Raw genomic sequence first — 72,089 nt, forward strand, 5'->3', positions numbered from 1 at the left:
GCCATAGACATTGCATGTTAACCACTCCATGGACACTCCAGCTCGAATGTAATACTGGAAGAGGGACAGTCAGTCAGCTCAAGCAGAGACCTTGACTGCCTGCTGCCTGGAACTGCGCGTGGCCATTTTGGCAAGGCCCAGGATCGAGCCTACCAAGAGATCCCTGAGTTACAGCCCCCACCCTCCCACGCTGTGGGACTGTGGTTGATGAGCATGGGGTTGAAGTGCAGTCAGACCTTGAGGAGCAGCTCCTTTGAGCATACAAACAGGAGCTGCAACTTCTCACACTCCATATACATTCAGTGGCCACTTTATAAGGTACACCTGCTCGTTCATACAAATATCTAATGAGCCAATCATGTCACAGCAACTCAATGCTTAGGAGCATGCAGGCATGTTCAAGAGGTGCAGTTGTTCTTCAGAACAACTTCAGAATGGGGAAGAAATGTGATCCAAGTGACTTTGACGGTGGAATGAATTCTGGAGCTAGTTGGGATCATTCGAGTATCTCAGAAGCTGCTGAGAAAAGCTTTCCCCACCATTGAGCACATCTACTTGAAATGCTGTCGTAGGAAAGCAGCATCCATGATTAGGGACTCCCACCACCCAGGACATGCTCTCTTCTCGCTGCTGCCATCATGAAGGTGGTACAGGAGCCGCAGGATAACTTCACTTGCCCCATCATTGTAAATGCTGACACAACCAATGGACTCATTTTCAAGATTTCTTCATCTCTTGATCTTGGTATTTATTGCTTATTTATGATCATTTCTTCATTTTAGTATTTGCAGAGTTTGTCATCTTTTGCACAAAGTTCCCCCGAGTTGGTGCGGTCATTCATTAATTCTTGTATGGTTATTGTATGCCAGCAAAGGAAAATATCCCAGGGTTGACATATGGCGTATATGTACTAAATTTACTTTGAAATTTGATCTCTGTTGGATTTTCATGCACAACAGTTTACAGAGAATGGTGTGAAAAAGGAAAAAAAGCCAGTGAGTGTCAGTTCTGTGTCTGAGAACACCTTGTCAATCAGAGAGTTCAGAAGGGAATAACCATACTGTTTCAGGCTGACAGGAAGGTGACAGTAATTCAAATAGCCATGCATTACAACAGTGGGGTGCAGAAGACCATCTCTGAACACACAGCATGTCGAACCTTGAAGAGGATGGTCTACAGCAGCAGAAGACCAGAAATATACAAGCGATATCTAATAAAGCAGCCGATGTGTGTATTTTAGTTTTCTGAACTTGAATCATCATACTGCTGGATGACAAAGTGTGTTGTACAGATTTTATTTGAATCCACAGACATTCTTCATTCTTCCAAGCAGGTGCGGCAACAGAAAGATTTTGCTCAGAGGTTAATTGTACCTTAGGATGTAGGATTCGGCACCTCTTGATAACTGCTTTGCAGGCACTGACAACACTGGTCTCCAGCACTGCAGTTAAACATAGGCAACGAGATGCTGGAAATCCAGAACAACAGACACACACAAAATGGTGGAGAAATTCTGCAGGTTAGGTAGCATCTATGGAGGAAAATAAACAGTTGATGTTTCAGGCTGAGAGCCTTCATCAGGACTGGAAAGGAAAGGGAAAGAATAAGGAGGGGAGAAGAAGAAGCTGCCAGGCCATAGGTGAAGTCGGAGAAAGGTGGTTGGGTGGAGGAGGCTGGATGAAGTGAGAAGCAGGGAGGTGATAGGTGGAAAAGGAAACAGCTAAAGAAGGAGGAATCTGATAGGAGAGAATAGTTGACCATGGAGGGAAGGCAAGGAGAAGGAGCACCAGAGGGAGGTGATGGGCAGGTGAAGATAAGCAAAGAGGTAAGAGGGGAGGCAGATTGTGGAATATATGAGGAAAAGGTTGGGGAAGCAATTTCCTGAAGGTAGAAAATCTAAATTTATGGTATCAGGTTGGAGGTAACCCATAGAGAATATGAGGTGTTGCTTCTCCAGCCTGAGTCTGACCTCATCATGGGAGTAGAGGAAGTCGTGGACAGACATGTGGGAGTGGGAATCATGATCATCATCATGTGCCATGTTGTTGGATGCGGATGATCATGGTCATAGGCTCTTGGCAAATTCTACAGAAGTAGTTTGCTATTGCTTTCTTCTGGGGAGTTGTTTTACAAAACGAGTGATTCCAGCCATTATCAATACTCTCCAGAGATTGTCTGCCAGGCTGTTGTCAATTGTCAATGGCCACAAAATCAGGATTTATGCCCCATGAATCTGACAGGGGGCTAAGCAGGTGCTACACCTTGCCCAGGGGTGACCTGCATGCCAGCAGAGGGAAGGAGCACCTTACACCTTTGGTCAACATATGTGAATAGGAAATCAAACTGAAATGGGTTAAACACAAAGTAAAAAGCGGCATTGTGAGGCAGGTGATTTCCAATGCATGCCAGACAAACGAGAACGGAGACGGCAGTCACCAGGTATCCAAGTACCAGCAAGTAGTGAATTTGACAGTTCGATTTCAAACTTCTGTCGTGCATTCAGAGGCAGGCCTCGGCATCTGGCCAAGTTCTTCACACAGACGGTCGTTCTCACCGTGTGAGCAGAGTTCTGAGAAGAAAAGAGAAGAGGGATGATGAAGATATGGACTGTGTAATAATTAAGACAACACCAGTCAACAGCAGTATGTAACATTTCAGGATATAATGCTAGTGCTTTATAATGGATTAGGCAATCTGCATTTGGAGCATCGCGAGCAGTTTTGGACCTAAGCTAAGAATGGATGTACTGACAGTGGAGTGGTTCCTGAGGAGGTTCACGAGAATGATCCTGGAAATGAAAGGGGTAAAGTATGATGAGCATTTGACAGCTCTGGGTCTATACTCACTGAAGTTTAGAACAATGGCGAGTGGGATGTCATCAAAACCTACTAAATATTGAAAGGCCTGGTTAGAATTGCCGGCTGGTGGCGTAGTGGCATCAGCGCCGGACTTGGGAGCGAAGGCTCCCGAGTTCGAATCCAGCCGACTCCCTTGCTCGCTTTCCATCCATGCTAGCAACTCGGCCTCGTAAAAACCAGAAAGTCTGCTAAAAAAACGCCGTTATAGAACATAGAATAGTACAGCACAGTACAGGCCCTTCGGCCCACAATGTTGTACCGACCCTCAAACCCTGCTTCCCATATAAGCCCCCACCTTAGATTCCTCCATATACCTGTCTAGTAGTCTCTTAAACTTCACTACTGTATCTGCCTCCACCACTGACTCAGGCAGTGCATTCCACGCACCAACCACTCTCTGAGTAAAAAACCTTCCTCTAATATCCCCCTTGAACTTCCCACCCCTTACCTTAAAGCCATGTCCTCTTGTATTGAGCAGTGGTGCCCTGGGGAAGAGGCACTGGCTGTCCACTCTTATCTATTCCTCTTATTATCTTGTACACCTCTATCATGTCTCCTCTCATCCTCCTTCTCTCCAAAGAGTAAAGCTCTAGCTCCCTTAATCTCTGATCATAATGCATACTTTCTAAACCAGGCAGCATCCTGGTAAATCTCCTCTGTACCCTTTCCAATGCTTCCACATCCTTCCTATACTGAGGTGACCAGAACTGGACACAATACCCCAAGTGTGGCCTAACCAGAGTTTTACAGAGCTGCATCATTACATCGCGACTCTTAAACTCTATCCCTTGACTTATGAAAGCTAACACCCAATAAGCTTTCTTAACTACCCTATTCACCTGTGAGGCAACTTTCAGGGATCTGTGGACATGTACCCCCAGATCCCTCTGCTCCTCCGCACTACCAAGTATCCTGCCATTTACTTTGTACTCTGCCTTGGAGTTTGTCCTTCCAAAGTGTACCATCTCACACTTCTCCGGGTTGAACCCCATCTGCCACTTCTCAGCCCACTTCTGCATCCTATCAATGTCTCTCTGCAATCCTCGACAATCCTCTACACTATCTACAACACCACCAACCTTTGTGTCGTCTGCAAACTTGCCAACCCACCCCTCTACCCCCAGATCCAGGTCGTTAATAAAAATCACGAAAAGTAGAGGTCCCAGAACAGATCTTTGTGGAATCCTCCAATCTGAATGTACTCCCTCCTTTATCTCTAATCAGTCCTACCTTCACTCCTGTCATCCTTTTGTTCTTCACATAATTGAAGAATGCCTTGGGGTTCTCCTTTACCCTACTCACCAAGGCCTTCTCATGCCCCCTTCTTGCTCTTCTCAGCCCCTTCTTAAGCTCCTTTCTTGCTTCCCTATATTCCTGAATAGACCCATCTGATCCTTGCTTCCTAAACCTCATGTATGCTGCTTTCTTCCACCTGACTAGATTTTCCACCTCACTTGTCACCCATGGTTCCTTCACCCTACCATTCTTTATCTTCCTCACCGGGACAAATTTATCCCTAACATCCTGTAAGAGATCTCTAAACATCGACCACATGTCCATAGTATATTTCCCCGCAAAAACATCATCCCAATTCACACCTGCAAGTTCTAGCCTTCTAGCTTCATAATTTGCCTTTCCCCAATTAAAAATTTTCCTGTCCTCTCTGATTCTATCCTTTTCCGTGATAATGCTAAAAGCCAGGGAGCGGTGGTCACTGTCCCTCAGATGCTCACCCACTGAGAGATCTGCGACCTGACCCAGTTCGTTACCTAGTACTAGATCTAGTATGGCATTCCCCCTGGTCGGCCTGTCCACATACTGTGACAGGAATCCGTCCTGGATACACTTAACAAAGTCGGCCCCATCTAAACCCTTGGAACTAATCAGGTGCCAATCAATATTGGGGAAGTTAAAGTCACCCATGACAACAACCCTGTTATTTTTGCACCTTTCCAAAATCTGCTTCCCAATTTGCTCCTCTGTATCTCTGCTGCTACCAGGGGGTCTATAGAATACCCCCAGTAGAGTAACTGCTCCCTTCCTGTTCCTGACTTCCACCCATACTGACTCAAAAGAGGATCCTGCTACATTACCCACCCTTTCTGTAGCCCCTTTCTGTAGCTGTAATATTATCCCTGACCAGTAATGCCACCCCTCCTCCCCTCCCCCCCATTCCAGGAATATTGAGAATCCATTCCTGCTCTCGTGCCAGCCAAGTCTCGGTAATGGCCACAACATCATAATTCCATGTATGTATCTAAGCTCTCAGTTCATCACCTTTGTTCCTGATGCTTCTTGCATTGAGGTACACACACCTCAGCCCTTCTACCTTACTGTCTTTACACCCTTTGTTCTGCTTCTCTTTCCTCAGAGCCCCTCTAAGATCTGGCTTTACTCTATGCACTTCTTTCACTGCTCTATTGCTCCGGGTCCCATCCCCCTTGCAAATTAGTTTAACCCCTCCCAGACCATGCTAGCAAACCTACCTGCAAGGATATTGCTCCCCCTCGAGTTCAGGTCCCACCTTCCCCAGAAGAGATCCCAATGATCCAAAAATCTAATACCCTGCCCCCTGCACCAACTCCTCAGCCACGCATTCAACTGCCATCTCCTCCAATTCTTACCATCACTGTCACGTAGCACTGGCAGCAATCCTGAGAACGTCACCCTTGAGGTCCTGTTCTTCAGCCTTCTGCCTAGTTCCCGAAACTGACACTTCAGGACCTCATCCTCCTTCCTGCCTACATCATTGGTACCAACATGTATCATGACTTCTGGCTGCTTTCCCTCTTGTACCAGGATGTTGTGCACAAGTTTAGTGGTGTATACTTCATATCAGAATCGCATATGCTCAGTGGAGTGCAGAATTATTATTATTATTATTATAATACAACATAGAAATACAACAGGATCAATGTGGACGTGGTGGAGGATTACAAATACCTGGGGATACGAATTGACAATAAACTGGTCTGGTCAAAGAACACTGAGGCTGTCTACAAGAAGGGTCAGAGCCATCTCTATTTCCTGAGGAGAGTGAAGTCCTTTAACATCTGCCGGATGATGCTGAGGATGTTCTATGAGTCTGTGGTGGCCAGTGCGATCATGTTTGCTGTTGTGTGCTGGGGCAGCAGGCTGAGGGTAGCAGACACCAACAGAATCAACAAACTCATTCGTAAGGCCAGTGATGTTGTGGGTATGGAACTGGACTCTCTGATGGTGGTGTCTGAAAAGAGGATGCTGTCCAAGTTGCATGCCATCTTGGACAATGTCTCCCATCCACTACATAATGGACTGGTTGGGTACAGGAGTACATTCAGCCAGAGACTCATTCCACCGAGATGCAACACAGAGCGCTTTCCATCTGTGCTGGGTTGAGCGTCGAGCTAGCAACTCGGCCTCGTAAAAACGTGAAAGCCTGCTAAGAAAACGCCGTCATGACTGAGTCCCAATGACTCCACTCGGAGTCAAGGGGTTTCTTCTTTCTTCTTCTGGTTAGAATGGATGTGGTGAAGATGTTTCCTATCGTGGGGGAGTCTAGGACCAGAGGGCACAGAATCAGAGTGGAGCGATGTCCCTTTAGAACAGAGATGAGGAGGAATTTCTTTAGCCAGGGGGTTGTGAGTCTGTGGAATTCATTGCTACAGGTGGCTGTGGAGGAGAAGTCATTGCGTATATTTAAGGTTGAGCTTGGAAGAAAGGAAGTTGACGTTCCTTCCTGAACTTGATGAGTTCTTGATTAGTAAGGGCGACAAAGGTTATGGGGAGAAGTTAGAAGAATGAAGTTGAGAGGAATGATAAATCAGCCATGGTGGAATGGCAAACTGGACATGATGGGCTGAATGGCCTAATTCTGCTCCTATGTCTAATGGTTACGTCTTCCTGACCCCAGGTTCCTGTGTGCATAGTGTGCCCTAGTTAGCTTTTCTGATGTTTACCAGATACAAAATGGGGTGTATGAGATGTCCAGGGAGGGCTAGCACTGCTGGTGAAGGAGCTTGTCGTGTCCATTCTGGGGCAACTCACTCACATTGGTCTCCGACTGACACTCAGCTCTCACCTGTGGCTCCAAGTAGCTGTATAGGTGTGACAGCAGCCACACCCCAGGACATTGCTTCGATGGACAGGTTAAACCAGGAGAGGGTAGCCGGCAGCCTCACACCACAGTGAGATGGGAACATGCCCATCCGAGCATGCAAAGTGATGCGGACTGAGTGGATGAGGTCAACAGTGAGATGCAACAGCCACATTTCATGGAGAGGTATAGAATTGAAAATACACATGGACTAAGATGTTAACCGTCCTGTGATATCACCAGTGGGAGCATCAATTGATCTGCCACCTGTCTTCAGGAGCTTCGGCCCGTTTATGATCAAGACTCCCTCGAAGTGGTGGGCCAGCAGTGCTAAAGCACCACCTCCCACTGGTGAGCTTAAAAACTTGGCACCTGCCTCTATCAGAGTTGTTGGTCACTTCCATCCAGCAGACAGTCTGCTCTTCAGGTGTCTATGCAACTACTGAAGGGTTTGCAAAAAATGTATACACTGTCTGACTATCTGTCCCTCTGGAAATACTTGTCCACACCTGTGCTGATCCTGTCTCTGCTGCCTCAACTACAGCCCTGCTGGTTGACTTGATCTCCCTTCTAGTGAAGCCAAGGTCACGCAGCCACTTCCGGAAAGTAAATGCAATAAACCTACGACAGACTACTTCAAATGGATAGCACGAGACCTTCCACCCTTTGTCTCTGCACTCTGAACTTAATTCTGCATACTTCGTTAACTTGCGCTCATGGGCTTCATCGAAATTATCTTCCCAGGGGACTGTGAGTTCACCAATAACCACTTCCCTACTGGTGTCAGACCATACGATTATATCTGGACGTAATGTGGTGAAAGCTATTTGTTCCGGGAAACTGCCTTTCCCATCCAGGTTGGCCTTGACACACCAATCATTGGCTGAAGAAAGTATGCTTGATCGTGAGCCTGCGCTGTACACCCTTGACTTGGAGCCTTGTTTCACAAATGATATGCGATGTTCTGTGCAGCATGGGGCAAGTTGTGCTGCAGTACTCTCTGCTCAACTGCTTCTGTTACAACTTTGAGAACGTTATTATGTCTCCAAATGTACATGCCGTTGGAAAGATTGACTCTGCGTGCACTCAAAATATGTTAAAGTGTTCCCTTCTCGCCACAAGCAGCACACCTGTCTGTCTTACCTTCATACCAGGTGCTGAGGTTGGCAGGTGTTGGGAGCAGATCGTACGCTGCTCTGTATAGAAAAGAAATGTGGAGCGGTTCCATCTGCCACAGAACATTCCAAGATAGATGTCGTTGTTCAACACTTTCCCTCTGGGTCCAAGCTCCTTGTTTGGCCAGGCCAGCTGTTTTAGTTAACCTCTTCTCCTCTTCTACCTCTCGTATTTCCTGTGTTACAAGCTCACAGCCCTCCTTACCTGTAGAAGATGACCACCGTTTGTGGGTTGTCCATCCAAGTCCCTAGCGGCCTAGCTGGATAGCCCCAACCATTTGCTTGTGCTTCAATCTAGACTCTGCCTTGTCAACTGCTACATGGGCTGACCACTTCCTGCCTGATCTCTCATCTGGCTGGGTGTTCTTCATGACAGGGTCTTTTGAGTCTCAAAGCATCAAGAATGATCTTACCTTGGCTACCTTGACCTCTTCAACAAAGGATTGCACTGGGATGGTAAGCTTTGTCTGGCTACTGTGGATTGCAACATTGGTGAGGCTGCTCGGTACTCCAAGCCACTTCTTCACATACTTGTTGATCTTCCATTCCATTGCCTCAACATGAGACATTGCCACTTCATAGACAGTTAGTGGCCACATTATCGTGGCATCAGTCTATGTACTGCAAGCACCACAACTTCAACTTGCCAGGCAAGCCACACTTGTCAACAGACATCAGACCTCTGCTGATCTGTTCTCCTGCCTCTTGAACCCTCTTGGTGTCTCTCAGCTCCTCTGTGTACCATCGCCCGAGACTCTTACTGGTTGGTCCTGAATGGATGGAATCTCCCCTCCACGAAGGGTGAAATGAAATTCAACCAGCTTTCCTCGCCTAAGAACAAGGCTGCTTGACTTCTTGGTCTTGAACTTCATTTTTCCCCAATCCATTAGCTCCTCCAGTCGAGATAATACATTTTCCACTGTCTTCGTGCTGGGACCCAAAAGGGTGAGATCGTCCATGAACGCTTGTATTGGTGGTAACTCCCCTCCGCCATCAAGTGCGTCACCAGGTCCCACTGATTCTGCAGCCCTCACAATAACCTCCATGGCTAACACAAAGAGGATGGGTGAAATCGCACATCCCATTGGGATTCGAATATCCAAGCCCTGCCACCTAGTTGTAAACTGCTAAGTGGAAAACCTCATCCAGAAATCGTTGTAGTACTGCATAACAAAGTTCCTCACCTTAACAGGAATCCATAGGAATTCCATCGCAAACTCAATCAGGACATGGGGAACAGAACCATACGCATTTGCCAGATCAAGCCAAACTACAGCCAGTCTTCAACAGGACTGGAGAAAAAAAGATGAGGAGTAGGTTTCTTCTCAACCAGATGAAGTCATGGTTGTCTACTGCAATGAAGGAAGACCTCAGTTATGACAAGTACTCATACCACTGGTCCCGGACCTTCAAATTTCAGAGAGTGGTTCTGCCCCAGTGCAGCAGTTTTTCCACTTTAAAAACTCTCCTGCACTGGTTTCAAACTCATCGTCAGATATGACAGATATCCAATCAATCATCCAGAAACAAGGCAAACAAGAGAAAATCTGTAGATGCTGGAAATCCAAGCAATACACATAAAATGCTGGAGGAACTCAGCAGGCCAGGCAGCATCTATGGAAAAGAGTAAAGAGTTGACGTTTCAGGCCAAGACCCTTCAGCAGGACTGGAGAAAAAAAGATGAGGAGTAGAGTTCTGGGGGGTCCTGTTGAAGGGTCTCAGCCCAAAACGTTGATTCTTTTCCATAGATGCTGCCTGTCCAGCTGAGTTCCTCCAGCATTTTGTGTGTGCTGTCCGGATACAAGGTATTACTGACACTGGTGAAGTGATTGCACAGCAAAAAATTTGCACTGACTCCAATATGCTGACTTAATGTCACTTTCCGCCATATCAGACAGGATTAATTGTTACTCTTGATGACATGGCTGTGGACAGCGCAGTAGGTTGTTGTAGGTTACAACAGGACATTGGCAGAATGCAGAGCTGGGCCCAGAAAACTGAAATGATTCACATTGGAAGGTTGATCTTGAAGTCAGAGTGCAGGGTTAAATGGCAGTATTCTCAGCAGTGTGGAGGACAGAGGGATCTTTGGTCCATGTCCCCAGTCACCTCAACGTTGCTATGCAAGTTGAAATTGTGGTTAAGAAGGCATATGGTATGTTGGCCTTCATTAGTCGAGGGATTGAGTTCAAGAGCTGACAGGTAATGATGCAGTTCTACAAAACCCTGGTTATACCACACTTAGAACAGGTTGTTCAGTCCAGGTCTCCTCATTATAGGAACGATGAAGAAGCTTCAGAGAGAGTGCAGAGCGGATTTACCAGGATGCTGCCTAGATTGGGGAGCATGTCTTGTGAGAATAGATTGAGTAAGTCAGAGCAAAGGAGGATGAGAGGCTACTTGAGAAAGGTGTATAAGGGGTAATGATTGAGTGGATAGCCAGAGACTTTTTCCCAGGGCAGTAATGACTAATACAAAGGGCATAATTTTAGGTGATTGGAGGAAAGTATAAGGGGGATCTCAGGGGTGGGCACTAGCCTCCCCAGCATCCATCATTAAGGACCCATCACCCAGGACATGCCCTCATCTCATTGCTATCATCAGGGAGAAGGTACAGGAGCCTGAAAGCATACACTCAACCATTCAGGAATAGCTTCTTCCCCTCTGCCAGCCAATTTCTGAATGGACATTGAACTCTGGAAAACTACGTCACTATTTTTTTCCCCCCCCTCTTTTTATATCTCTTATTTAATTTAAGTACTTACTTACTATAATTTACAGTTTTTTATTACTTTGTATTGCAATGTACTGCTGCCACAAAGACAAATCTGACAACATATGCCGATGATATTAATCTTGATTCTGATAACTTAGTTGGCCTGGATGAGTTGGGCCAAAAGACCCTGTTTCTACCAAAATCAGACCTAGGTTTAATATCATCAGCATATTTCGTGAAATTTGTCTTTGCCGCAACAGTAAAGTACAATACACAATAACAGAAAAAATGTGAACTACCGTGAGTATATATATATTACATAATTAAATTAAAGAAGTAGTGCAAAAATAGAAATAATAAAGTGGTTGAGGTAGTGTTGAAGGGATCAATGTCCATACAGAAAGTGGATGGCAGAGGGGAAGCGGCTGTTCCTTAATTGCTGAGCGTGTGCCTTCAGGCTCCTGTACCTCCTTCCTGACGGTAGCAATGAGAACAAGGCATGTGCTGGGTGATGAGGGGCCTTAAAGAAGGATGCTGCCTTTTGAAGCATCACTCCCTCAAGATCTCTTGAATACTACAGAGGCTGGTGCCCATGATGGAGCTGTCGAAGTTTACACCCTCTCCCCATACCAGACGGTGAAGCAGCCAGTTAGAATGCTCACCTTGGTACATCTGTAAGAATTTGCAAATGCCTTTGGTGACACAGCAAATCTCAAAATCCTATTGAAATATAGGCAGCATCATAAATGCTTCGATACGTTGGGCCCAGGACAGATCCTGAGAGGTATAGATATCCAGGAACTTGAACTTGCTCACTCTCTCCACTTCTGACCCTTTGATGAGGATTGGTGTGTGTTCCCTTGCATTACCCTTTCTGAAGTCCACAATCAGTTCTCTGGTGATCACATTCCTCAAAGTTGGCCTTGCACCTCTATCTTCGCCCGACCTGTCAGCATAGCTCAAGACTAAAAACTTCAAACTTTTTTTGTTCTGTGAAATACTGGAGGGCCATGGAGCAAGATTACAGTGTCTCTCCGAAAGAAGGTGGCATAGTTCCAGTGACCTTGGTTCTATCCTGAACCATCCAACCCCGCACGCCCCCCCCACCCCACCCCACCCCACCCCAGGACTGTCTAATGATTCAGATCCAGATTTATTTATTTTATTTAGAGCTACAGCACCCATCAAGCCACACCGCCCACCTATTTAACATTAGGCTAATCACAGGACAATTTTCAATGACCAATTAACCTACTAATTGGTGTACTTTTGAAACCAGAGCATCAGGAGGAAACCCAGGCATTTGTGGGAAGGACATACAAACTTCTTGCAGGCAGCGCTGGAATTGAATTCTGAACTTTGGCGCCCCGAGCTGTAATAGCGTCGCACTGACCGCTACACTACCTTGGCGTCCGTGAATCACGTCGTTTGTTCAAACAACCTAACGAAGTGATGGGGGCAGCCCGCAAATGCCACACGTTCTGCCGCCAACGGAGCATGCCCGTGATGCTCGGCAGAACGGCACGGAACACAACAAGCAACAAAACTACAATAGCAGAAGGAGACCCGTGTGACCAACACAAAATGCTGGAGAAACTCAGGGCAGGCAGTCTCTGTGGAAAGGAATAAGGAACTGATGTTTTAGGTTGAGACTCCTCTTCAGCAAACAAGCCCTGTTCCTCCATTTCCTCCCACCCACACACACTTCCCCCAGGTGCTCCAGTTTCCAACCACAATCCAGAGAAGCACAGATCCAGTATAGCTGATTCATCATCATTACCACCATGTGACATGGACAATCACGGTCTCATCACCATGATTGTTCTTGGCAAATCTTTCCACAGAACTGATTTTCTATTGCCTTCTTCTGGGCAGAGTCTTTACAAGATGAGTGACCTAGCCATTATCAATACTTTCCAGAGATCGTCTGCTTGGCGTCAGTGGTTGCATAACCAGGACTTGTGATATGTACCAGCTGCTTATACAACCATCCACCAACTGCTCTGATGGCTTCACGTGACTCCGATTGGAGTGGTGGGGATTACAGTGTCTCACCTCGCCCTGGGGTGACCTACCGGCTAGTGGAGGGAAGAAGTGCCTTACAACTCCTTTGGTACAGACACATCTCCACCTCGCCACCTAACGTAGTTGATCGGCCACTGTAACTTGGTCCCAGTGTGGAGGTGACTGGCGGAACAGGGAGGAAAATTATGAAATAAAAGAAAGAAGGGCTAAGTCTACTAGAGGTATATATGTACCCTGATGAAGGGTCTCGCCTGAAACATTGACTGTAAATTCCTCGCTCTAGATGCTGCCTGACTTAGAACATAGAATGTAAGACCACAATCTCTATCATCCCGTATTACCAGGTAGGAGGTACCGTAGCATTAGGGCAAGGACTGTTAGGATGGGAAAAAGTTTCTTCCCCCTGACTGTAGACAATTGAACACCCTGCCATCACCCAGGTATCATCACTTATGAAGCACCAGTAGTGTTATACCATTTACTTTGCACCTAATGCAATATGTCAATCTTGTGGAATATATTTTATTAATTGTTAATTTATTTGTGGTAATATTACTTTGTGAGTTAAATGTACTGTGTTGTGCACCTTGGTCTGGAGGAGCATGGTCTTTGTTTAGATATATGGTTGAGTGATAATAAACTGAAACTTCAACGTCAACAGTACAAGCCCTTCACTCCAAGATGTTGTGCCGACCTTTTAAACTACTCCAAAATTATTCCAGCCCTTCCCTCTTACATAGACCTCCATTTTTATATCACCCATGTTCCAATCTAAGAGTTTCTTAAATGATCCTAATGTATGTGCCTCTACCACCACTGCTGGCAGCGCGTTTCATGCAGTCATCACTCTCTGTGTAAAAGCACAAACCTCTGATACTCTCGACTATACTTTCTTTCAATCACCTTAAAATTATGCCCCCATTCCCACCCTGGGACTTGCCGAGTTCCTCCAGCACTTTGCTCAAGATTTCCAGCATCTACAGAATCTCGTGTACATACAGGTGATATACCCCGATGGTCAGTAAGGAATCAAGTTAACAAAGGATGGCGCACATGTGGAATAAACTGCCAGTGGAGGTGGTGATTGCAGGTTTGATTTCAACACTTAAGGGAAGTTTGGATAAGTACATTGATGGGGGTGGTGTGGAGCGCTATGGTCTGGTTGTGGGTCAATGGGAGTAGGCAGTTTGGCATGAAATTGATGAGCCAAAGGGCCAGTTTCTGTGCTGTGATGCTCTGGGACTCCACAGCTATCATTTTTGATATACATTCGAGAGACAGCACGGTAACAAGCCAAACAACAGGAATTCTGCAGATGCTGGAAATTCAAGCAACTTTGATGTGTGTTACGGTAACAAGCCCTTCAGGTCTAAAGAGCCTGCACCACCCAATTACACCCATGTCAGCAATTAACCTTCTTCAGCCAGAGAGTGGTGAATCTGTGGACTTCATTGCCACAGACCGCTGTGGAGGACAGGCCATTGGGTATATTTAAAGTGGAGGTTGAAAGGTGCTTGATTAGAAAGGGCTTCAAAGGTGATGGGGAGAAGGCAGGAGAATGGGGAGAGGGCTAATAAACCAGTCATGATGGAATGACAGAGCAGATTCGATGGGCTGTTTTCTGCTCTGATGTCTTATAGGCGGGAGGAGAAGATGGCAGCGTGCGCAGCTCTCCGGTGAAATGATATCGTATCTGTAAGTAGGACGCCGTGCACAATTCTGATTTCATGAAGACAGACGTGAGAAGCAGAGGAACATCTGGAGAAATTTCTGAAATGTCCGGTTCACTGCCGCTGCTACTGTGCGATCAAGAATCTCCAGAGGGAAGGCCCCAAAATCCTCAGCTTCTCCCGCTGCTGGTGGCCGGGGCTGGGGTCGAAGCGTTTGGGTAGAGATGGTGCTCGGTGTCGGAAGGCTGATCAGAGCTTGAAGTTTTCGGACGGACTCAGAGTCAGACTGTGGTCGGGCATGGCAGGGAGAATTTTCTTCCTTCTCCCGTCTGCGTGAGATGTGGGACATTCGAGAGACTTTGAACTTTTTTACCGTGCCCATGGTCTGTTCTTATATGGTATTGTTGCACTGTTGTGACTATATGTTATAATTATGTGGTTTTTATTAGTTTTTCAGTCTTGGTCTGTCCTGTATTCTGTGATATCACACCGGAGGAATATTGTATCATTTCTTAATGCATGCATTACTAAATGACAATAAAAGAGGACTGCGTGTCCTCATAATCTAATAATCTAATTTGGAATGTGGGAGGAAACCCACACGATCAGGAGCAGACCGTACACTATTCCTCACAGGCAGCAGTGGGTTTGAACCCGGGTTGCTGGTTATGCCACTGCGCTACCCATTCTTAAGGCTGTGTGTGCGCGAGTGATTAACATACTAAAGCAACTGTGGGCTGCCCACAGGTGACTAAAGTGAAAGGGGCAAGTGATTAATTCAAGGAAGGCCCTTGCAGACTCCAACGCTTGTTAATGGCGATATGCATCTTGTGCTGAAGAAGGTATTACCTGGGTGTGTAACAGAGGCACTTGCATTTGAACATATGAAGCCTTGAATCCAGTTCATCCCACGTTGAGAGCCACAACCATGGTGAGCTGGAGAGAAATAATCAATGCTATTATGGGTTTACTGAGTATGCCCACAAAAAAATTGAATCTCAGCGTTGGTTATGGTGACATATACGGTATGTACTTTGATGATAAATTCACTTTGAACTTTGATAAGCATTGTGAAGTCACTGAGGTGTCTGCAAGGGAATGCTGCTGAGGGGCACAAGGCAGTACGGGAAAAGACTGCAATCTAAAGTCCGCTGGAATGGGACACTTTGAAAGCACTGAGACATGGCCCAGCAAGGTAGTGAAAGAGGGAAGTTCATCACAAATGGTAACTGTTGGTCTTACCATTGACACACAGATTCTCAAAAAATGAATTAAATACAACACTTGTGGTTAAATTAAAGGCGTTGATGAATCGGCAGATAGGAGCAAGATTAAAAATCTCGTTGATTGCTGCCATACCAACAACCTCTCATTCAAATTCAGCAAAATCAAAAAACTGATTACTGACTACAGGAGGAGGAAATCAGAGGTCCATGAGCCTGTCCTCATTGGGGGATCAGTAGTGAAGAGGGTCAGTAACTTTTCAATTCCTTCGCATTGCCTTATCAGAGGATCTGTGTTGGAACCAGCACATTGCGTTGTCACAAAGAAAAGACTGCAGCATCTCTAATTTCTTAGAAGTTTATACAGATTCGGTACGTCATCAAAAAATTTGACAAACCTCTATAGAAATGGAAAAGTCAACGGAAAGTGGTGGACACAGCCCAGTCCATCACAGGTAAAGCCCTCCCCACCACTGAGAACATTTATAAGGAGTGCTGTTGTTGGCCATGAAGGAATTAAATTATGGAATAAAACACTGAATTTGAATGGGTCAAGGACAGTGGAAGTAGATAAACCAATTGTCTGTTCTTGCCATGTGCTTGAAGGAATAGAGGTTGCCATTTTGTGAAGCTCCTCCGTAACCTCCATTTTGTGAACTGTTTGATGAACTGATTCTTTCTGTGGGATAACTTAATCAGAACAATTGAATGTGGACACAAGAATTTTCTGCTATTGAACTGAGATCATACATAGACTATGTATTGTGTACAATGGCATGCTTGCAGAAGTAATCTCAGAGGAGATTTATAAGGATGTTGCCTGGATTGGGAGCATGCTTTATGAGAATAGGTTGAGTGAACTCGGCCTTTTTTCCTTGGAACGACGGAGGATGAGAGGTGACCTGATAGAGGTGTATAAGATGATGAGAGGCATTGATCGTGTGGATAGTCAGAGGCTTTTCCCAGGGCTGGAATGGCTAGCACAAGAGGGCACAGTTTTAAGCTGCTTGGAAATAGGTACAGAGGAGATGTAAGGGGTAAGTTTTTTTTTGCGCAGCCAGTGGTGAGTGCGTGGAATGAGCTGCCAGTGACAGTGGTGGAGGCAGATATGATAGGGTCTTTTAAGAGACTCTTGGACAGGTACATGGAGCTTAGAAAAATAGAGGGCTATGGGTAACCCTAGGTAATTTCGAAGGTAAGGACATGTTTGGCACAGCTATGTGGGCTAAGGGCCTGTATTGTGCTGTAGGTTTTCTGTTTTTAATTTTGGCCCAGTTTCTGGGTGACCTGGTTTGAACCAGTGTTGAAGAAAACTAAGGAAGTTACCTAAGGCATGATGTTGTGTAGCCCTTGTACTACATCCAATGGGAATCAGTTATTAGGGCAGTCAGAAGACCTCGAGCCAACAAGATAGAAGTGCATTATTTGAACTGACAAGGAAGACAATAAGACCTACAGTGGCATGCAAAAGTTTTAGAACATATAGAACATAGAATAGCACAGCACATTACAGGCCCCCTTGGCCCACAATGTTGTGCCGATCCTCAAACCCTGCCTCCCATATAACCCCGCACCTTAAATTCCCCCATATACCTGTCTAGTGGTTTTGGCACCCCTGGTCAAAATTTCTGTTACTGTGAATAGTTAAGTAAGTAGAAGATGAACTGATCTCCAAAGGTCATAAAGTTAAAAATGAAACATTATTTTCAATATTTTAAACAAGATTAGTGTATTATTTTTGTTTTGTACAATTTTTGAGTGAAAAAAAGGAAAAGAGCAGCATGCAAACATTTGGGCGCCCCAAAAGATGTGAGGTCTCAGATAACTTTTATCAAGGTCTCAGACCTTAATTAGCTTGTTAGGGCTATGGCTTATTCACAGTCATCGTTAGGAAAGACCAGGTGATGCAAATTTCAAAGCTTTATGAATACCCTGACTCCTCAAGCTTTGTCCCAACAAACAGCAGCCATGGGCTCCGCTAAGCAGCTGCCTAGCACTCTGAAAATTATAGTAATTGATGTCCACAAAACAGGAGAAGGCTATAAGAAGATAGCAAAGCGTTTTCAGGTAGCTGTTTCCTCAGTTCGTAATATAACTAAAAAATGGCAGTTAACAGGAATGGTGGTGTGCAAGTTGAGGTCTGGAAGACCAAGAAAACTTTCTGAGAGAACTGCTCGCAGGGTTGCTAGAAAGGCAAATCAAAACATCCGTTTGACTGCAAAAGAGCTTCAGGAAGATTTAGCAGACTCTGGAGTGGTGGTGCACTGTTCTACTACACAAAAATGACCTGCATGAAAGAGTCATCAGAAGAAAACCTTTCCTGCATCCTCACCACAAAATTCAGCAACAGAAGTTTGCCAAGGAACATCGAAACAAGCCTGATGCATTTTGGAAACAAGTCCTGTGGACTGATGAAGTTAAAATAGAATTTTTTGGCCGCAATGAGCAAAGGTATGTCTGGAGAAAAAAGGGTGCAGAATTTAATGAAAAGAACACCTCTCCAACTGTTAAGCACGGGGGTGGATCGATCTTGCTTTGGGCTTGTGTTACAGCCAGTGACACGGGGAACATTTCACTGGTAGAGGGAAGAATGAATTCAATTAAATACAAATTCTGGAAGCAAACATCACACCATCTGTAAAAAAGCTGAAGACGAAAAGAGGATGACTTCTACAACAGGATAATGATCCTAAACACATCTCAAAATCCACAACGGACTACCTCAAGAGACGCAAGCTGAAGGTTTTGCCATGGCCCTCACAGTCCCCCGACCTAAACATCATTGGGAATCTGTGGATAGACCTCAAAGAGCAGTGCATGCAAGATGGCTCAAGAATCTCACAGAACTGGTAGCCTTTTGCAAGGAGGAATGGGTGAAAATCCCTCAAACAAGAATTGAGAGACTCTTAACTGGCTACAGAAAGCATTTACAACCTGTGATACTTGCCAAAGGCGGGTGTGACTAAGTACTGACCAGGCAGGGTGCCCAAACTTTTGCTTTAGGTCCTTTTTCTTTTTTGTTATTTTGAAACTGTTAAAGATGGAAATAAAAAAGTAATCTTGCTTAAAATATGAAAGAATTGCATCATCTTTAACTTTATGCCTTTTGGAAATCAAGTTGGAGAGGTGTTCTTCTCATGAAATTCTGCACCCTTTTTTCTCCAAACATACCTTTGCTCATTGTGGCCAAAAAGTTCTATTTTAACTTCATCAGTTCACAGGACTTGTTTCCATAATGCATCAGGCTTGTTTCGATGTTCCTTTCCAAACTTCTAATGCTGAATTTTGTGGTGAGGATGCAGGAAAGGTTTTCTTCTGATGACTTCCATGAAGGTCATATTTGTGCAGGTGTCGATGCACAGTAGAACAGTACACCACTACTCCAGAGTCTGCTAAATCTTCCTGAAGGTCTTTTGCAGTCAAACAGGGGTTTTGATTTGCCTTTCTAGCAATCCTACGAGCAATTCTCTCAGAAAGTTTTCTTGGTCTTCCAGACCACAACTTAACTTCCACCGTTTCTGTTTACTGCCATTTCTTAACTACATTACAAACTGAGGAAATGGCTACCTGAAAACGCTTTGCTATCTTTTTATAACCTTCTCCTGCTTTGTGGACATCAATCATTTTAATTTTCACAGTGCTAGGCAGCTTCTTAGAGGAGCCCATGGCTGCTGATTGTTGGGACAAGATTCTTCTTCTTCTATTTCCGGCTGTTTAGACGCATCTAGGCATATTACAGCCCTCTGCAGGATGTATAATTAATTATAGAACTTCAAGGAACTCAAATTCTCGAATACAACCTAGTCTCATGTATAAACTGAATAATAGTCTTCAATCAGATGTTGATTCTCTTGATGGCCAAACGAAGATTTAATAGAAAACCAAAATAAATTTAAGCCAGACAGCCTCTTGAACAAGATGCTTCTTTCAATTTTGTATCGATTACAGCTCAGCAAAACATGCTGGACTGTCTCTGGACTACCACAGTCACATGTAGGATGTTTTCCTATAATCTTTAAATAATAATTTAGTCCACAATGCCCCAACCTAAGTCTTGTAAATTTCACCATATCTCTACGACTTAAAAGGTAACAGTCTGAGACCTTTTTAACTCATGGGTGACTAGAAAAATAATGCCTGCCCCTCAATTCATTTTTCCAATCCTCCTGCCGCTTCTTCTCTAGACCTTTTTTAATCCCACTTCTCAATTCTGCTCTGCCTAGGAGAACTCTAATTTATACTTGCCCGGTCTGTAAGGAAGACTTTGCAATGCCATCCACAATTTCATTTTCCTCCACCCCAGCATGCCCAGGTATCCAAGAAAATCTAATTGCACAACCCATCTTCCCTACTCTAAACAGCACTAAGAGAATCTCAATAATTATCTCAGGACGAGCTTTTGATTTACTCCCTTTTATAGACTCGAAGGCAGCAGCAGAATCCGAACAGATGATAACCCTGCATGGTTGAGAGTCTTCTATCCACCATAAGGCCCAGAGGATTGCTAATAATTTTGTAGCAAAGACAGAAACACCATCTGAAACCCAGTGATCAATCTTAACTCCAAGTTGAGACACATACATCTCAAATTCTGCCCTACTGCTCTCTGGGTCCACTGAGCCATCAGTAAAAATCTTCAGATAAGATCCCCATTTATTATTTAAATATTCATTTGTGATCAACGTTGATGAAATTGCACTGCTTCTTGAAGCTGAAAAGGGAGGATTATATCTACTTCTGGTTCTGGAAAGAGCCAAAAAGGGATGGGTGGTAAGAAAATTTGGTGAACTATGTCTTCCTCAGTCAGTTTCAATTTCACAGCCCAGTTAGTAACCAAATCTAAAAATGGGTATCTTTTAATTTTACTTTGGCGCTCTGACTTCCCCTGCAAAAGACACCTTGATGGACAGCAGTGATTGAATCCATTTAGTTTTACCCAATACTGCAGGCCCAACTGAATTTGTCTTAAATGCAGAGGCAGTTCTCCCATCTCCACACATAATGCTGGGACTGATGTTGTCCTAAAAGCTCCACAACAGCATCTAAGTGCTTTGGACTGCACACCGTCTAGTTTTCCAAGCACTGCTGTAGCAGCGGGAACCATAAGCAATACAACCATAATCTATAACTGATCAAATCATAGCTAGATATATTAAGTACATAGTTTCCCGCCCTGCTCTACAGTCGCATCCAGCAATACTTCTCATAACATTTAAAACTTTCTCACACTTTTTGGGACAAGTTTGTGGAGTCAGGGTATTTATAAAGCTTTGAAATTTGCATCACCTGGCCTTACCTAACGATGATTGTGAACAAGCTAATTAAGGTCTGAGACCTTGGGAAAAGTTAAATGAGAGCTCAAATCTCTTGGGGTGCCCAAACTTTTGCATGATGCTCCTTTCCTTTTTTTCACTCTAAAATTGTACAAAACAAAAATAATACACTGATCTTGCTTAAAGTGTTGAAAAGAATGTTTCATTTTTAACTTTATGACTTTTGGAGATTAGTTCATCTTCTACTCACTTAACTATTCACAGTAACAGAAATTTTGACCGGGGTGCCCAAACTTTTGCATGCCTCTGTATGTTTTTATTTGCACAATTAGTCTTCTTTTGCACATTGGTTGTTGATCAGTTTTTGATTATGTATAGTCTTCATAAATTTGATTGTAATTATTTTCCTGTAAATGCCCGGAAGAAGATGAATCTCAAGGCAATATTTGATGGCATATATGTACTTGGATGCTATATTTAAATCACAAGGCATAGAAGCAGAATTAGGGCATTTGGCCTATTGAGTCTGTGCTGGCCATTTCATTGCAGCTGATTTATTATTCATCTCAAACCCATTCTCCTGCCTTCTCCTGCCTTCTCCCCATGATCTTTGATGCCCTTACTAAACTTTAATTTTAACAAGTTGTAATACAAATCACAAATTTACTCTGACTTTGGTGGTTACACTGCTCAGAAGAGGCCACATGAAAATAGTATGCACAGAATGGAAGACACAATCAAGATGCTGATTTGATGACACAATCAATCTAGAAAGGGGCATCTACCAATCATATTGTATTTCCTGCCTATAATTTAAATGAATAAAGGTATGTTTTAGAAACAAAGAAAAGTACAGCTCAGAACCAGGCCATTCCGCCCACATTTGTACTAGCCACGATACCAAATTACACAATCTCCTTTTAGTCTTCACTCAGTGGCCACTTTATTAGATATTTGCTTGTTAATGCAAATATCTAATCAGCCAATCATGTGGCAACTCAATGCATAAAAGCATGCAGACGTGGTCAAGAGGTTCAGTTGTTGTTCAGTCCAAACATCAGAATGGGGAAGAAATATGATCCAAGTAACTTTGACCATAGACCAGGCAGGGTGGTTTGAATAGCTTAGTAACTGCTGATCTCCTGGGATTTTCATGGGCAACAGTCCCTAGAGTTTATAGAGAACAAAAAAAAAATCCACGGAGCAGTTCTGATGGGCTGAGTGGACTAATTGTACTCTGATGTCTTACGTCCTATCTCTGAAGATTAAAACGCTTTAATCCACAGCTTTGGGACCTGAGTGGTGCTGGCTACACAAAATGTCTCCTTCAGACTTAATGACTGGTCTTGGCCCAAAATGTCAACTGTTTATTCCCCTCCATAGATGCTGCCTGACCGACTGAATTTTTGCAGCATTGTGTGTATGTGTCTGTGTGCGTTGCTCTGGATTTCCACCAACTGCAGAATCTTTTGTGTTTCGAAACCGTCCCCTGGCCGTTTGCCACTGACCAGGAGAACGGTTCTTTCAGACACTCCCAAGTCACATGAGGCTTCCAAGAACAGTTGGTAACCCGAAGTTTCAATGAAATGGAAATACTGTCAGCCGAAATATCAAAAGTTACATTGTGAAGTTAATTAGCTACAGGTTAGTGCAGATCAGAAGCAGGTTTAATATTAATAGAATTAATAGAAACATCTAATCAGCCAATCATGTGGCAGAAACTCAATGCATGCAGACAGTCAAGAGGTACATTTGTTGTTCAGACCGAGCATCAGAGAGGGGAAGAAATGTGATCTAAGTAACTTTGACTGTGGAATGATTGTTGGTGCCAGATGGGGTGGTTTGATTATCACAGTAACTGCTGATCTCCTGGGATTTTCACATACAACAGTCTCTAGAGTTTACAGACAATGATGCGAGGAACAAAAGTGGGGCGGCAGTTCTGAGGGTGAAAACAATTTGTTAATGGGTGGGGTCAGAGGAGAATGGCCAGATTGGTTCAAGCTGACAGGAAGGCGACACTAACTCAAATAACCACACGTTACAACAGTGGTGTGCAGAAGAGCATCTCTGAACACACAACATGTCAAACTTTGAAAGTGATGGGCTGCAGCAGCAGACCATGAACATAAACGTTATTATATTCCTCATGCACCCTTAATAAAGTGGCCACTGAGGGTATAATGGCTCCACTTCTTGCTTGTTCACTCGTCTGCCAAAGTGGTCTTAAACATTGCTTTCATATCTGGTTCCACCACCTCCCCTGGTACCCCAGGTCCTGACCGCTCTGTGTAGAACAGTTCTCCTCACAACTCTCCGTTCACTTTTCCTCTCTCACCAGGAATCTGCACCATCGGACATTTGATAAACACAAGGGGTTCTGCAGATGCTGGAAAATCCAGAGCAACACACACAAAATGCTGGATGAACTCAGCAGGTGAGGCAGCAATGATGGAGGGGAATAAACAGTCAATGTTTCAGGTCAAGAACCTTCGTCAGGACTGGATTGGAAGGGGACAGAAGTAAGAGTAAAGCATGAGGAGGGAAAGGAATACATGCTGGCAGATGACGGTGAGTAGCATCGATTTCTCTAACTTCTGGAAATTTCTCTCCCCTTCCCATCTTATCTTTATCCGTTCCCCATTTGGGCTACCCATTACCCCTTCACTTCTCCTTACTGTCCAGCGCCTCCCTATGGTGTCCCTCCACCTTCCGTTTCTCTCAAGGTCCACTCTCCTCTCCTATCAGATTAGTTGAGTGTGGGGAGCTGATGGGAATGTCTCTAGTGTGTAGGTGTGGGGGTGGGGGGGAGTGGAGTTTAATTGGAGCTAATGGAAATGTTGGAAGAACGAAGTTGGATAAACGTACATGGATATTTGATGGCCAGTGTGAACCAGGGGTCTGTTTCTGTCTTGAACTACTTCTTGTTCTCTGGCCTGCCCTTATGTTCTACCACTCTTAGTATAGATTTTGGTGTGAGGGGTCCCCAACCTTTTTAACACCGTGGACTGGTTTAATATTGACAATATTCTTGCGGACCGGCCGACAGGTGTTCAAGTAGGGTTGCCAACTTTCTCACTCCCAAATAAGGGACGGAAGTAGCAGTCAAATACAGGACACTTGTGTTTACCCCGAGAAAGACTACAACTACCATGAAGCCTTGCGCGGGCACCTGTGTCCACATGCGTGTACATGCAGATTTCTTTTTCTACAAATTCGGTTTTGGCTTAATCTTCCCGATTCTGTTAAGCGAAACTACACTGTACATACATTATTTCTAGTTTATATAGGCTGTGTATTTATCATATCATTCCTGCTTTTACTATGTATTGGTGTTATTTTAGGTTTTATGTGTTATTTGGTATGATTTGGTAGGTTATTTCAAGTTTAACAGTGCGTGACAGGGAATGAGGAAAGCTGCAGCTGACTCATATCGTTTCATATCGCCAAATCATATGGTTTCCTCGCGGCCTGGTAGCACATGCTTTGCGGCCCGGTGGTTGGGGACCACTGTTTAACCCATGCTGTATCACTGGGTCTCAGATGACCAGACTGGGTATTTGGCCAACTGGGTATCTGTGGCTTTTTTTTTAATGAAGTGTATGAAGGAAAAGTGTTCACCGGACTGATGAGTACATACAAAAATACTCCTACCTTTCCACCTGATCATTCCTCCGAACACTGCAGTCAGTATGCCAATTATTCCAGCAATTATTCCAATCACATATCCATAGACTGGATAGGTATTCTTGGGAACTAGGAAAATCAGTAAAACTGGGGTCAGAAGATATTACAGCAGAGAGCAGTTTGGCCGCAGTTGTTCGCACTTCATTGTCTTCACCAGACTTCTCTAGTCTTGGTCCAATACAACAGCAGAGAATGGCCCCTTGTCGAAGAAGGATGTGCTGGGTTTGAACCCAGGTCACTGGTAGTTAAAGTGTTATGTTACCTGCCAGTTAGACTGCTGGAATGTGCCGGTTGTCTTATGAGAAAGGGTCAGACAGGCTGAGCTTGTATCCACTGAGGATAGAAGTGTGCTAATTGGCTTATTACGATACACCGAGGTAGAGTAAAAAGTATTTGTGAGCCTGATATCCAAACCATCATTCCATATATACAAGGTAGTACAAAAGCAAGTACTTGGGAGAACTCGTGGAGGGTTCCCTTAGTGTTAATTTATCGATTGAATCAATGGTAAGGGAGGCAAATACAATGTCAGCATTCTTTTCCTATGGACTCGAATATGAAAGCAGGAATCTATTGCCGGGCCTCATTAGGCATCAGTCAAATCCGCACTTGTAGTATTACGAGCAGTTTTATCTGGGAATGGATGTGCTTGCATTGGCGAGGGTCCAGAGGAGGTTCACGGGAAATTATCCTGGGAATGAATGGGTTAACATGCAGGGAACATTTCACAGGTGAAGGGCAAGTAGCGTCAAGGAAGCAGGGTGTCTGTAGAAGGACTTAGATTGGGAGAATTGGCAAAGAAGTAGCAGATGGAACACAGTGTCGGGAAGTGTAGTTTGGCAGAAGGAATAAAGGCGTAGACTATTTTTCTGAATGGGAGGAAATTCAGAACTCTGAGGGGCAAAGGGACTTGGGAGTACTTATGCAGGACTTCCTAAATGTTAATTTGCAGTTTGAGTTGGTACTGAGGAAGGCAAATGCAATGTGAGCATTTGTTTTGAGAGGACTAGAACATTAAAACAAGGACGTGATACTGAGACCTCACTTTAAGTATTATGAGCAGTTTTGGGCCTCTTATCTCAGAAAGGATGTACCGAAATTAGAGAGGGTCCAGAGGAGGTTCATGAGAATGATCCCAGGAAGGAAAGTACGAACCAAGAGAAAACACAAATCCGAGGTGCAAAGGGAATTGGAGGTCCTCGAACAGGATTCCCGAAAGGTTAATTTGCAGGTGGAGTCAGGAGTAAGGAAGGCAAGTGCAGTGTTACCAATCTTTTATGCTGAGGCTTCACAAGAGATTGGTCTGATGTAGTTTGAGTACTGGAGAGGGTCCGAATGAGATTAACCAGAATGATCCTGACAATGCACAGGTTAACATATGATGAGAATTTGATGGCTCTGGGCCGGTACTTGGTGGAGTTTAGAAGAATGATGGGGGTGGGGGGGGTGGGGGTGTAAATCTCATTCAATCCTATTAAATACTGAAAAGCCTAGACAGAGTGGACGTGGAGAGGATGTTTCCTCTCGTGGGGGAGTCGAGCACCAGAGGACACAGCCTCAGAATAGAAGGACATCCCTTTAGAACAGAGATGAGAAGGAACTTCTTTAGGTAAGTCCCTGAATTCATTGCCACAGACTGCTCTGGAGGCCACTTCACTGGGTAGATTTAAAGATGAAGTTGAAAGGTTCTTGATTATTAAGGGTGTCAAAGGTTACGGGGAGAAGGCAGAAATACGGGGTTGAGTGGGTAATAAATTAGCCATGAAATGCCAAAGCAGACTCAATAGGCCAAATGGACAAATTCTGCTCCTATAATTTACGACCTTATGATGATCAGCATGGACCAGTTGGGCTGAAGGGCCCATATCTGTATTACTCCATGACTGATGCAGAAAGGGGAGATACTGGTCCTCACCAGGTTACAGCAGGATTCTGTTCCTGCAAAACAATCGTAACCTGAATGGGTTGAAAATGTGAACCAAATCACCCAATCATGTGGCAGCAACTCAATGCATCAAAGCATGCAGACATGGCCAAGAGGTCCAGTTGTTGTTCAGACCAAACATCAGTTTGGGGAAGAAATGTGATCTGAGTGACTTTCACCATATGGAATCTAGTCAAGTTGGCGCCTGTGTACAACGTCCCCCTGGTCGACATCTACCAGATAGTCCATGAAACTGTTTATTTCACTTCTTTTACGTCTGCTTTTCATTTTAAATGTGTTTCTAGAACTGTTAAGAGCCTGTGATTTACAATTTGGAGATCAATTGAGTGATCTAGTGCTTTGCTGTCTCCAGGAAGATTCCAGGAAGCTCAAACAGCCTCAAGGCGAAGCAGCTTAAAGATAAGGCAGGGGCCAATGATCGACTCCATTTTGCCAATTAAAGTGTCGAGGAAGATTGAATCTGACGCAACTGCTTGCCTTTTGATTGCAGGGATGGATTTCTCTGCTGTCAGAGGAGTTTGTGTGGTGCCTTTCACTCACTGCTGTTGGCGGGTAGGCCTCTGTGTTTGAGTGTTCTCTCTCTCTCTCTCTCTCTCTCTCTCTCGCTGTTGGTCAGAGGATATTACCAGGTTCTGAATTTATGGATTGGACTATGGACTTTCAGTCTTATGATTTTTATATTCTATGTTTTCCCCTGTTCTTTCACCTTGTTATTGCAGAGCATGTTTTGTTAGTTTTTTTTTACATGAGGGAGTGGGGTTTTGGTGGGTTGATGTTCTTGTAGCATTTTGATTTTTTTGTGCAGGGTGGGGGTTTGGGGGGGGTTGATGTTCCTGTTCAGTTTTGTTTTTTTTGTGCAGTGGAGGGGAGGGGGTTTGATGTTTATCTTTGAATGACTTCCATGGATTTCTTTTTTTCATGGCTATCTGGAGAAGATGAATCTCAGAGTTGAATACTGAATACATAGATTGATAATAAATGTACCTTTGAACGATGCTGATGCACGACGGGGTGGTTTGAGTATCTCAGAAATTGTTGAGCTCGTGGGATTTTCAGGTACAAGTCTCGAGAGTTTAAAGTGAACAGTGTGAAAAACAAACAAAAAAAAATCATCTACTGAGTGGCAGTTGTGGGCAAAAGTGCCTTGTTAGTGAGATTTCAGAGGAGAATGGCCAGACTGGTTCACGCTAACAGGAACACGACAGTAACTGAAAGAACCGCCTGATACAATGTTGGTGTGCGGAAGAGCGTCACTGAACGCAAACATTTCCAACCTTGAAGCGGATGAGCTACAGCAGCATAAGACCACGACCTTACACTCAATGGTCACTTTATTATGTAGAGGAGGTGCCTGATAAAGTGGCCACTGAGTGTATAATATAGTGTTGGACAGAGTGTGAACCAGATCATCACCAGTACACTGCACCCCAAATTACTCAGACTCTGAGCCTTACCCCAAACTGCATGCAGCTTGTCAGGGACGCTCAGATGCTCGATTTCACAAGTGTAAGTGTCACCCTTCCCGGGGTCAATTTCGACCTGTAGCCGGACTTGGAACGTCCCATCCCGGTTGGGTAAAATGCTTGTATTTAGCACTTCCCGATCGATCGCCACACCATTCCGCAGCCACATTGCGTGGATTTTCTTGGGATAAAATCCATGCACTTGGCATGTCAGGGCCAAGTTATTCTCTCTATTCTTCATGTGTCTTGAGGTTATTGTGATAGTCGGCTTCACTGCAGTGGACAGAAACACATTGAAGCTGAACTTGGTTACGGGATCAAAAAAAGTAGAGTAACAGAATTTCAAAGTTCAAAGTAGGTTTACTATTAAAGCATGTGTATATTATACAATCTTGAGAATACAGCATGATGGAATGGAGGAACAGACACAATGGGTCGAATGGTCTAATTCTGTTCCTATGTTTATTCACCTCCCTAGATGCTGCCTGGCCTGCTGAATTGTGTGCGCGCGTGCGCACGCGTGTGTGTGCATGCACGTGCATACGCACATGTTGCTTTGGATTGCCACCATCTGCCGAATCTTCTGTGTTTAGAAACTGTCCCCTGGTCATCTGCCTCTGACCAGGGGTAGGGTTCTTTCAGTCACTCCCAGGTCACATGAAAGTTTCAAGAACTGTTGGTAACCCAAGGTTTCCATAAGATGGAAATACTTAGAAATAAAAATTTGCATGGTGAGGTTAATTAGCTACAGGTTAGTGCAGATCAGAATCAGGTTTAATATCACTGACATAGACTCAGTGTCCACTTTATTAGGTACACCTGCTCATTAATATAAACCTCTAATCAGCCAATCATGTGCCAGCAACTCAATGCATAAAAGCATGCAGACGTTGTCAAGAGGTTCAGTTGTTGTTCAGACCAAACATCAGAATGGGGAAGAAATGCAATCTAATTGACTTTGACCATGGACCAGATGGGGTGGTCTGAGTATCTCAGAAACTGTTGATCTCCTGGGATTTTCATACACAACGGTCTCTCGAGTTCACAGAGAACGGTGCGACAAAGAAAAAACATCCAGTGAGCGGCAGTTTTGTGGGTGAAAGCACCTTGTTAATGAGAGAGGTCAGAGGAGGATGGCCAGACTGGTTCAATCTGACAGGACGGGGACAGTAACTCAAATCACCATGTGTTACAGCAGTGGTGTGCAGAAGAGCATCTCTGAACGTACAACATGTCACACCTCAAAGTGACTGAGCTGCAGCAGTGATTCCCAAGGGGAGTGCGGTATTGTATGATGTCATGGGGGAAGAGTGACACCCTTACTTGAGGCTCGAGACCTGACCGACCGTTAGTAGACTAGGCACTTCCGACAAAAAGGATGAGGCACTGGAACACAGGAAGAACCACAGCTCAGCAGGCGGTGAGCACCGTCATCACAACAAGTCTGAAATTTGACAATCTCATCCAACCTTACCAACCAAACAGACATTATTGGGGATGCATAAATTAGCAAACAGGGTGTCCAACAATTACCCTTGACTGGCAGCACGGAACGAGTTCGTGCAATTTAACGGTTGATAGGTCAAGTACACCCTCTCCACCTTCGTGACAGATCTGTGGAAAACAGGTCACGCAACGATACAGTGCTGGCCGGAACCAAATGGAGAAATAGAGTCAATCAGTGAACCCGTCAACACTGAGGAATCCTCTTGAGGTGTTCAAAGTGACCTCAGCTTCATATGTGCGGTCAAGAACCATCTTTGGGGATTACGAAACTTTACGTGACTGGTCAATCGTGCTGACTGGAATAGTAAGAAGGTAGCTTCCCAAATACAAGCTCTGTCCCGACTAACATTCGATTCCAATCTGAATCCTTGTCAATGTAATTTTTGCAGTTGTGATCGTCTTCATCTTTGCCTCGCTGTTCCTTTGCGTGCCACTGCCATCGTTCCATCCGTGTCAACTCACTGCCATCAACATCCGATAGGCATTCCCAGTGGTGTTAATTTATTATTTTAATTTAGCCCCGTTAACAATGGGTAAGTATGTACGGTGCGATCTCTACAAGCTTGAAGGCGTTGAAGCCTTGCTTTCTAATCCTGCTAAGAAACAGAAACTACACAAAGTGTGCCAATACAAAGTTACATACCTGAAATATGTTTTTATTCCATCCCATTAGATCAGCAGCGCCCCATGTTTCCTATTTGTAATACTGTACTGTCTAATGAATCCATGAAACCATCAAGATTGCAGGAACGCTTCTGCAAAAGACACCCTGAAAAGGCTACTTATGGTATTACTCGGTTCCAAAAGATGAAAGGAGCATTGCAAAACCATTGCACACTCAAGTCATTTGCCAAGAAATGACCTTGCTAGTGGTCTCATTGCTTCTTATATAATTTCCAAAATGATAGCAAGGTGTGGAAAATCTCATACAATTGGTGAAAGATTAATAATGCCTGCTGTATCAGAAGTGCTCACCCCTGTTCTGAAAATGGAAACCAGTATTTTAAAATCAATTCCTCTGAGCAATAGCTCATAGTATTGATGAAATGAGTGAAGATAAGGAATATCAACTGTGCACAGAGCCACAAAAAACAGAATTTGGGATACAACTGGATGAGTCAACAGTGTAAGGCAACACGGCATTGCTAAAGTCATAAGTACAGTTTATCAAAAAGGGAAAAAGAGATTCTCTTTTGTAAAAAGTTAAAAACATATCAACAGAGAAACAATCTATGATGAGCTCAAAATGTATATTGAAGATGAAAGTATTTCAATTAGGAACATGATTTCTTGTACAAGAGATGGAGCACCATAAATGACAGGTTGCCATGCCGGTTTAGTGACATTAATGAAAAAAGAAATTCCAAGTCTGTTTGCAATCCATTGTGTAATTCATCATCGATACCTTGCAGCCAAAAACCTCAGCTCGTGACCTTTTTCAAGCATGACTTTTGTAATACCTGCTATCAACAAAATTAAAGCTCATCCATTAAATAGCAGAATATTTCACCATTTATGCCAAGATAACAATGCAGAGGTTGAACGCTTGCTTCTTCACACTGAAGTGTGTTGGCTGTCAAAAGGCTGCTGCTTAAAATGTTTCTTTGATCTTTTTGACACTGGTGGAAGTCAACAAGATTGAACTTCTATATGAAGATGTGGTAAACAAAGCCGATCAGTATGACAAACTGAACATTCTAAATACGAAACTGCAGCGTGAAAACTTCAATTTAATCCAGGCAAAAAGTGCAGTGTCCACTTTTATCAGAAAATTGGAAATATGTAAGCAAAACATTGGGAGAAGAATGTTCTCAGTTTCCCTGCATGGGAAGTATGGCACTCTCTTTCACAGATGGTGATTTGCAAGAGTGCTCCTTACACCTGCAGTCACCAAAGAAAGATTTTCAGAATTGATTCAAGGATTTGAACGATCCAGAAATTTTGGACTGGGTAATTAGCCCATTCCTTCGCAAGGTGGAAGGACAGAAAGAGGGCTCGCAAGAACAAATTACCAAAATTCAGAATAAGGGAGAAGCAAAAATGCTTATTTAAAAATGTCCATTTTGGGACTTCGGGGTTGAGCATGGAGTGACTGGGTGCGTGTGAGTGTGGCTCCCAACTTTTATTGGAAATCTACCTGTTTATCTTTGCCGTATGCTCGAGATAACTGAATATTTAACATTGTGAACAACCTGGGACGTTGCTGGACGCTGAAATGGCAAATAAAATGTACCTTCGAAGTAAAACTGGAGAAACAGATAGCGAAGCCTCGAGCAAGAAAGCTGATGTTACAGTAATGGCACCGTTGCACGTCGCTGGACCTGGACCTGCACTGCCTGATGACTTGGAGAGGCTTCGTTTAGTGCTTCTTACTGACATGATGCAAGTGGTGCATTCTGCCCTAAAAAGAGAACTTGAAGATGCTTTGTCACCAGTGAATGCTACTATGGAACAAATTATGTCTTATTACGAGTCACACAACCAACGCATTCGTGAGGTTGAAGACGGCCTGAATGATTACCAACGCATTCGTGAGGTTGAAGACGGCCTGAATGAGCGCCGAAGCCGCCATTGCAGTGTTGCAGAACAAAAACCCATTTCTGAAGGGAAAGCTAGATGACCTCAAAAATCGGTCGTGGAGATCCAATTTGAGAGTGGTCGGCATTCCTGAAAATTTGGAAGGTTCAGACTCTGTTAAACTTATGACCGAGTTTTTTGACAATGTGCTGGGGACAAATTTCTTCCCAAGGCCTCTTGTGCTTTCGTGTGCTCACCAAGTTGGGCCTAAACCATCCAGTGTCTCTGAAGCTAAGCAAACAAGACCAAGAACGTCCCTGGTTCTCTTTCACTTCTTTAAGATAAGCAATGCATCAATAGACGGAAACAGGAGCTGTATTTCCGCGGACATCGCGTGTTTTTTTTAATGAAGATTTCAGTGCGGAACTGGGGAAAAGACGAGCAGCTTTTGAGGAGGTGAAATCCCTGCTTTATGGGAAAGGGGTCAGGTTTGGCCTCTTGTATCCTGCCCAGCTCCGGGTCGTGCATGAAGGTGAAAAGCATTATTTCCATACACCAGAGGCGGACAAAGAGTTTTAACATTTGCGCTGGGGAGAAGAAGAACGAGAAAAGCAATGACTTTTTTTTTGGGTTATTCATGCAGCATTGAAAGGGGCCTCCTGCCGAGGCAAACTGTTAATTTTCGCAATCCACTTCTTTGTTCATTTTTTCCAGTTTAATTTGTGGAACATGATCGGGTCAAATTGCTGTGCTGCCGAAACTGATTAACAAAAACTTTTAACCAGCAAAATGTAAATATTTGGGATTTGTATCTCTGGTGTTTAGTTTCCTAGTTTTTTTTAATGGTTTGCTTGACCTGAGTTATCTTTAGCCTATATATATTACAGATAGAATAAGTGATGGTATAAATTTTAAGGAGGGGAGCCACCCTAGATTAGATTGAAAGTTTAGTTGTATGGGGAACGCTTTGGAAGTTTTTTGTTGGGTACTGCCTGCGACCATCCTCAGTTGGGGAGGTAGATCTAGTTTTCGGGGGTTAATTGGGTTTTTTTGTTGTTTGTGTAAAGGGGTGGGGGTAGTGTTTTAGGGGATTACCATGGCAGTTTATTATTTTGTGTGTTACGGATTGGCCAGACTTTCTTTTCATTGTGCATTATCATGTGCAGCTTGTGCCCTCGCACTGTTTGGATTGTAGGTGCTGTTTGTCTTTTGATATGGTTAACATGAGTGCTGCTGATGGAGGCCACCCTGTGAGGTTTACTTCTTGGAATGTAAAGGGGCTCAGTGGTCCTGTTAAAAGAGCTAAAGTTTTCTCTCATCTCAAACAATTAAAAGCAGATATACCATTTCTACAAGAGACACATTTAAAAGTATAAGACCATAATAGACTTTGTAAAGCGTGGATTAGTCAGGTTTTTCATTCTAGATTTAATAGTAGGTCCAGGGGGGTGGCAATATTAATCACCAAAAGAATGCAGTTTACACCATCTGATGTAATCAGTGACCTTAATGGTCACTTTATTATAGACTCTGGATCTCTCTTTCAGATACCTGTCATTTTGGTATATGTTTATGCCCCTAATTGGGACGACGTCCACTTTGCAAATAAGGTTTTGTCATTAATACCTAACCTGAATACACACCGGCTAATCTTTTCAGGAGATTTGAATTGTGCTATTGACCCACTGCTTGATAGGTCTAGCTCTAGGGGAACATTTTCCGGTATGGCAAAGGCCTTCTCGATGTTTATGCAACAAAATGGTTATATGGATCCTTGGAGATTTTTGAATCCATCATTCTCTTTCTTTTCTCATGTTCAACACTCCTATTCCAGGCTAGACTATTTCTTTATAGATAGCTCCTTGATACCAATGATTAGACAAATTGAGTATACTGCTGTAGTTATATCTGATCACTTGCCCGTGAAACTGGACCTATGTTTTCCTTTAAACATTAGAGAACGGCCTCTGTGGAGACCCCTTTTGCTTTCCAATGAGAAATTTTGTAGTTATATCAGCTAACAAAAACACATTTTTCGAGACCAACAAAACTGAGTTGATATCGTACTCTTTACTTTGGGAAACTTTAAAAGCTTTCTTGAGGGGTCAAATAATATCTTATACTTCACATGCCAATAAAGAGCATAGGAAGGAAATGCAAGTGTTATCGCAATCTATTTTGGACCTGGATAGGCAATATTCCGAGGCACCCACTGCAGAATTATATAAAAGCTGGGCTGATTTGCAAGCGAAGTTTAATCTTCTCTTTACAAACCAATCAGAACAATTAATTCTTAAGGCATGTGGCCTCTAATATGGTGACAAGGTGAGCCGGCTTATGGCTCATCAGTTGAAGCGTCAAGCTGCATCACAACTTATTCCCCAGATAAGAGACACGCACCAAAACTTGACAAGCAATCCAAAAGAGATTAATAACATCTTTGCAACTTTTTATTCCTCTCTGTATGCCTCACAGTTCCCCTCAGGTATAACAAATATGGAACATTTTTTAGATAATTTGGAAATACCAACTCTGGAACCAGAGGAGGTGGAGAATTTAAATCGGGCTCTTGGGTAGGAAGAGATTAATAATGCCATTACGGCTATGCAGAGTGGTAAGTCCCCAGATCCTGATGGTGATCTGATATAATTTTATAAGAAATTTAAGGTAAGCTGATACCGGTCCTTCTAGAAGTGTTTCAGGAATCTTTGAAGAATGGTTCCTTACCCCCTACTCTTTCAGAGGCATCTATTTCACTTCTTCTTAAAAAGGACAAGGACCCGACTCAATGTGGATCATATCGCCCCATCTCACTTTTGAATGTGGATGTGAAAATTTTGGCTAAAGTGCTTGCGTGCCGTTTAGAACGCTCCCTTCCCTAGATAATCTCAGATGATCAAACAGGTTTTATTAAAAATTGCCATTCTTTTTTTAATATCCATCGACTGGCTGATGTGGTTTATTCACCGAGTGATTCTCTGAGTCAGGAGGTTGTTATCTCCTTGGGTGCGGAGAAGATGTTTGATAGAGTGGAGTGGGTATACTTGTTTAGAGTTTTGGAGAAATTTGGATTTGGCAGAATATTTGTAGCCTGGGTTAAGCTATGATATCACTTGCCTTTAGCGTGTATACAGATAAATTATTTTCGATCGGACTATTTCCCATTAACACGCGGCACTCGCCAAGGCTGCCCATTGTCCCCTCCTCTTTTTGCAATTGCAATTGAGCCTCTTTCTATTGCACTTTAAGTCAACTACATTATTTCAAGGTGTTAGGAGAGGGAACGTGGAACACCGTGTATCCCTATATGCTGATGACCTCTTACTTTACGTTAGCGACCCTGTAGGTAGCAGTCCTGCTATTGCGTCATTATTAGGTCAACTTGGAGCCTTCTATGGCTATAAACTGAACCTTCAAAAAAGCAAATGATTTCCCATTAATAACTTGGCCCTACAGATCCGACAGGAATCTTTGCCTTTTCCTTTATCTCAAGATGGTTTTGTATACCTATGAATACATGTTACTCGCTCTTTTACATCTCTGTCTGAAGCTAACTACAGGCCTCAGGTTGGCCAAATGAAGGCTGATTTTGAGAGATGGTGCAGTTTACCCCTTACTATAGCTGGGAGAATTCAATCAGTGAAAATGACTATACTTCCCAGATTTCTTTATTTGTTCCAGTGCTTGCCAATTTTCTTATCTAAGTTATTTTTCAAATCAGTCGACCAAGCTATAACCTCTTATATTTGGGAAAATGAGGTCCCAAAGGTTAATGAGTGCACTCTCCAAAGAGGTCATGACGTAGGTGGAACGGGCCTTCCTAGCTTTGTTCATTATTACTGGGCATCAAACATTCAAAAGGTATTATTTTGGCTCCACCGGCTAGATATAAACTGGTGCCCGCTTGGGACACGGTCTTGCCACTCCTCGTCTCTCCCAGCTTTAGTGTATTCTTCCTTACCTTTGAAATCCTCTCAATTCACATCTAACTCGGTCGTGCTCTCCACCCTCAAAATTTTTAATCAATTTCGCTCCACTGTAAGTTCACATCAGCTTCAGTTTTGGGTCCCATTCATAGAAACCATCTATTTCTTCCCTCCACACTCAATTCATTTTTTAGACAATGGGGTTTGAACTGTCTTATACGCATTAAGGATTTGTACACTGATAACATATTTAATAGTTTTGATAACCTGTGCAGTAATTATGGCCTTCTGCATAATCATTTTTTAAAATACCTGCAGATTCACCACTTTGTCAAGGAAAAATTTCCCTGTTTTTCTGATCTACCCCCTGCTATATTGTGGGAGAAACTCACTCATAGCTTTAATAATAAAGGGCTGATCTCTGTACTATACTCTCAGCTGATGTCCTTGGGAGTTCAAGATCTAAACAAAACTAAAACTAGGTGGGAGGTTGATCTTGGTATGGATCTGGTTGAGGAATATTGGGCAAAAGCATTGAATAGGGTTCATTCCTCATCATCATGTGCTAGACTGGGGCTCATACAATTTAAAGTTTTACACAGGGTACATTTATGTAAAACCAGCCTTGCTGACATATATCCTGGGACAGATGCTGGCTGTGACACATGGACTGTTCATAAATCTGATGGCAGAAGGGAAGAAGCTTTTCCTGAATCCTTGAGCGTATGCCTTCAGGCTCCTGTACCTCCTCCCTGAAGGTAGCACTGAGAAGAGGGCATGTCCTGAGTGGTGAGGGTCTTTAATGATGGATGATGCCTTTTTGAGGCATCACTCATTGAAGATTCCTGAATGCTAAGGAGGCTCGTACCCATGATGGAACTGACTGAGTTCACAACTTTCTGCAGCTTCTTTCAACCCTTTGCAGTATCTCCACCCCTCCCCCCATGTGCAGCCAGTTATACCTCTCCACGGTAAATCTGTAGAAATTTGACATACCAAATTTCCTCAAACTCGTAATGAAATATAGTCACTGTCGTGCCTTTTTGTAACTGCCTCGACATGTAGGCCCCAGGACAGATCCTCAGAGACATTGATGCCCAATAACTTGAAATTGCTCACTCCCTCCACTTCTGATCCCTCTTTGAGGACTGGTGCGTGTGTTCCCTTGTTTTGCCCTCTCTGTCAGCCTATGCCACACAGCCTGCTTGAACATCGCTTTGAAAACAAAACTTTAATTCCACTTCCCACTCCCATGCCATGGCCTCCTCTTCTGTCAGGATGAGGCCACACTCAGGTTGGAGGAGTAACATCTTGTATTCTGCCTGGGTAGCCTCCAACCTGATTGCAGGACCACCGATTTCCCGAACTTCCAGTAATGCCCCCCCCCACTTCATCATTCCCCATTCCCTTTTCCCCCTCTCACCTTACCTGCACATCACCTCCCTCTGGTGCTTCCCCCCTTTCTTTCTTCCATGCCCTTCTGTCCTTTCCTATCAGATTCCTCCTCCTCCAGCCCTGCACCTCTTTTCCCAATCAACTTCCCAGCTCCTTACTTCACCCCTCTCCACCTCCTAACTCTGACTCCTCAACTTGTTTCTCCAGTCCTGATGAAAGGTCTCAGCCTGAAACGTCGTCTGTACTCTTTTCCATAGATGTTGCCTGGCCTGCTGAGCTCCTCCAGCACTTTGTGGGTGCTGCTTGGATTTCCAGCATCTGCAGATTTTTTTGTGAAAATAAACTTACTCGTCAGAGTTTGAACAGCCTGGTGAACGATCCCCATGGCAAAAGGCATGTCATTAACATAGCGGGCAACATTTCTGATAATCTTTTGATTGCGGTTCAGATCGTCCACGAAAGACTTCACAAGTGGACTGATGGCCACAAACTTTCCTGTAGTATAATTAAAGCAAACAGCCGCTTCGCCATTGTAAGCAAACTGCAGGGTAGCCATTGAGAACTCCGAACCTTTACCAGAGAAAGTAATTTGACTGATGTGCATTCCTGGCAAGCAAATAATAATCGATCCATTAACCATTTGTGAGAGTGAAACGGCTCATTTTAAAACCGTAAAATTAATCAACCTGAAACAACAAATTTGTCTCTCCCTTCTGTGGATACCACACCATTCTGACAGCAAAAAGGTGCTACTCCTCTAGAGCCACCTCTCCCTCCCACCGTAAAACTCCAATAGTTGGGATTTGGTGGTGGTGCTGCTGACCCTTCACCCTCACTCTCTGCACCCACCTCTTCCTCAGTTCGATGCCCATGTCCTCACCCACCTCTTTGCCCAAAACCCTCCTCGCCATTGAAGTGCCCTTCCCTCAACAACTCTCCCCACAGACATCTCTCCTCACCGTCCACACCCAACTCTCCACCCACCCCCTCTCTCCCTACCCACCCTCAGTGACTACTTCCCTCCCCAAACATCCTTGGCAGTCCCTCCCCACCCACTCACCCATGGCCCCCTCCCCTCCCAGTCTCCGTGCCCTCTATCCTCCCCACTCTCTGCACCCCCACAACTCCACTCCTCAGCCTTCCGTCCCACACTTAGCACCCCTCTCCCTCCCCACACACCTTTGGCACCCTAATTTCTTCCCTACACAACCATCCCCAGTGACCCCTCCTCTTCCACCACCCCCTCAACAATACTCAATCCACCTCCACTCCCTCCCTTCCTGCTCTCTCTTAGTGCGTCCTTCCCTTCCCATGCCCGTTCTGTGCCCTCTCTCCTCTCCTTTGGAAGCCCCTCCTCTCCCATGATGCCCACTCCAGTACCCTCCATTGGTGCCCCCTCCTCCCTACCTTCCCTTTGCACCCCCTTCCCACCCTCCTTTGGTGCTCACTCCCCACCCTGCCTCAATGTCACTCCCCTCTCCTCCCCACCCTCCATCGGTACCCATTCCCCTCCCCTCCCCTCTTAACCCTCCCTCAGTTCCCCTCCCCACCCTCCCTTGGTGCTACTCTCTCCACCTTCCTTCAGCGAGGTCTCCCTTTCCCTCCTGACCTTTACCCTCCCCTCCCTCCCTAGTTGCCCCCTTCCCTCTCTTGCCCACCCTCCCTCAGTGTCCCCACCCCCCTCTACCTCCCTACGCTCCATCGGTGCCCCCTCCCCCGGCGCCTCCCATCCCCGGGGCGCTGCGCTCCTCACCCAGGGCAATGGAGCCGTTGTGGAGGAGGAGGAGGAGGAAGGCGGCGAGCAGAGAGGGAGAGCGGCGTCGCCTCACGCCGGCCGGCGGCTCCTGAGACAGCGGGAGGAGCAGCTGGCTCACGGTTCGCGGAGACGGCATCATTCCCCACATCCCTTCCGCCGAAGGCTGAGGACCTCGTCACACAGCCGCTACGCGCGAAACCGATCGCCAGCCGGCAGGTCCCGTAACGGGAGGCGATCGATGTCGAAGTTTCCCCGACTGAGCGGGCGGCCGCTGCCACAGACAGGCGGGGCGAGGCGGGAGGGAACGCCTTCTGTTTCCACATGGCGGTTATTCTCAACGAGACTCAACAACACTAGACGAAAGGTGATTGGGATACCGGCTGAGAGGAGCGTGGATGGGGTCGGGTAATAACAGGTGAGGGGGAGGTAGGTGTGTGGGTGGGACACCAGGTGAGGGGGAGGTAGGTGTGTGGGTGGGACACCAGGTGAGGGAGAGGTACGTGTTTGGGTGGGATACCAGCTGAGGGGAGGTGGTTGGGTGGGTGGGATTCCAGGTGAGAAGGGAGGTGTGTAGGTGTAATACCAGGCGAGGGGGAGGTGGAATGGGGGGAAAGCAGGTGAGGGGGAAAGTGGGTGGATGGGATACCAGTTGAGCCATAAGGTGGGTGATAGGGGGAGGGAGTATACCAGATGAGAGGGACTGTGTTTGTGTGTGTGTGTGATGTGTGTGTGGAGGGGGGCTACCAGGTAAGAGGGGATAGCAGGTGTTTGGATGGTAGACAGGTGGGTAGTGGATGGGGATATGCCAGATGAAGGAGAAGGTGTGAGGTTGCTCCATTTTCCATTCCTATCAGATTCCTCCTTTTTCAGCCTTAACCGCTTCCACCAATCACCTTCCAGCTTCTTATCCCAAAACCTCAACCCATCCCACCCACCTTCCCCCTCTCCTGACCTCACCTATCACCTGCAAGCATGTACACCTTCCCCACCTCCCACCTTCTTATTCTGGCTTCCCCCACCCCCCACCTTTCTTTCCAGTCCTGGTGAAGGTTCTCGGTGTGAGACGTTGATTGTCCATTTCCCTCTCTAGACATTGCCTGACCTGATGGGTTCCTCCAGCATTTTGTGTGTCTTACATTTATGTAGCATCTTTGAAGACATTCTGTGTCAATTAAATGTGTCATCAGACGCTCAGGAGGCTGATGGCACCTAATGGTGATTCCTTTGCTTGCATCTTTGAAAACAGCTCTATTTCTTTTTTTTCCTTTTCAGGGTTCTTTTGAAGATCTTGACCTGGAGTGACACGCTGACTTCGGTTCTTTGTAGGAATGGAACCTGCTCTCGGGGTCTCACGACTGGCTGCTTTTTGATATGCCATGGACGTGGCCTGGAAGACTTGCGCACCTTTGGTGTGCCAGATTCCGGTGGCTCTGGAGGCAGGTGGCCTCGAGGTCGGTGCCGGTGCCTGGTGTGTTGTGGGAGACGAAAGACCCGAGTTCTTTGGGCACAAAGCTCAGAAAAAGCGATGCAGCAGACTTTTAAGTCTGTTGTTTTTTATACCTCCCCTCTCACTGTGAAACGGGGATACCTCTTTTTCCATTATTAGAGAGAGAGAGAGCCCGTGGTATGTCGAATACTGGGTGAATGAATAGTCTTTGAGGTACTGCAAGTCTGTGTCTTTATTGGTGCTTTGCTGCACGCTTGAGTTCTTTGTCGGGGTTGCTGACGCTTTTTTACTGGTGGGGGAGAGGGGGGTTGTTGCCTTGCTGCTGCTTATGCATGGCAGGGGTGAGCTGGGGGGGTGGGCTTTGGGGTTCTAACATTTAACTGTCATTCATTCTTTGGGGAACTCCTCTGTTTTCATGGATGTTTGCGAAAAAAGGGAGTTTCAGGGTGTATATTGTTTACATTCCTCTGACATTAAATGCACCTTTCAAATGTGATGTTGAGATGCCAATGGCAAAAGTTGCAAAGGTCAACAGATGTTTGAAGGAAGAGGTAACTAAGCTACTTAGAGGAGCAGAGAGGTGCAGATATTACAGGTGATAATTCTTAAGAGCTGCCGACAATGGATTGGGTGGTGTAAGAAACCAGGGATGAGGTGACTACCTTCTCTGGAATCTCACTAGGCTGTGGCCTCAGCCTCCTTCTTTGTTTGTTGTACACTCACAACTGTGCGGCCAGAGTCTGTGCTAACTCCATCTACAGGTTTGAGGAAGACACCATTGTAGTGGGCCGAACCTCAAAAAGCAATGAGGGGAAGGAGAGGAAGATACAAGAGAGCCTAGTGGCATGGAGTCGTGACAACAGCCTCTCCCTGACTGTCAGCAGAACAAAAGGCTTTGTCAGTAACATCAGGAAAGAGGGTGGGGCGCATGTTCTTGTGTACTTCATTGGTACTGAGGCTCAGAGGGTTAAGAGCTTCATGTTCCTAGGTGTGAACATCACTAATGTTCTATCCTTGTCCAACCACCTAAACACCAAGGCCAAGAGCACTCACCAATGCCTCTGTTTCCTCAGGAGGCTAAAGAAATCTAGCACGTCCCTTTTGACCCTCTCTGAGGGTCGTCACCTTATCATGGTGGGGAGGCCCGTGAGTTCCTGAGGTCCTGAGAGTAATGCCGCCTGGAGCTTAGGCCCTGATAGGGTCACCCACGGTGGTAAGGTTAACGGAGAAGTTCCAGACAAAGAGCGATGCAACTAAGACCTCAGTTGTAGGGCTGGCGGAAGATAATGACACATCACAATGACAGTGAGGGCCGGGGACGGCTGTAGCAATGACGAGTCTCCAGTCGCCTTGCACTCCACGCCACTGGACCCTGACCTGAATCTGTCAATGACCGTGCATCAGCATCTCCACATTGAACAAGGCCATGCATAGCTGTTCTCCATTAAGGGAATAGCCCCTTTGGAGAGTGTCATACTCGTTCGAGTGAATGTTCTATTCTTGTATGCAGCGGCACAAGAGAATGCCATCACAGCTTGATGGGGCAACAGCTCTGCACGTGACTGCACAAAACTGTAGAGCTGCAGGCCACAACTCAGCACATCGTGGAAAGTGGCTTCTCCTCCATACACTGCTTGCTGCTTCAGCAAAACAGCCAGCATAACCAAGGACCCCAGCCACCCCAGACATTCTCTCTTCTTCCCTCTGCATTGGGCAAAAGCCTGAAAGCATGCACTACCGGGCTCACGGACAGAGCCCATCCTGGTTATAAGATCATTGAATGGCCCTCTAGTCAGATGGGGTGGAATCTGGACCTCATAACCTTTCTGGTTGTTGCCTGCGCTGTGCTTTCTCTGTTACTGGAAGACCCTACTCTTCATTGTGTGATTGCTCTCCCCTTGTACCATCTCAGTGTGCTGATGCGATAAATGATTTGCTGGTGTGGCAGGCAAAAACCAAAATTTCCCACTGCTTTCAAGATGTTTGAGGCCATCTTCAAAAGGCAATGCCTGAAAAGGGGGTCATCCGTCATTAAGGACCCCCATCACCCAGGATGTACCCTCTTCTCATTGCTACCATCGGAGAGGAGGTACACAGACCTGAAGGCACACACTCAATGTTTTAGAAACAGCTTCTTCTCCCCCCCCCACCACATTTCCAAATGGTCCATTTCCTCATGAATACTATTTTGCTCTCTTTTCTCTCTACTTATTTATTTTAATGTATTGTCATGTATATATTGAAATCTATAGCATTTTGTATGCATTGCAATGTTCTGCTGTTGCAAAACAATCGATTTCACAACACGTCAGTGATAATAAACCTGATTCTGTGCTTGGGGTCACATGACAATTTCAGTGTGGGAGAAACATGGACAAGCCACACAACATATTGCACATATTTCCGGTGAATGCTTGATATTCACTCAGGGGCCACTTTATTGGGTACTTTAATGCAAGTATCTAATCAGCCCATCATTTGACAGCAGCTCAATGCATGTGTTTTTGTTCAGACTAAACATCAGAATGGGAGAAGAAATGTGATCTAAGTGACTTTGACTGTTGGTGCCAGATGGGGTGGTTTGAGTATCTCAGAAACTGCTGACCTCCTGGGATTTTCACATACAAGTCTCTAGAGTTTACAAAAACTGGTCCAAGGAACAGAAGTGGAGAGGCAGTTCTGTGGGTGAAAGTGCATAGGAACATCTGGATTAACTTCTGAAATGCCTGCTTCGCTGCCACTGTTACTGTGCAATCGAGAATCTCCAGAGACGAAGGCCCCAAATCCTCGGCTTTGCGTATCACCTGTTGCCGGGGCTGGGGTCGAAACGCTCGGCAGAGATGGTGCTCGGTGCTCGGTGTCGAATAGGTGGTCAGAGGATCGGAGTTTTTCGGACGGACTCGGAGTCGGACTGTGGTCGGATGCTTCCGGGATGCTGCATCGGCAAGTTGGCAGCACTGGAGGTTTACCGTCTGTGTTTAATGATGGGACTTTCGAGAGACTTTGTGACTTTTACCGTGCTATGGTCTGTTCTTATCAAATTATGGTATTGCTTTGCACTGTTGTAACTATATGTTATAATTATGTGGTTTTTGTTAGTTTTTAAGTCGGTTGTCAGGTGTTTTCGTGATATCTTTCTGGAAAAACATTTTTATCATTTCTTAATGCATGCATTACTAAATGACAGTAAAAGGGACTGCGTGTCCTCATAATTATAATCATAATTTGTTAATGAGAGAGGTCAGAGGAGAATGGCCAGACTGGTTCATACTGACAGGAAGACAACAGTGAGTCAAATAACTACACATTAAAACAGCAGTGTGCAAAAGAGCATCTTGAAAGCACAGCATGTGCACCTTGAAGTTTGTACATTCTCCCCGTGACCATGTGGGTTTCCTCTGGGTGCTCTGGTTTCCTCCCACAGTCCCCAGACCTACTGGTTGGTAGGTTAATTGGTCTTTGTAAATTGTCCTGTGATTAGGCTAGCATTAAAATGGGGTTTCTGGATGGCACAGCTCAAAGGAGAAGGGCCTAAAATATTTATAACTAAATAAACCTACACTTAACAATAATCAATCAATTTACCAATTTCAAAGTGGAAGAAAGACGGCAAGCCACACTATATATTACATAAATTTCCAGTTCCGTCCTCCATAAATTTGCATATTTTAAATTCTGTGCATTCTTTGGGGAGATGAGGAACTTAACTCAGCTTCGGGGAAGTTTCACATGGGAGGTCCCGTGTTGGCTCTGTGCCCAAGACACAAAATTATATTCTGCAGCACACTGAAATGCACTGAACTTGAACTGGGGGATTTCTCAAGCTGTGTTCCTTTGTTCAACCAGGAAATGGTCTCATTTAAATATCCTTACAACCAACTACACTGGATTATCCACATAAAAATAATTTTTTGAGCAGAGAGCAGCAGTTAACTCAATAAGATCTGGTTTCTTTTCTATCATATGTCCCTTGTTCAAGGCTCAAAGTAGATGCATTATTAAAGTACATATATGTCTCCATACAGAACTCTGAGATTCATTTCCTTGTGGGCATATGTACATAGTAAATCCAATGCGTCACCAATGTTCCGGATTCTTCTCTGAGAACCCATGAGTCCAAAATTTAAGTGTAGAAAAGTAGCATCACATACTTAATGTCTATTTGGGAGGTTAACCCCCAAAAGTTTACAAAACCGGAAAAATGGGAGCCCTATGAAGGGTCTTGGCCTAAAATATCAACTCTTATTCCTGTAGCCGCTGAGTTCTTCTGGCATTTTGTGTGTGTTACTCAAAAGTGGAAAATACTGGATTTTCCTCCGGCCAGGCTAAATGATGCAGTGTGACTCTGGTCTGAAGTCCTGGGTAAAACACTAAGCAGAGAAAAGATTATGAGATGACTCATGCGTGAATCTTATGAATAACAGGAAGGGTGAAATGCAACAGATTTAAATAAAGTAGGAGGAACATCTACTGAACTTCATTTTGAAGAGTCTTTCTGCCCCAGAGTTTCATGTGGTTTGGATTGGGTATTTCAAAGTTCAGAGTTCAAAGTAAAGCTCACTATCAGAGTACACACATGTCACCGTATACAACTCTGAAATTCTTTATGTGTGGGCATACTTAGCAAATCTATAGAACACCATCTGGAAACAGTATCTATAAACTATAAACAATCTCTGCAACTTGTTTCAGTCAGAACAAAGGGAAGTACACTGTGATTAAAGCATACAGTTGGTACTTAATAAAGTAGCCACTGAGTTTATGTTCATGGTCACCTTGCTGCTGTACCTTGTCCATGTCAAGGTTCGATGTATTGTGCATTCAGGGATGCTTTTCTGCACACCACTGTTGTAACGCATGGTTATTTAAGTTACTGCCAGCGTGGGCCAGTCTGGCTGTTCTCCTCTGACATTAACAAAGTTTTTTCACCCACAAAATTGATCCTCACTGGATGTTTTTTTAAATTTTTGCACCAGTCTGTGTCAACTCTAGAGATGCTTGTGTGTGAAAATTACAGGAAATCAGCAGTTTCTGAGATACTCAAAACACCCAAATGTGGCACCAACAATCACTCCATTCTCAAAGTCATCTAGATCACGTTTCTTCTCCATTCTGATGTTTGGTCTGAACAGCAACTGAATCTCTTGACCATCTCTACATACTTTTATGCATCGAGTTACTGCCTCGTGAATGGCTGATTAGATATTTGCAATAATGAGCAGGTGTACAGGTGTACCAAATTTATTATTAAAGAAAATGTGATATTGAAACATACTGTTTCAACTTCTGGAGCTGCAAAAGGCCTTGGACCAATGTTCCCTTTATCTTTTTTTAAAGCTGCATAGACCAACAATTGTTCTGAGCAGGAATTTTCCATCAGGTTGGAGGCTACCCAGACGGAATATAAGGTGTAGCTACTCTCTGTCCGCCAGAGAAAGCAGGATCTCCCAGTGGCCACATATTTCAATTCCACATCCCATTCCCATTCTGACATGTCTATCCACAGCCTCCTCTACTGTAAAGATGAAGTCACACTCAGGTTGGAGGAACAACACCTTATATTCCGTCTGGGTAGCCTCCAACCTGATGGCATGAACATTGACTTCTCTAACTTCCACTAATGCCCCACTTCCCCCTCGTACCCCATCTGTTATTTATTTATATACACACATTCCTTTTCTCTCTCTCCTTTTTCTCCCTCTGTCCTCTCACTATACCCCTTGCCCATCCTCTGGGCTTTTCCCCCCTCCCCCTTTTCTTTCTCCCTAGGCCTTCTGTCCCATGATCCCCTCATATCCCTTTTGCCAATCAACTGTCCAGCTTTTGGCTCCATCCCTCCCCCTCCTGTCTTCTCCTATCATTTTGGATCTCCCCCTCCCCCTCCCACTTTCAAATCTCTTACTAGCTCTTCTTTCAGTTAGTCCTGACGAAGGGTCTCGACCTGAAACGTCAACTGTACCTCTTCCTAGGGATGCTGCCTGGCCTGCTGCGTTCACCAGCAACTTTTATGTGTTTGCTTGAAATTCCAGCATCTGCAGATTTCCTTGTGTGCGCAAGAGGATTTGGTAATCCTCTTGCAGGATTTCCCAAAGGTTAACTTGCAGGTTGAGTCATTATTAAGGAAGGCAAATACTATATTGACATTCATTTCAAGAGGGCTTGACAATAAAAGCAAGAATGAAATGCTGAGGATTTATAAGGCACTGGCCAGACCACATTTGGACTATTGTGAGCAGTTTTCGGACCCGTATCTCAGAAAGGATGTGACAGTATTGGAGACGCTCCAGAGGAGGTTCACAAGAATGATCCCGGGAATGAAAGGGTTAACAAATGGCGCTGAGTGTGTACTTGCTGGAGTTTAGAAGAATGAGTGGAGATCTCATTGAAACCTATTATAGAGTGAATGTAGAGAGGATGCTACCAATAGTGAGAGATCTAGGTCCAAGGAGTCCAGCCTTTAGACAGAAATGAGGAGAAATTTCTTTATCCAGAGAGTGGAATTCATTGCCACAGACAGTCGTGAAGGCTAAATCATTGGGTATAATTAAAGAGACGTTGATAGGTTCTTGATTAGTAAGGGCGTCAAAGGTTATGGGGAGAAGGCAGGAGAACAGGGTTGATTGGAAAAATAGATTAACTTTGATAAAATGGTGGAGCAGATTCGATAGACTGAATGGCTTAATTCTGGTTCTGTGTATTATGGAAACCTCAGGGTAATAGTTGAATACGTGAACAAATAGGTAACTAGCATCAGAAAGGACCAGAGGGACACAGATACTGTATTATGGGTGATAATTTTAAGAGGTGCTGCCACTGAACACTAGGTGGTGTAAGAGACCAGAGATGAGGTAGGTGTCTTCACTGGAATTCCACAAGGTGCATTGTTAATCCGCTTCTCCCTGTACACTCACGACCTCCTGGCCGGATTCTGCTCGAACCCCACCCACAAGTTTGCAGATGAGACCACTGTGGCGGGCTGGATCTCAGATACCAATGAGAGGAAGTGGAGGAAAGAAAGAGAGAGCCCAGGGGCACGGATCCGCGCTAACAACCTCTCCCCGACTGTCGGGAGAACGAAAGAGCTGGTCCTTGACTTCTGGAAGGGAGCGGTGCACTCACTCCTATTTACAGCACTGGTGCCGGGGTGGAGAGCTGATAATTTTTAATAGTGAACATTATCAATAAGTTCTGCTCCACGCCGCAGCTAAGAAGGTGCACCATCTCTTCTATGTGGTCTGGAAGATAAAGAAATTTATCTGCCCCCTTTGTACCCTCTCCAAGTTTTATCGATGCACCATGTTACGTGGATGTATTATGACTTGGTTCGGCAACTGTTCTGCCTGGGATCTGACACCGGACAATGCAGATAACCGCAAGTGCTCGTCCCAACTGTCATGTGTCTGAAGATCATCGCCACGGTGTTGGAAAGAGTTTTGAGCTGCAAGATGAAAATTATTTGTAGTTCCATGAACACCAGAGCAGTGCGTACAGTAATTGTGATCGGTGCAGACTCTGGACCTTACCCCAAACTGCACATCTCTCCAGGACACCCCTGTGCTCCAGTTGAGAAGTATAGGTGCTCCCCCTGCTGGGGTCAACGCTGACATGAAGTCTGAGTTGGAATATGTCAGTTTGGCAAAATGCTGCTCCTGAACATCTCCTGCTTGATGGCTTCGCCATTCCGCAGCCATGCTGTGTTGACGTCCGTTGGGTAAATTCCATCCACTCTGTACATCAGGACTAAGGGCTTTACTCCCACGTTCAGCTGTGTTGACGTTATGGCAATGGAACGTTTCACTGCAGTGGAGAGAAACCATAAGAAACAGGAGCAGAATTAGGTCATTCGGCCCATCGAGTCTGCTCTGCCTTTCCATCATGGCTGATTCATTATCCCTCTCAACTCCATTCTCCTGTCTTCTTCCCAGAACCTTTGATGCCATTACCAATCAAGAACTAACAACCTCCACTTTAAATACACCCAATGACTTGACCCCCACGGCTGTTTGTGACAATGAATTTCACAAATTCACCACCCTCTGGCTGAAGAAATTCCTCCTCGGCTCTGTTCTAAAGGGACGCACTTCCATTCCGATGCAGTGCCTCAGTATTACTGAGAATGCTCAGTACAGGAGAGGGAATATCACGTTATAGCATATTGGTAAGGTCACCTCCATAGTGCTGAGGCTATGAAGACTGCCCCAGCTTCTGTGCTCCATGCCCGCTAACATGATAAACTGATAAGCCAGGCTTTGGGCTGCTCCAGGGTTCGGATCTAAGGATCATTTTTGGTTTGGAATGCTGTTGTCTGCATGACTTCTTTTTGCTTTCTCTTGCACATTGATTGTTGTTTTTTCTTTAATTAGGTTCTTTCAGGTTCCTTGCTTTGTGGCCACCTGTGAGCAAACAAATCTCAATGTTGTTTAATTTTTACATTCTTTGATAACAAATGCACTTGAATCTTGAATCAATGTACAGATCTGGTCACTCTCCTGTAGGAAGAATTTTATTAAATGAATAAGGTGCAAACAGGATGTTACCAAGACAAGAGATTATAAGAAGCTGGATAGGCTGGGTCTTTACCTTCTCAATTGTAGGAGTTTGAAATGTGACCTTATAAACTTCTGAGGTTTATAAGACCACTCTTGGAATATTGTGTTCAGCCATGTTTGCTTCATTATAGGAAGGACATTGACACTTTAGAGAGGTTGCAGATCAGATTTTTCAGGATGTTGTCTGTTCTAGAGAGCATGTCTTATGAGGACAGTTTGAGCAAGCTAGGGATTTTCCCTTTGGAGCAAATAAGATGAAAGTTGACTTCATAGAGGTGTAAAATGATAAGAGGCATAGATCAAGTAGATAGCCAGAAACTCTTTCCCAAGGCCAAAATGCCTAATACAAGAGGGCATAATTTTAAGGTGATTGATGGGAAGAATGGTGGGGGGGGGGGGGAAGATGTCAGAGATAAGTTTTTACACAGAGTGGTGGGTGTGTGGAATGCACTACCAGGGTGGTGGTGGAGGCAGATACATTAGGGGCTTTTAAGAAACTCTTAAATAGGTACATGAATGATAGGAAAATGGAGGTCTATGTGGGAGTGTAGAGGTAGATTGATCTAGGAGTAGGTTTAAAGGTCTGCACAACATCTTGCGCCAAAGGGTCTGACTGTGCTGTAATGTTCTGTGAAGTCATAAGGGACATAGAGAAGGTGAATACAATCTTTTTCTCCAGGTTGGGTAGAAGTGAGAGCGTGAGAAAGAAAGACTTATAAAGGACCTGAGGGGAAACTTGTTCCACATGAAGTCATGTAGTTATTGGGAATGAGCTGGCAGAGGAATATTTGAAGCAGGTATAGTTATGATATTTGAAAGGCCTTTGGGCCATTAAAGATTAAATGATCTAAAGATTAGCCTCACTTGTCACATGTACATCGAAACACATATCGAATCACAAACACAAGAGCTTCTGCGGATGCTGGAAATCCAGAGCAACACTTTGTGTGAACGATGATCACAGACTGAGGATTGCGCTGCAGGCCTTGCCATGCTTTTGAAGCCTTCGTAGCATTCCCACATGGATAGGAAAGATTTAGAGCAGTGGTTCCCTTCCTGGGGTTCTGAGATGCCTCTGTTAATGGTCGGGGTCCATGGCATAAAACAATGATGAGAACCCCTGGTTCACAGGGACATGGACCAAATGCAGGTTTCTGTCCTGCTGTTTGAAGACTATTGAATCATTCCCTAGTATGACAAGATGGGCTCTGGATCACACCGTGTGCCTCTCCATGGCCTTACAGCTTATTGTCTACCTACTTACACTCTGAAACTGTATCTCTTTGTTCTGTATTCTGTTATTGTTTTATCCTCGTACTACCTCAATGCACAGTTGTAATGAAATGATCTGCATGGACGACATGTACTGTACCTTCATTAGGCTACTCGTTCAGATTAATTCAGTTCAAGGTGGAAGATTATTTATCGTCATTCTTCAGTACACGAGTGTAAAGGAAAACAAAATGATTGTTATTTCCAGTCCAACACAGCACAAAACAATACAATTAGAAGACCAGTAAATATAAAAGCAATTCTATAAAACAGAACGTACAAGTGAGAGTTTGAGTGCAGCCATATATACTCAAGATTAGCTTATACACAGGGACTGATTCTACGTACACAAAGTGACAGTAGGTACAGGATTCTGTTATCCTCGGCTTCATAAGTCCAGGGAAGACAATCTCCGGCCCTGCCAAACATGTGAGACTAAGTCACGAGCCCACCCCGAAATCCCCTGTTCGTGTGTAATTTGTTACCCTGTTACAAATGAGTGCATGAAATTACAGACAGTACAACGCATTCAGTTAAAAGATTTAGCTTTACAATTCTTAACTTGACGAAAGGGTTAGTGAAGAAAGAACAAAAAAAAAGAAAAGGGCCCATTTTTGTGAAGCAGTCTAATGTGCACAAGTTGGACTCTCGGTTTCCCCATCGGTGATCCTCCATTGATCACCCTGGGCTTTGTCGAATCATGGTCCTGCTCTGGGTCCAATCCTATGGCCTCTTCCCTCCCACGTCCTCTCTCTTCATCTCTCTCTGACAAGAGCCCCAAGCCCAACCTTAGTATCTCTCACCAGAGAAACCTCCCCTAATCCGACCATCCTAATTGGATGGCACACAATTCTCCTATTTCTTATCTTCAACAATCATCATCATCATCATCAGGTGCCATGCCCAGTTTGAGCTTTGACTGCCGTGGCCCACACACTCCTGTTTCGGGTCAAGTGGATAAATTCATTGGTATTCATTTCCAGTTCTCTGGCTGCTGTCCCCATCATCATTTGTCTTTGTCTTCCTCTTGCTTTCTTCCCCTCAATCTTTTCCATAATTACCGTGCATTCTAACTCCTCTTTCCTAATCACATGCCCAATGAAGTTACGTTGCCTTTTCATGATCTCATACATTATTTCTCTTTTTGTACTTGCTGTGTTCATGACATCCTCGTTAGATATTTGTTTCATTCATGGCATTCTTTGAATCCTCCTCAAAAAACGCATCTCTGCTGCTTCAATTCATTTCCTCATGTTACTAGAGATTGTCCAACATTCTGAGCCATATAACATAACTGGATAAAAGTAACATTTCAGTGCTCTGAGGCGGGTTCTCATGCCTAGTTTAGTATTGGTCAGTATACTCTTCATTCTCGTAAAGGTGTCTTTTGCCATCCCTATTCTTCTTTTGATGTCCATGTCGCACCTGCTATCTGATCTCACCCAGCTTCCTAAGTCGCAAAAGTTCTGTACTTGTTTCATGTCTTCCCCATTTATTCTCAGCCTGCAGATAGGATTCCCCTTCTTTTTGGATATCACCATGCATTCTGTCTTTTTGCAATTGATAGATAGGCCCATTTTTGCTTTTTCTTCAACAGTTATATCAATTAAGTTTTGTAGTTCTTCCTCCGTACTTGCAATTAACACAGTGTCATCTGCATATCTGAAATTATTGATGTTTTCACTGCCAACTTTGATTCCAAAGATGTCTCTTATTTTTTGTAATATTGTTTCACTGTACACATTAAATAAATCAGGAGAGAAAACACACCCTTGTCTAACACCTCTCCTGATTTTCGTAAACTGACTCACATCGCTATCTATTCTTATAGTGGCAGTTTGTTCCCAGTACAGATTTCTGATTAAGCAGAGGTCTTTCGAATCTAGATCTAGATTTTCTGTAATATTTCAAATAACTTATTGTGCTTCATTTTATCAAATGCTTTTGTGTAGTCGATAAAACAAACAATCGTTTTGCACTTGAATGGCTTGTTCTGATAGTATCCTTAATATCAATATTGCATTTCTTGTACCTTTGTCTTTCACAAAACCACATTGTTCTTTACCTATTTCAGCTTGTATCTTACTTTTAGCTCTTGTCATCAAAACTCTTAGAAGTATCTTGGTAATATGACTCATTAAACTTATGGTCCTATGTAATTCACATTCTATTGCTCCAGGTTTCTTAGGAAGAGTGATAAATACTGATTTTTTCATCTCTTCTGGTATTATTCCAGTCTCATAAATGTCATTGATTAAATCAGTAAATTTTCAATTCCATAATCTTCGAGGGAGATAATTTGTTTATTACTAATTCATCAGGACCTGCTGCCTTTCCTTTCTTCATAGAAACCATAGAAACCATAGAAAAACTACAGCACAGAAACAGGCCTTTTGGCCCTTCTTGGCTGCGCCGAACCATTTTCTGCCTAGTCCCACTGACCTGCACATGGACCATATCCCTCCATACACCTCCCATCCATGTATCTGTCCAATTTATTCTTAAATGTTAAAAAAGAACCTGCATTTACCACCTCGTCTGGCAGCTCATTCCATACTCCCTCCACTCTCTGTGTGAAGAAGCCCCCACTAATGTTCCCTTTAAACTTTTCCCCCCTCACCCTTAACCCATGTCCTCTGGTTTTTTCTCCCCTTGCCTCAGTGGAAAAAGCCTGCTTGCATTCACTCTATCAATACCCATCATAGTTTTATATACCTCTATCAAATCTCCCCTCATTCTTCTACACTCCAGGGAATAAAGTCCTAACCTATTTAACCTTTCTCTGTAACTGAGTTTCTCAAGTCCTGGCAACATCCTTGTAAACCTTCTCTGCACTCTTTCAACCTTATTAATATCCTTCCTGTAATTTGGTGACCAAAACTGAACACAATACTCCAGATTCGGCCTCACCAATGTCTTATACAACGTCATCATAACATTCCAGCTCTTATTCTCAATACTTTGATTAATAAAGGCCAATGTACCAAAAGCTCTCTTTATGATCCTATCTACCTGTGATGCCACTTTTAGGGAATTTTGTATCTGTATTCCCAGATCCCTCTGTTCTACTGCACTCCTCAGTGCCTTACCATTTACCCTGTATGTTCTACCTTGGTTTGTCCTTCCAAAGTGCGATACCTCACACTTACCTGTATTAAACTCCACCTGCCATTTTTCAGCCCATTTTCCCAGCTGGTCCAAGTCCCTCTGCAGGCTCTGAAAACTTTCCTCACTGTCCACTACACCTCCAATCTTTGTATCATCAGCAAATTTGCTGATCCAATTTACCACATTATCATCCAGATCATTGATATAGATGACAAGTAACAATGGACCCAGCACTGATCCCTGTGGCACACCACTAGTCACAGGCCTCCACTCTGAGAAGCAATTCTCTACTACCACTCTTTGGCTTCTTCCATTGAGCCAATGTCTAATCCAGTTTACCACCTCTCCATGTATACCTAGTGACTGAATTTTCCTAACTAACCTCCCATGCGGGACCTTGTCAAAGGCCTTACTGAAGTCCATGTGGACAACATCCACTGCCCTCCCTTCATCCATTTTCCTGGTAACCTCCCCAAAAAACTCCAATATGACCTACCACACACAAAGCCATCTTGACTCTCCCTAATAAATCCCTGTCTATCCAAATGCTTGTAGATTCTGTCTCTTAGTACTCCCTCCAATAACTTACCCACTACCGACGTCAAACTTACTGGCCTCTAATTTCCCGGATTACTTTTCAATCCTTTTTTAAACAATGGAACACCATGAGCCACTCTCCAATCCTCTGGCACCTCACCCATAGACACCGCCATTTTAAATATATCTGCCAGGGTCCCTGCAATTTCAACACTAGTCTCCTTCAAGGTCCGAGAGAATACCCTGTCAGGTCCTGGGGATTTATCCACTTTAATTTGCCTCAAGATAGCAAGCACCTCCTCCTTTTCAATCTGTACAGTTTCCATGATCTCACTACTTGTTTCCCTTAATTCCATAGACTTCATGCCAGTTTCCTTAGTAAATACAGATGCAAAAAAACCATTTAAGATCTCCCTCATTTCTTTTGGTTCCGCACATAGCTGACCACTCTGATCTTCAAGAGGACCAATTTTATCCCTTACAATCCTTTTACTCTTAATATACCTGTAAAAGCTCTTTGGATTATCCTTCACTTTGATTGCCAAGGCAACCTCATGTCTTCTTTTAGCCTTCCTGATTTCTTTCTTAAGTATTTTCTTGCACTTTTTATACTCCTCAAGCACCTTATTTACTCCCTGTTTCCTATACATGTCATACAACTCTCTCTTCTTCTTTATCAGAGTTGCAATATCCCTTGAGAACCAAGGTTCCTTATTCCTATTCACTTTGCCTTTAATCCTGACAGGAACATACAAGCTCTGCACTCTCAAAATTTCTCCTTTGAAGGCTTCCCACTTACCGATCACATCCTTGCCAGAGAACAACCTGTCCCAATCCACGCTTTTTAGATCCTTTCATCTTATTTATTGCATTACAAACTTCAGATTTTAAAATACTTGGACCTTCAATGTTTTTCTTAATTTCTGGTTTTTCACCTCGATCGTCTTCAAACAATTCCTGAATATACTCAGTTCATAATCTGTTCATAATCTCATCTTTTTCCATGATAATGGTACCGTCTTTTGTTTTCAAACATCCACCTGAAGAACAGAGGAGCTTTTTACCAGTGATATTCTTGATTTGTTGATGTAACCTTTTTGAATCAGTAATAAGGATTCTTTCTATTTGCTCACATTCCTGATTTAACCATTCTTCTTGGCTTTTTGACATAAGCTTTTAACTTCTTTATCTAAGGACTTGTATTCATAAGATTTGCTTTTTTCCGTCTCCTTTCTTCCATTAGATTTTTGATTTCATCTGTCATCTATTTATTCTTTGTGCTTGTTTTCTTTTTTGGGAATCACTGACTTTCCTGATTCTACCAAGGCATCCTTTAGAGAGTTAAATTTCATTTCTACATGATTGCTATCATCTTCAACAGATCCTATTTCTAGACTTTGAAATCTATTCCTTACTTCAATTGTAAATTTTTGTCTTAAGTTTACTTCTTTAATTAATTGCAAGTAGCCAAGGGATTGTTCAGGTTTTTGCTTGTTTAGTTTTTTAAGTTTTACTTTTACATGACATATTACTGGGTTATGGTCACTATTACAGTCTGCACCTGGATATGTTTTGCATTGAGTCACTGAGTTTCTAAATCTTTGGTTTATAGTAATAAAGTCAATTTGATTTCTAGTGTTATCACCTGGACCTTTCCAGGTCCACAAGCCTCTTGGATGGTTTTTAAAGTAGGTAGTCATAATGACCTGATTATTCATCTTGCACCATTCTACCCGCCTCTCACCTCTTTCACTTCTTTCCCCTAGTCCAAATTTTCCTATGGTATTTCCATCAGCACCTTGTCCTACTTTAGCATTTAGATCTCTCATGACAATAACAATATCTTGAAATTTGCATCCATTCTTTGCTTGTTCAAGCTCTTCATAGAATTTATCTACAGTATATCCTCATTTGTTCCATCTGTTGTTGAGCAATGAGGAAGGGTTAATTAGCAATCTTGTCGCGAGAGGACCCTTGGGTAAGAGTGACCATAATATGGTGGAATTCTTCATTAAGATGGAGAGTGACATAGTTAATTCAGAAACAAAGGTTCTGAACTTAAGGAAGCTTAATTTTGAATGTATGAGACGTGAATTAGCTAAGATAGACTGGCAAACGACACTTAAAGGGTTGATGGTGGATATGCAATGGCAAGCATTTAAAGATCGCATGGACGAACTACAACAATTGTTCATCCTAGTTTCGCAAAAGAATAAATCAGGGAAGGTAGTGCACCCATGGCTGACATGGGAAATTAGGGATAGTATCAATTCCAAAGAAGAAGCATACAAATTAGCCAGAAAAAGTGGCTCACCTGAGGACTGGGAGAAATTCAGAGTCCAGTGAGGAGGACAAAGGGCTTAATTAGGAAAGGGAAAGAAAATTATGAGAGAAAACTGGCAGGGAACATAAAAACTGACTGTAAAAGCTTTTATAGATATGTGAAAAGAAAAGGATTGGTTAAGACAAATGTAGGTCCCCTACAGACAGAAACAGGTGAATTGATTATGGGGAGCAAGGACATGGCAGACCAATTGAATAAGTACTTTGGTTCTGTCTTCACTAAGGAGGACATAAATAATCTTCTGGAAATAGTAGGGGACAGAGGGTCCAGTGAGATGGAGGAATTGAGGAAAATACATGTTAGTAGGGAAGTGGTTTTAGGTAAATTGAAGGGATTAATGGTAGATAAATCCCCAGGGCCAGATGGTCTGCATCCCAGAGTGCTTAAGGAAGTAGCCCAAGAAATAATGGATGCATTAGTGATAATTTTTCAAAACTCTTTGGATTCTGGACTAGTTCCTGAGGATTGGAGGGTGGCTAATGTAACCCCACTTTTTAAAAAGAGGAAGGAGAGAGAAACCGGGGAATTATAGACCAGTTAGCCTAACATCAGTGGTGGGGAAAATGCTACAGTCAGTTATCAAAGATGTGATAACAGCACGTTTGGAAAGCAGTGAAATCATCAGACAAAGTCAGCATGGATTTGTGAAAGGAAAATCATGTCTGACGAATCTCATAGAATTTTTTGAAGATGTAACTAGTAGAGTGGATGGGGAGAACCAGTGGATGTGGAATATTTGGATTTTCAAAAGGCTTTTGACAAGGTCCCACACAGGAGATTAGTGTGCAAACTTAAAGCACATGGTATTGGGAATAAGGTATTGATGTGGATAGAGAATTGGTTGGCAGATGGGAAGCAAAGAGTGGGAATAAACGGGACCTTTTCAGAATGGCAGGCAGTGACTAGTGGGGTACCGCAAGGCTCAGTGCTGGGACCCCAATTGTTTACAATATATATTAATGACTTAGATGAGGGAATTAAATGCAGCATCTCCAAGTTTGTGGATGACACGAAGCTGGGCAGCAGTGTTAGCTGTGAGGAGGATGCTAAGAGGATGCAGGGTGACTTGGATAGGTTAGGTGAGTAGGCAAATTCATGGCAGATGCAATTTAATGTGGATAAATGTGAGGTTATCCACTTTGGTGGCAAAGACAGGAAAACAGATTATTATTTGAATGGTGGCCGATTAGGAAAAGGGGAGGTGCAACGAGACCTGGGTGTCATTATACACCAGTCATTGAAAGTGGGCATGCAGGTACAGCAGGCGGTGAAAAAGGCGAATGGTATGCTGGCATTTATAGCGAGAGGATTTGAGTACAGGAGCAGGGAGGTACTACTGCAGTTGTACAAGGCCTTGGTGAGACCACACCTAGAGTATTGTGTGCAGCTTTGGTCCCCTAATCTGAGGAAAGACATCCTTGCCATAGAGGGAGTACAAAGAAGGTTCACCAGATTGATTCCTGGGATGGCAGGACTTTCATATGAAAGACTGGATCGACTAGGTTTATACTCATTGGAATTTAGAAGATTGAGGGGGGATCTTATTGAAACGTATAAAATCCTAAAGGGATTGCACAGGCTAGATGCAGGAAGATTGTTCGCGATGTTGGGGAAGTCCAGAATGAGGGGTCACCGTTTGAGGATAAAGGGGAAGCCTTTTAGGACCGAGATGAGGAAAAACTTCTTCACACAGAGAGTGGTGAATCTGTGGAATTCTCTGCCACAGAAACAGTTGAGGCCAGTTCATTGGCTATGTTTAAAAGGGAGTTAGATATGGGCCTTGTAGCTAAAGGGATCAGGGGGTATGGAGGGAAGGCTGGTACAGGTTTCTGAGGGATGATCAGCCATGATCATACTGAATGGCGGTGCAGGCTCGAAGGGCTGAATGGCCTACTACTGCACCTATTTTCTATGTTTCTATGCTTCTATACCTGTATAATTGCTAAATCAAATGGTTGTCCTCTGAATCTAACAAGGAGCACTCTTTCTGATATTGCCCAATGTCCTAAATCACTTTTTAACCATGTTTTCATTCATAAGAATTCCTGCTCCATTAGTACATGGGATGTTCCACAAGAATAAGTTAGTGTTTTATTTCTATTCTGACATGTTCCAGCACTTATCCAATGAACTTTGCTAATTCTCATGTTGTTAATCTTTAGTCTTTCCATTTCACTTATCACATTGTCCAATCTTCCTGCTTGATATAGGGTTCTGACATTCCAAGTGGCAATAATTTTATTTTGCGTTACTTGAATTTTATGAGCAGTAGCTTGATGACGGCTGGGGATCCCCTGCTGACCAGAATCAACCCTACCGAGCGAAACATCTTAGACTTGTCTTGAAGATCCTCTTGACGCTGTTGTTGTGTGATACATTTTGTGAGTTTGACCATGGTTTTCTTAGCAAATAGATTCTAGGAAACCTAGTATCTAGCAACAGTGGTTTGCTATTGCCTATCGTTGGGCAAACTAAAGAAATCGCCATTTCTCCTCCACCTGTACTATAGCCGTTGACATCTTCAACAATAAACTAAACATAAGCTGAAAACAAGCAGCTCACACAGAAGAGCACAAAATGAAATACAAAACAGCATAACATTAAAAAAATACGAACCAGGGCATTACATGCACATAAGATTACTGACAGGAACAAGGCCTGTTCCCGAGCTGTGTGACTCTGATGGACAGCATAGTCATGATGGGCCACAGGGTCTGCTCCTATGCTGACTGACCTTATTGTGTCAGTGCACAGACGGTGGGGACACTGTCAGCCACACCCTCTTCATCCTTAGTCATCCAGTACGGAGGGGCAGGGAGAAAGGCTGATGCCCCAGTTAACCTGCTCCTGGAAGCTGGGTAAGATAATTACCTGTGGGTTTTGGAGGTGGGTAGTGGAGGGTTCTGACTAAGCTGATTACCTGGCAATGTTTGAGGGAGAGGGGGATGCCCGTGCCTGGGCAGATCTGGAAAAAGAGCATGCACAGTGACTATGGGTAGTAAGGGGTATTTCTATACTTTTGGGCACTCTGGGGGGGTTGGGGCTAAATGCTATCCTCGATGAGGATAGGAATGTGTTAGCGTAATCTGTATTAGTCATAATTTGCCTGTTTACGTTTGTAATGCAGTGTATCAGAGCACTGCAGTGGTTTGAATTGAGAATAAATGTAGTTTTGTAAAGAAACTGGTGGGGGCGCTGTTGTCAGCGATTTGCCTTGCATTTGTAGAGTTGGCGTCATAACTTCCATGATGTTATGATGTAGACAGCTTGGCATTCAGGATCAGAACTTCCTTGGTACGGTTGACTTCAAAGACAGGGTTTGTGGTGGTTCAGGCCACTGATAAAGTCTTCCAACAGTGGAATACTGGCCAGAAATTTCCTGACAGAGAAATCAAAATAGGTGATGTCTTTGCCATCATAACCAAATCGCAGGCCTGTTTCTGAGAACCACAGAGCTGTGTAGGAGCCGACTGTCTTCCCTGATGAACACAATTGAGAAGAAGGATAGTTGAAGAGTCGTCACAAGGGTAGGGTGTGTTGCGAATGAATTGCATGAAACATGGTGATTTCAATCTTCTGAGTTGCAGGTTCCACCTGACTATAAGTTACAATTTCAATCCCTTTGCTCCCATGCTAGACAACACACTTGTTAGACCACACTTACGTTGACTGTGTGACTATCAGAAATGGCTGAGAGTATTGGATACAACAAAGTTTACGGGAGCAGAAGCCACCGCAGCTGTAGTACTGTAGACCAGAACTAGGCATGCCTCTAATGAATGGTGGGGAGAAGCAAAGGGATCTTGGGGCTCACATCCATAGATCGCTCAATGTTTGGTAGGACAAGTTATCAGATCAGGTTTAATACCACTGGCATATGTCATGTAAATTGTTGATTTGTTGCTTTGTGGCAGCAGTACAATGCAATTATTGACATATAAAACTATGAATTACAATAAGAACATATAGAATTAAATAAGTACTGCAAAAAGAGAGGGAAAAATTCTGAGGTGGTGTTCATGGGTTCATTGTCCATTCAGAAATCTGATGGAAGAGGGGAAGATTCTGTCCCTGAAACATTGAATGTGCCTCCTCAGGCTCCCATACCTCCTCCTTGATGGTAGCAAAGAGAAGACATGTCCTAGATGATGGGGTCCTTTGTGATGAATGCTACCTGCCTGAGGTATTGCCTTTTGAAGATGTCCTGGATGTTGAGGAGGCTAGTGCCCATGATGCAGCTGGCTGAGTTTACAACTTTCTACAGAGTTTTCTGATCCCGTGTCATGGCCCCTCCATAACAAACTGCGATGCAACCAGTTTGAATGCTCCCCATAGTACATCTATAGAAATCTGCATGTGTCCGTAGTGACATACCAATTTTCTTCCAACTCCCAATGAAATACAGCCGCCATTGAGACTTCTTTGTAATTGCATCGATATGTTGAACCCAGATTAGAGCTTCAGAGATGTTAACACCCAAGAACTGGAAACCGCTCACCTTTCCACTGTTATGCTTTAAGAAAGGGTATGGTGTACTCACCTTCAATTAGTCAGGGAATTTAATTCAAGAGTGAGGAGGTAATGTTGCAGCTCTACTAAACTCTGGTTTGACCCCATTTGGAGTATTGTGTTCAGTTCTGGTCACCTCATAGGAAGGACGTGGAAGCTTTAGAGAGGGTGCAGAGGTGATTTACCGGGATTCTGCCTGGAGTGGTGAGCATGTCTTATGAGAAATGGCTGAGCGAGCTCAGGCTTTTCTCTTTGGAGCAAAGGAAGGCGAGAGATGACTTCATGGAGGTCTACAAGACGATATCAAGCAGATAGCCACTAAATCTATTCCGCGTTTTTTTCACTTGCCTATTTCAAAACTTCAGGTCTTTTGCTGCGTTCAATATGATTGGGACTGATACTCTGATCTCAACATATTCTTTCTCTTTCCTTACTCATTTGGATAATTTCTACATCCAGAAGTCTATCTTTCTTCTTAAAGGTAACAATAAAGATTAATTTGTCACACGTACATTGAAAGCAAACATACAGAGTAATATGTCGTTTGCATTAACAACCAACACAACTTAAGGTTGCCACACATTTTGGCACCAACATAATGTTTATCAGAACAATACGAGCAACAAAACAACAACAGAACAGCAATAAATCAACGACAACAAAGCAGACTTCATTCCTCCCGACCACCCACACACACACACACACAGATGGTCCTCCAACCCCAGGACAGTCCGCCTTTGAGCATCCAACCTCCGACGATCTTGCAGATATCAACCTCCAGACTTCCGTTTGACCTTCAGGCTTTGATATTTGTTATTGACCCCAGGACCTGCCAGTGAAAGGACCTTGAACTCCAGACTTGCCAACTCATGCACTAAAGGGATCACCTGTCCTCATGCCTCCTGCCCACGTGAATCCACAGACCCGGGCAGATTCAGGGGGTCAGTGCATATTGGCCCATCTTGAAGGTAACCCTCTTCATATAAGCTGGAACAGGTGGTTGGCTTTTAAGCTCTGTGAAACTCAGGAAAAAAAAACACTGCAGATACCTGATTGGAATTGTCCAAGATTTCCAGTGTCTCTGTGTTATTTCACTTACACCTCAAGTTTTTTGCCTCATTCATTACGATAATGTCTAATCCCATCAAAACATGATGCTTTTGTTCTTTCCTCACACTCTTCGATGACTTCTACTTGCAGAAATCTATCTGTCTTCTTAAAGATTAAGGTGAAGATTGGCTTTATTTGTCACATGTACCTTGACACAGACAGTGAAATGCGATGTTTGCATCGAATCAATCAGTGAAGATTGTGCCAAGGGCAGGCTGCGAGTGTCACCATGCTTCTGGCACCAGGATAGCCTGCCCACAGCTTGCTAACCCTAACTGTACGTGGGAGGAAACAGGAGCTCCTGGAGGAAACACACACCGTCATGGGGAGAAAGTACAAACTCCTTACAGGCAGCAGCAGGAATTGATCTCCGATTGGTGATTGCTGATGCTGTAAAGGCATTTTGCTAACCGCTACGCTACAATGCTGCAAAATCCTAATGATGTGCCAGACTGGCAGATTTTTCTAGGCTGTTAGATGTTGTCTTTTAACACCCCAGCCTGCGCAATTTTATTTGTAACGTATGAATGATAATGAAATAATTATTCCCATGAATAAAGTGAGCCCTGATGAGTTTAAATGTGAATAATTCCTTTAAGGAGGTGTCACAGATAGATAGGGTTGTGAAGGGAGCTTTTGGCACACTGACATTCATAAATCAATGTACTGAGTACAGGAGTTTGTGATATTATATTGAAATTGCATGAGACATAGGTGAGGCCTAATTTGGAGTATTGTGTACAGTTCTTATCACTCACCGAAGGAAGAATATCAATAAGATTAAAAGTGTACAGAAAAAGTTTACAAGGACGTTGATGAGATTTGAGAACCTGAGTTATAGGGTGTAGGGTAACGTAATTGGGAGAAATGTACTATTGGCCAGAAGAAACTATGGTATGCAATTAGTGGACTTGACGTGTTACGTACCCCGTAATGGGTTAAAGAATCAGCAGAAATGGAACACACCTGGAGTCTGGTTTTGCTGTTAACTAATTCTATTTCATTAGTAACTACGTAATAAAGTAACATAAAATCAGATAAATCAAACAGGTTAGCACAGTTAATGCATATATAGGTGTGGAAATACAGAACCTAAACTTCTTCAAGCTTAGGTGGTAATTGATACAGTCTTACAATGGTATTGTAAACGAAGTAAATTCAGTTCATGATGCACAGGTTAATTAATGCGAGATGTTTGTAATTCAAAGGCGGATGTTGTGAGAAGGCAATTACATCGATATTCCACAGATTCCGCGACAGCAATACAAAATAACAATAGTAGTAGGTTTTATCTTGGAAGTTGTTCCACTCCACACACAAAATATCACCGACAGTGACCTTCAACGAATATCCTTTCAACACAAGTGGTAGCACAGCCTAATTTAGCTATGGGACATCTCAAAGTGGTGGCCACAGGATACTCCAGTGGATACTTCAGGATACGTATGGATTATCACCAACAGTAGCTTATCACAAAGGGGACCCTCTTCAAGGGAACCACCACCCAGGCAAAGGGTCGACACACTGGTAGATTCCACAGGGTTACCCCAAACATGATAACCACTTATCCAGTTCCACGACATACAAAATAACTCCAACAGTGATTTGCCACAGGGGTGCCTTTCTTCAGTGAACTACCACACCCAGACAAAAGGGTAAACACACACGTGGTGTTCACAAAGGTTTTCCCCTCACCAGAGAACCCACTCCTGTGGATTAACTAAGTGACAATCACACTTCCGTAGTCGAATGGAAACAAACTCACCCTCATGGGCTACTTTGGGAGAGAGTCCAAACAGTGATCTCTTTGTCCTCAGGTTTCTTCTGTTTCAAACCTATCTCTCCTCTCTTCTCTTCCTGCAAACTTGTTCTAGTTGCAGAAAACTTGTGAGAGTCATTTATCAATACTCAGGATCGATCTCAACTCACCCCTTTAGGGCTACTGAAAGTTTAAACCAGCGACCAACTTACTGGTGTCTTCCATTGACTCTAACTGTGTCTGCCTGTGTGTCCTTGTATATTCAAAACAAGCTGCAGAGAAACCATAACATCAATTGTCCATCAAATAACTCCTTCTCTCTCTCTCTGGAGCAGTTGAAACAGCGTCCAGAAGTCAGTCTCATTCTCCCGACGTTTTAAAGTGACAGTCCACAGAAAATATGAACCCTAGGGGTACATAACAGACGCATCAAAGCAGGGAAGCAGACAAACTAATTGTCTTTGTTTTCCCCTCCCACTCCATTTTGTGGACTCTGAACTGATTATTGCTCTGGGATAATCTAATCAGAGTAATTGAATGTTGACACAAAGAAGCTTGAAATAATGACCTTAAACCTGTGAGCATTTCAGACAAGTAGATATTTATGTAAGATGCTAGCCCCTACCAAAAAGCCAGCTGTAATTTCATTAGACTCTGTCTGGGTCGCCTCATTAAACTGCTTTGGACCAGTCAAAGCTACAAATACACAAGGTGGGCAGAACCATGAAACAAAGTTGGTTGTAGCCCTGTATAAGGATCAGTGAGAAGGTGACCTTGAGCCAATGGGATGGAGATCCACCAGTTCAACTTATGAGGAACACTACGAGTCAATAGCTCAAAATACACAGGGGTGAAGACCACGAAGGACGCCTCGGCAGTGTAGCCCCCTTTCCCTGGGTAATATCTTTTCTTTTCATGTACTGTTCATGGGGGGGCATCAGGGATTCTAGTGGGGTCCACACAGGTAGTTAGTTTGTGAACCCATGTGCTTTTCAGATGAGACAATAAAAGTTACTTGTCGGTAATTACAGATACTCTGTGCCTCACTGATCAATATTACAAGGGGTGATTCTTGTAATAGGTTCATGGTTAAAAAGGGTTTCAAAGGTTATGGGGCAAGGCTGGAGAATGGGGTAGAGAAGGAAAATAGATCAGCCATGACTGAATGGCAAAATAGAATCGATGGACTGAATAACCTAACACTTCTCTTATGTCTTATGGTCTCTTATGGCATATGGTATGTTGCAAGGGGATGTGCTGTAAGAGGAGAGGTGGTCAGAATATGGGGCGACCTTGTAGAGGTGTATAAGGTCATTCAATAGGTGCATTTTATGTCAGAGAAATGTATACAAAATACATTTTGAAATTCTTTTTCTTCACAGACATCCATAAAAACAGAGGAGTGCCCCAAAGAATGAATGACAGTTAAAACATTTGAACACCAAAGCGCCCCCCAACTCCCCCTCCCACCCATAAGCAGCAGCAAGGCAATGACACCCTTCCACCCCAACCAGCACAAAAGCATCAGCACCCTCCACTGAGCACTCAAGCGTGCAACAAAGCATCAGTAAAGACACAGACTTGCAGTTCCCCAAAAGCTACTTGTTCACCCAGTAATTCGACATACCACAGGCGCTTTCTCTCCCTAATAAGGGAAAAAGAGGTGTCCTCGTTTCACAGTGAGAGGGGAGACATAACAAACAACTTGCTGAGTTACGATGTTAAAAGTCCGTTGCGTCAGACTTGGCATCAGAAAGGCGCAGCTCCCCGGACACACAACCCCCGGCAGCTAACCTGCTGCTCCTGATGTTCCGTGTTCTCCCAGAACGCTTCAGTGAGTGGCACTAGCCTCACATCAGCACGTCCCCAGAGCCACGAAATCCCAGAATCCTGAAGGCGCACTAGTGTTCCAGGACGCGTCCTTGGGATATCAAAAACCGGCCGGTCATGAGCCCTGAGAGCGGGTTCCATTCCCGCAAAGAACTGAAGTCAGTGTGTAACTCCAGGTCAAAAGAACACCCTGAAAAGGGGAAAAAAGAGATATCTGAGATAGAAATAAAGTTGTTTCCAAAGATGCAAGCAAAGGCGTCACCATTTGGCGCCATCTTAACTTTGCCCCGCCTTCAAATTTAAGTTGTTTTACAATTTTCACATGTATTGAGGTACAATAACAAGCTCAGAGATTGTGGCTGAGAAGGAAAATGGATCAGCCATGATGCAATGGTGGAGAAAACTCGATGGGCCAAATGGTCTACTCTGCTGCTATATCTTATGGTCTTATGATAGGAAGCAGGAAGCAGATGGTGAGGGTTGAAGGTTGTGTCTCGGAACGGTGGCTGGTGACTAGTTGGCTGCCACAGGGTTGGTCACAAGTTCACCAGACCTGATCACTAAGGTTGTGGACAACACAAAATGATGCATTTTGTAAGGCAAACCAACATGGAACTGTACTGTCAATGGTTGGATGAGACAGGATCATTTACATGGGACCCGAGGATCAATGATCTTATTTACACAGAGGGTGGTAAGTAGTTGGAATGATCTGTCAGAGGAAGTGGTTGAGGCGGACATAACAGTATCACTGAAGAGGTATTTGCATAGATTTGGTTGCAAAGAGAAATGCTGTTTTATATATACAGTGTTTTTAGATTTTGTGATGGTGAGGATTGGAGAGATATTGTCCAAATTCAGGAAAATGGGACAAACTGAGAGGGCACCATGGTTTGCATGGATTGGCTGGGCTGAAAGGCCTGTATCCATGCTGGATTGCTCTTTGACTCTTCAAGACTCTATGAGACGAGTTAGAAGCTGTCCAGGACAGTAGTAACAGAAAGGCATGGGGAAGAAACATGGAAGGACAGGGAAGGGGACAGTAACAGAGAGAAAGACAGACAAAGAGAGATACAGAGAAGGAGGGAGATGAAGGGTGAAAGAGAGAGAGGGAGAGAGAGAGAAGGAGGGAGACAGAAGGGAAGGAGAAGAGGCAGGTGGAGGGTAGGAGGAGACGGGGAAGCAGAGGTAGAAAGGTTTGGGGAAACAGAGTGGGGGTGATGGGGGAGATGGTGCAGGGGTAAGACAGAAAAAGAGCAACTGAGAGACAAAGACCATACCCCAATTTAAAACCGTAACCCCAATTACTAACCCTAAGCCTCTAGTCACTGACCTAGTCCCAACTCTTTACCTCACCTCCAGTCGTCATGTTACTCCTTACATGTTATAAATTTCCGGTAACGTTCAGGATTTAGTCTAGAGGCTTAGAGTTAGTTCCAGCGCATCCTTTCTTCGATAAGGGGCCCAGAAGTTCCCACAATACTCTCACCAATGCCTTAAAAAGCCTCAGCATGACATTGTTGCTTTTATATTCTAGTCCTCGTGAAATGAGAGTCTCCCTCGCTGTATCTCCCCCACCTCCTGACATTTCTACTCAAGCCACTGACTTCCCTCCAGTAGGGAATGGGAGGTCTCAGCTCACTCCCACTGACTGAATTCTGCCACTCACCTAAGCCTTTGTTTGGTTCCTCTGGTAGAAGAAACCACCGTGTGAATATTGAATGCTGTGGACTAGACTGGAAAAAATGTAAGTGAATTACTTTCTTGCCCTGTAAGGTGCATTCAGGTCCCATGATGGTGCGATGGGAAGAGGTCAGAGTATTGTGAGCAGTTTTGGGCCCTTTACCTGAGAATAGATTTGCTGGCATTGAAGGGAGCCTACAGGGGGTTCATGAGAATGGTCCCGGAATGAAAGAGTTAACTTATGAGGAGCGTTTGATTTTTCTGGGCCTGTACTCACTGGAGTTTGGAAGAATCAGGGGGAATATTCATTGTAACTTACTAGTTAGTGGAAGTCCCAGATAGAGAACATGAGGAGAGAATGTTTCTTATAGTGAGGGAGTCTAGGAACAGAGGGCACAGCTTCAGAATAGGCCATTGCTTTAGAACAGAGATGACGAGGAATTTCTTTAGCGGTGAATCTGTAAAATTCATTGTCACAGTCAGCTGTGGAGATCGAGACAAGGGATGTCTTTAAAGTGGAGGTTGATAGATTCTTGGTTAGTAAGGGTGTCAAAGGTTACAGGACAAGGCTAGAGAATGGGACAGAGAGGGAAAATGGAATGATGGAAAGGCAGAACATAATAGATGGGTCAAAAGGCCTAACACTACTCCTGTGTCTTATGGTCTCTTCTGGCATATGACAGTTGCAAAGGGAGGTGCTGTAAGAAGGGTGCAGTGAGAATGTGGGGTGATCTTGTAGAGGTGTATCAAGTCATACATAAGTTGTTTTGCTGTTGTCACATGAACCAAAGTACAATAAAAAGTGTATCTTGCATAGCGTTCATGCAGATCAAATCATTATGTAACGCTCAGGTCTATCGGCTGGTGTTTATCCAGGAAACCCTGTCCGCCTGCCCAACTGTGTCTCACGGTTGCGTTGTTGCTGTGTAATGCCACCTGGTACAAACTCACACGTATCAGACAGCACACAATGTATGATTTACAGATTACACTTTATAATTCTTACTGGAACTATGAAATAAATAGAGATACAATATAAAAGGGAAAGAGAAAGGCGCCAGACTTATCAGAGTTCAACCTCTTCATGCACACAAGTTGTAGCTGAAATAACGGGGCTTCTCTCCACCATGCGATCCTCTCCGACCACCTTGACTCGCTGCTCAGGACCAACCACGGTGGTCGACCAGAGCGCTTCCAGCACGCCCTTCTTCTCCGGGTCTCCTCCCGAAAAGCCTGCCAAACCACACGGTTCCCAGCCATATGAGACAGAATATCACCCACAGAAAGATTAACATGGACACCCATTGGTTCGTTCGCTCCCTTATCAATAATATAACTCAAACAAGCAGAGAGAGAGAGCATCCTTACATCGCAGTATTTATTACAGACAAGCCATGTTTAATTCCAACATAACAAAAAAGCCATTTTAAGAGCCTTCGCAGTAACATAGAAGAAGAAAGCCCTTACAATTACATGGTGCATTGAGGTAGAACAAGGTAAAGCAAAAAAATAATTCACAGTAAAATGTCAGAGCAACAGAGAATATTCTGCAGGATAGGCAATAAGGATGAGATGGACTACACTCCAGGGATCTGAAAGGGGTGTCTGTAGAGATAGTGGAGGCATTGATGATGATCTTTCAAGAATCACTAGATTCTGTAATTGTTTTGGAGTACTGGAAAATTGCAAACGTCACTCCACTCTTCAAGAAGGGAGAGAGGCAAAAGAAAGAAAATGGTAGGTCAGTTAGTCTGACTTCAGTGGTTGGGAAGATGTTGGAGCCGATTGTCAAGGAAGAGGTTTTGTGGGTACTTGGAGGCACATGATAAAATTGGCCATGGTTTCCTTAAGGAGATATCTTGCCTGACAAATCTGTTGGAATTCTTTGAGGAAATAACAGGCAGGACAGACAAAGGAGTCAGTGAGTTTTGTGTACTTAGATGTTCAGAAGGCCTTTGACAAGGTGCCACACATAAGGCTGCTTAACAAGATAAGTATCTGTGTTATTACAGAAAAGATACTAGCATGGAGAAAACAGTAGCAAATTGGCAGGAGACAAAGAATTTAAATTAAGGTAGCCTTTTCTGGTTGGCTGCCAGTAACTAGTGGTGTTCCACAGGGGTCTGTGTTGGGACGGCTTCTTTTTACGTTATATGTCAATGACTTGGATGACAGAATTGATGGCTTTGTTGTAGAGTTTTCAGACAATACTAAAATAGATGGAGGGGTATGTAGTTTTCAGGAAGTAGAAAGAATACAGAAGGATTAGACATTAAGAGAATAGGCAACGAAGTGGCAGATGAATACAGTGTCAGAAAGTGTATGGTTATGAACTTTGGTAGAAGAAATAAAAGGGGTAGATTATTTTCTAAGTAGAAAAAAAAATCAAAAATCTGAGGTGCAAGGGAACTTGGGAGTCCTTGTGCAGGATTCCCGAAAGGTTGAGTGGGTGGTGAGGAAGGCAAATGTGATGTAAGTATTCATTTCAAGAGGACTAGAATATAAAAGCAAGGATATAATGTTGAGGCTTTATAAAGCACTGGTGAGGCCTCACTTGCAGTATTGAGCAGTTTTGTGCCCCTTATCTAACAAAGGATGTGTTGACATTGGAAAGGTTCAAGGGAAGTTCATTAAAATGATTCCAGGATTGAGAGGCTTGTCATAGGAAGAGCATTTGATGGTTCAGGCCTGTACTCACTGGAATTCAGAAGAATGAGGGGTGACCAAATTGAAACTTATTGAATGTTGAAATGCCTCTTTGAAGTGGATGTGGAGAGCATGCTTCCTGTGGTGGAATATCTAAAACCAGAGGACACAGCCTCTGAGAGGTATTCTTTTTGAACGGAGATGAGGAGGAATTTCTTTAGCCAGAGAGTGGTGAATCTGTGAATTTTTTTGCTACAGGTGGCTGTGAGGGCAAGTCTTTAAGTATATTTAAGGTAGAGGTTGATAGGATTCTTGATTAGTCAAGGCATGAAGGGATGCAGGAAGAAGGCACAAGATTGGAGCTGAGAGGGAAAATGGGGCAGCCATGTTAAAATAGTGGAACAGACTCGATGGGGTAGGAAGCAGAGGGTGGGGGTTGAAGGTTGTGTCTTGCAATGGCGGCTGGTGACTAGTGGGCTGCCACAGGGTTGGTCATAAATTCACTAGGCCTGATCACTGAGGTTCTGGATGACACAAAATGATGCATTCTGGGAAGGCAAACCAACACGGAATTGTACTGTCGATGGTCGGGTGAGACAGGATCATATACAAGGAACCTGTGGTTCAACCTATTTATTTATTCAGAGGGTGGTAAGTAGATGGAATGATCTGTCAGAGGAAGTGGTTGAGGCAGATACAATAGCATCACTGAAGAGGTATTTGCATAGGTTTGCTTGCAAAGAATGCCAGTTTTATATCCAGAGCATCTTTATATTAGTGTGCATCATTGGGATGGTGAGGATTGTATGGATATTGGCCAAATTCAGGAAAATCGGAGAAGCTGAATGGATTGCACCGACTGACTGGGCCAAAAGGCCTGTATGTGTGTGCTCAATTGCTCTATGATTCTCTGAGACTCTGATACGAGGTAGAAGTTGTCCTCAGCTAATAATGAATGGTAATAAGAGAGGGTGGAGGGGCAGAAAGATGGAACGACAGAGAGGGGGACAGTAACAGAGAGAAATAGACAAAGAGAGAGACAGAGAGCGAGGGAAATGAAGGGGGAAAGACAAGGTGGACGACGGAGGGGGGATAGAGACAAAAGTGGGAGGGGAGAGAGAGAGGATACAGAGTGGGGGTGATGGGGGAATCGGAGTGGGGCTGGCAGAGCGGAGGAAGACAGAGAGGAAGGGTGAGGGAGACAGAGAGAGGGAGCGAGAAACAGAGCAACTGAGAGACAGAGACACATACCCCAATTTGTAACACACACCCCCACCGCTAATTTTAAGCCCTCGGGCCCTGACTCTGACCTAGTCCCTAATCTTACCTCATCTCCAGTTGTCATGTTACTCTTTTCAGTCTTTTCTACCTTCTTCCCAATGGGAGGGGTGTGTGGCATCTCCAAGGGGCATAAATCGGGTGAATGCAGATAGCCCTTTTTTCCAGGACAGGGGAATCAAGAGCTAGAGGACAAAGGTTTAGGTAAGAGGGGAGAGATGTAATAGGAACCTGAGGGTCTATTTTTCCACAGAAAGGGTGGTTCATACCTGGAACCAGCTGCCAGAGTTTGGAATGGAAAGGTTGAGGCAGGTATATTAACAATGTTTAAAATACGCCTGGATAGCTACATAGGCATAAGACACGGGAGCAGAATTAGGCCATTCAGTCCATCCAGACTGTTCCACCATCCATTATTAGCTCTGTTATTTTCTCAACCCCATTCTCCTGCTTCCTCCCATAACATTTGATGTCCTTTCTGATGAAGAATCTGTCAATCTCTGCTTTAAATATACCCAATGATTATGCCTCCACAGCCGACTGTGGCAATGCATTTCATAGATTCACCATGTTCCAGCAAAAGAAATTTCTCCTCACCTCTGACTTAAAGCCTCCTATTCTGAGGTTGTGACCCTGGTGCTAGACCCCCTCACTACTGGAAACTCCCTCTCCATGCCCACTCCATCCTGGCCTTTCAATATTTGATAGGTGTCAATGAGAATCCCCACCCCAATCGTTCTTCTGTGCTCCAGGCCTAGAGCCATCAAATGCTACATGGATGGGAAGGGTTAACAGGGGGATGGAGCA

At 44.0% G+C, this 72,089-nt stretch overlaps 1 protein-coding gene across 3 annotated transcripts; it reads right to left on the reverse strand.

Moving 5' to 3' along the window:
- Positions 1 to 1,275: 1,275 nt before the first annotated feature.
- Positions 1,276 to 39,496, reverse strand: LOC140190004 (DLA class II histocompatibility antigen, DR-1 beta chain-like). Of its 3 annotated transcripts, none has more exons than XM_072246392.1 (5): positions 39,208 to 39,496; positions 28,102 to 28,383; positions 24,670 to 24,771; positions 15,369 to 15,455; positions 1,276 to 2,569 (listed from the first exon to the last, which is right to left on the reverse strand). In XM_072246392.1, exons 1-5 carry the CDS (start codon positions 39,356 to 39,358, stop codon positions 2,481 to 2,483), a joined length of 711 nt encoding a protein of 236 aa, XP_072102493.1. In that variant the 5' UTR covers positions 39,359 to 39,496; the 3' UTR covers positions 1,276 to 2,480. The 3 variants fall into 3 exon arrangements, with proteins under 3 accessions (XP_072102493.1, XP_072102492.1, XP_072102494.1); XM_072246391.1 differs by lacking the exon at positions 39,208 to 39,496 and adding an exon at positions 37,803 to 38,043; XM_072246393.1 differs by lacking the exons at positions 15,369 to 15,455; positions 39,208 to 39,496 and adding an exon at positions 37,803 to 38,043.
- Between the last annotated feature and the right edge of the window lie 32,593 nt (positions 39,497 to 72,089).

Source organism: Mobula birostris, chromosome 29 (genome assembly GCF_030028105.1).
Source record: "Mobula birostris isolate sMobBir1 chromosome 29, sMobBir1.hap1, whole genome shotgun sequence".
Classification (NCBI taxonomy): domain Eukaryota; kingdom Metazoa; phylum Chordata; class Chondrichthyes; order Myliobatiformes; family Myliobatidae; genus Mobula; species Mobula birostris.

Coding starts and splice junctions, on each gene's coding strand:
- LOC140190004 (XM_072246391.1), bottom strand. CDS start 38,010: ATGGCTACCCTGCAGTTTGCTTACAATGGCGAAGCGGCTGTTTGCTTT. Junction 28,384..37,802: donor GGCTGTTCAAACTCTGACGA/GTAAGTTTATTT, acceptor TGTCCACTGCAG/TGAAGCCGACTATCACAATA. Junction 24,772..28,101: donor CAAGCTGCATGCAGTTTGGG/GTAAGGCTCAGA, acceptor TGATTTTCCTAG/TTCCCAAGAATACCTATCCA.